This window comes from Suillus subaureus (assembly GCF_016647635.1).
Source record: "Suillus subaureus strain MN1 chromosome Unknown BJ212scaffold_80, whole genome shotgun sequence".
Classification (NCBI taxonomy): Eukaryota; Fungi; Basidiomycota; class Agaricomycetes; order Boletales; family Suillaceae; genus Suillus; species Suillus subaureus.
In genome coordinates, this window is record NW_024538636.1 from 679 (window position 1) to 72,567 (window position 71,889).

Sequence of the window (71,889 nt, forward strand, 5' to 3'; positions counted from 1 at the left end):
ATCACTTTACAGATCCATAACATTTGAAGAGATGTGGATTATTGCATGGGATGTCAATTATCTATAGTCTCATCCATTCCATAATCCTTGGACAACCAACCACTTAATTGATTCTATGAAACTGTGGTATCAAATTATATATTGTCTGAATGAGTCTCTAATAAGAACACAATGCATGCATATGTGGACAAGTCACTGTGTGGGGTTGACTATGTGTGTGCAAGTATTTGTGCTGTGGAACATCATGACATGGATATAGTTCCTACAGAAACTCCTCTCATCTCTCATTCCTTAACCTATATTCTCTACTTTCAATTAAATCACCTACAACATTCATCATTTGCTATGCCTTTGCTTGACAAAAAATGGCCTGCAGGCAGCCCTTCCTCCCTGAGGACTCCTAAGCATACCAAGTTCTCAACATGGGTATGTTTTGATAACTATTCATTGCACCAAACATGACATGAATTTCAGGATGACAACAATGGTCCTTCATCTTCACCCCCCCAATATTAGTTGCAGGGCATAATCAACAACTTGAGGGAGGAGATCAATAACTTAAAAATGCTCAACCACAATATCAAGGATGAAATGACAGAATACAAGCTGCATTTAGAAGGCCAAAGGGACAACACCAGAGAGACCTCCTGGACAAGAGCTACCAAAACAATAACTGATGTGTTAAAGAGTGCATACATATGGTTGTCACACTTTGCATAGAAGCACAATGGCTTGAGGTGGATGTGCAGAAAAAGTGACAGGATATCAAGAGAATCATGGAGGTACTGGAAAAGCTTCAGGAGTGGAGCAACTAGCATTAGCATGTCTATGAGATAGGACAATGATGCTGGTTGTCAAATGTGATCATTCAGTTACCTGTCTCTGACTTATGATGCTCCAAAGCAAAATTTAATAAATTGTGCGATTTGGTATACAGTGTGTGATATACAGCATTAAGTGCAATTAGCTACTCTAGTAAACTGAATGGCCAAAATCTTTGAAACTGGGCTTGACAATCAGGTATCTCCTTGCTGTGATGTACTTACCAACAATTCACCCATTATGATGCTCCAAAGTGAACTTTAATAAATTGTATGATAGACAGAATCAAGTGTTCAATACAATCTTTGCTCAGGCCTTGAAGTCATCCAGTGTCAATATCAAGAAATTCCAAGTGATTCTATAAGTGTACTAAGTAGAGTCTGAGAGTGACAAAAAATAAATGAAAGTTGTCAGCATTGGCAACCAAGCCTCAAATCTTTTGAGGCCTGGCCAGTACTAGTACTGGGTGTATGGTGGCAAAATGCACCACAATTAAATCACCTACATGCACAGTCTTCATGCAGATACTTCAATGTTTGTCATGTAGTGCAGTGATGTATAATGGTTCAATGTAGAGTCAAATATAAAGCAAGTGCTTGGGTAAACACAGTCTAGATGATTAGGTATCAAGTCTGATTAGCTGCAGTAGTATAAAGGAAAAAATGATCTGCATTCAATATCATCATTTCCTATCCCAGGGACTGGCCTTTGGTTTGATGAGCATCCTGAATGCCAATTGAGATGATGTGAGTCAGGGGATGTTACTCGGCACCTGCATATTCTGTGGATGGCTGAAATCAAGATCCCTGAATCTATGTGCTGCATGAGTTGAAGAAACTAAGGTGGAAGCACTGGCAGTAGTACTAGTAGTAGTACTGGTAGTAGCAGTTGTTGAGGTACTGCTGGACTTGGACATGGAGTGCACCAGCATATATTCTTTGGGAGTACCAAAGTCAATAGTTCCTGATTTCTCCTTGGCAGGAGAAGCCAAGTCAGAATGCATATATCTGAATGACTCCAGATCACACACGATGCCCTTGCCAGGGAGGTATTGCAAGATCTAGCATCATGTTGATTGGAATGCATTTTCACTCTGATTTCTCCTGCCTCTGCTCATCCTGTCTGCTCTGCTCTCAACATGTTTCTGATGTGTGCTCCACCTGTTTTTGAACTGTTTCATATCAGTGTCACATTTTTTGCACCTGCTTTTAAATACCTATATAGCATAGCACCTTCTATGAAATTGGAGCATATATTGACACTATTCTACTAGGACAGTGTGAGCATGCAAATTAAAACAATCAGAGCATATTTGAGACTATTTAATGACATTCTGTGAAGACAGTATTAGTACGTCTAGATATGTCTAGATATGCTTGATATCAAAAGACACACAAGGGAGCACATGAGGCACTGCCCCATCTTATAGAAAATGTACTGTGAGTCCAGAGTATGTGTTCTGTCTCTCAAGCATGCATCTCAACAGATTCTGCCCTATTTGGCACCAACTAGGTTTCAACACACCCACATGTTGCTTGAAGTTATGGGGTGGCAGTGCTCACTTGGGTTGGTGCAATGTATTGTCTTGTGTAGTTGTGTGGTGGTTTATTTGACACCAAATATTTGCCTGCTTGATGTTCAAATTTTTTCTTTCAACTTCTCAATCTCCCACTACATTGCCAGAGCAATCCAGGCAGACATGGCTGTGTAGGAAACACTTGTGATCATGTATTCATTTGTCTGATTGTTTTTAGATGAGGTATTGTTCCAATTATTGCTGAGGTTGCTCCCTCTTACAGCTGCCTCACCTGCAAGGTTGGTGCATGAGCTGGAGTCATTTGGACATGTGTGTGCTACCTTCACTTCTCCTGCCAAGGGAAGTCAGGATCTGGCTGGCAAGCCAGGGAGGTCAGTACACTGATTTCCATCAATAGAACATGGCACTGTAAGTCCTATGCTAAATCTAGCCAGGTGCTGCAAGGATGAAAAGAGGTCATGTGCTGGTGAAGGTTCAACAACTCTGCTAACTTGCAGAGCTAAAGAAGAAAGATGGCTCTCACTCTGTGGTAAGGGAAAATCCACTAACTCTCTAAGTGTTGGTCAAAATGCACCAGGTGATATGTTCAACCCTTAGGGGAAGCAAGGAAAGCAAGATCCACAAAGTGATACTAGGTCAACTCTGGTAAAGTGTGCTAGGAGTGCGTGCATGGGAATATAGAGTGTGTAGGAGTGCAAAGTGTGGGAATAATGCACAAGTCATGCGCAAATGTATAAGAAACTGGTGAATGTCATGTGGACATGAATTAAGACTGCTGAGTGGACTGGTGATGATAATGGACTGCTACTGAGGGCTAGGGTGACAACTGATGCATGCTGGCTGAAGATGATAAATTCTGACTGCTAGACTAACTGACATGATGGTGGTTGATGTATGAAAACTTTCTAGACAACAGGTAAGCTATGCCTAGGCATGCTCCCATGGCTTGGAAGTGAATAGGGAGTGCTCTATGTATGTAAAATGATGTAAATAAAGGGTCCATGATGAAATAAGATATTGTGTGATACCAGAAATGGTCTGGTAGTGAGAATAAATGAAAAGGGATGCACCAGGGAATTGGTTGGATGATGGATGGATGCTCCTGGATGCTGTGTGACAAAGTGCAACCAAGTGCATGTGCAGGAATGCCTCACATAATACAGGAAATTGTCACACCTCTGGCTTGTTTTGCGGGAAAGTCATAGCTAGTGAGTTGTAATATGCATGATCTAAGCCTGGAGGAATCTCATTCCCTACACCAGTGATAAGCATTTTTTTTTGTATTGGTGTTTATTGTCTGTTGAGATGATGCACTATAGTAGACAAAATGTACAGTTAGCATATTATAAAACTTGTATGAGTCATGTAATGTTCATGCATTGGTTCAAGCAGGGTGTGAGGATGGTTAAAGACAGCCAAAGGTGATGGGATTATAGGTGTAGTGTTCATACTCTGTTGTTATTGTTCTCCTGCAGGTAGTCTGACATTCCTGAATATCTATTCTAGTCTGCATGCTTGCCATGAAGCAGAACAATGGTTTGATATATTGTCAGATATTCAACAGATTCTTAAGATGACTAGCTTGGAGGCCTAGTTCATTCTGAAGTGCATGGCACTATTTTGCAAACCCTGAGGCAATAAGGAAGTAGTGGATAGTCTTACATACTCAAGTCACTTGTAGCTCATGGAAAGTGCTGTGGTGCTTCTTTCCAGGCATTCAGTAGGCTAATGGATGTGCTTAGTGTATGTGCAGCAGCATCTGCCAGACTTCTTTTCTTTCTGATATAGTGCTGGTCTTTTCTCTTAGAATTCAGGTCATTGTTGGTTATATCTCAGCTGTGCCTGGATTCTGAGACATCTGACACCTAGCTAGATTATATGCCTGTCTATGCACCCTCTTTCCAGCCATAAATTATAGTGTTGGAGGTTTCCTTGCCTCCACAGGCCATACACTCTGAGACACATTGAGATTCCATGGTCAGAGTGAGGATCCTAACATATATGGTGTTTCCTACATGATCCAAGCCACCAAATAAGCATGTTAACTAGCAAATTAGCCTGCATGCTCTCCTTTAATGGGGATCTGTCTGTTTGTTGTGTGTGCTAGCACATATAATTTATTTGTACTTAAAATTACCATACTCTGGAATTCCTCTCCTTGCTTATTCATCCACCTGCACCTGTTAGTGTCATTATTCAACATATTCAAGTACACAAGAAAACAGCATGCAAAGGGTGGACCTGCTCCACCAATGAACAGCAGTGCATGAGGCTTCTTAACTAGGATACACCACATTACAAGTTATATTACAATCACACTTCTATGCAAATCATTATTTCATGTGAATTCCAGGATGAGAAGGACTATGATATTACCCTTGTCTATGAATGAGTTGCAGAAGACAATTGAGTGCTTGCAGGAGTGTGTCAAGTACCTGGAAGAGGCTAGCACTCATGATAGGGATAGGGAGGAACTGTCAAGGGTTAAACATGAGCTGGAGGTTGAATGAAGCAGCAACACTGTTTAAGAACTAGAAGTAGAATTGCTGTACTAGCAGGTTAGCTATTGTTATAGGCTGTACAATGATTTCCAATGGCTTCAGGCAGACATAGAGAGACAGAGGGGGAAGATTGAGTGGCTTATAGACTATGGGATTCAGGAGGAGACTACTAAGCAACAGTGCATTCAAGTAATGAAAGATGGCATTGAAATGCTTAAGATCACCACTTGAATGTATAAACAATATACCAAGGAATGGCAGGATCTGTTTCCTTGCACTATTGTTGATGTACAGAGATACCAAGTAACACTACCTAAGTTACCATTTAGTAGGTGATGTGAATACATACATTCTAATAGTTGCAAGTCAAAATTAAGAGCTGTACAATACCTACAGTGGCTCAAAAAAGTGTCCCAATGTTTGTGAGTCTTCATGTAATTGCTTCATTGTGAGTTAGGGAATAGGAATATGACTCAGCTATAGGGAGGCATCAGAAAGCTCTGCTTCTTTGCGCTGTCTTTGTTCCCTATAGCGTGGGAATCTGACATTAGTGTGTGAAAATATAGACATTTTAATCTGGTGACTCATTGGACACTTTTTTGACTTTCAATTTGATCAATACAATCTCTATAATTCTAGTACTTGGTGTGTCCTCCTGTTGCTCTAATAACCTCTACCACTCTTATAAAAATACTATCTATCAATTCCTAGCATTGTCCATTAATAATCTTCCCCCACTATGCTGTAACTCCCTCCCATAGCTGAAATAGCCCCTATGAAGGATCTTGATATACTGCAAGTAATATCCTGAGCAATTTCCAGAGCTGTTCAGCAGGGTTGAGGTCTGAAGACTGTGCTTGCTATGACAGAATAGTAATATCATTGTTTTCAAACCATTTGGTAGCTGGCTTGGAGTATGCTTGAGATTATTATCCTATTAGAAGATAGTGTCTTCTTCAATGATTTCTGATTTCCACATGCTTCTAAGCAGACACTCCTCCAAAATTGAGATGTACTGCTCTACATTTATCCTCCCCTCCAGCTCATGGAGAATTCCTACTCTATTTCACCTTATATAGCCCAATATTATCAAGTTTTATCCTCTAAATTTGAGTATTTCTTTGACTTCTCTTTGTCCAAGTAGTTCTTCTGCCTTTTCCCATACATATTTCTGGCCATTTGACCCTATCCTCTTGGTTTTCATCTCATCCAACCAGATATCTCTATTTCAGTTCTCAAAGTCCAGTACTGGTGCTTTAGAACAAAAGCTAGTCTCCTCCCTCCATTGGCTGAAGATAGAAGCTTTTCTTCTTGGTTTTAGCTTTAAGGGTGGCTGCCTTAAGAGCATTCCTGACTATTTGAGTGGAGACAATGATGTGGATGATGGAATCAATGCATTTGATGGCTTGAGTAGCATTAGCAGCCTGCCTGGTCAAAATGTGATATACAAAAGATCTTTGCTATATGGTATAAGCTTAAAAGGGTGATGTGATTTGATATTTTCCTTAATTAGAATGGCCATTTTGATAAGTCTAGCAACAGTATTCCTGCCCAGACCAGCTGTAGTAGAAATCTGCCTGGTAGACAGATGAGAGGAGCTGAGAATAAGAATAGGAGCTATTTCAGCTATGGGAGGGAGTTACAGCATAGTGGGAGAAGATTATTAATGGGCAATGCTAGGAATTGATAGATAGTATATTTATAAGAGTGGTAGAGGTTATTAGAGCAACAGGAGAACACACCAAGTACTAGAATTGTTACAAACTCAGATAGAGTGTCGTTCCAATAAAGGAATCAAGGATCAAGGTTGATCAAGGACTAAGCCTTATCAAGTCAATGCCTCTCAGGAGAAATTGTCTAGACTCCTGCAGGATCTAGAGTTCAAACAGGACAATGGCTAGCCTCCTTCCCAAGGAGCTAGAGTTCAAGTATCAAAGAGAACTGAGTAGATTCAAGTTAAAGAAAATACAAGTGGTAACTAGAGTTTATATACGTAAAGGAATTGTGTACAGACCATGCTAGGCAAAGGGTAACAACTACTAGGAAAGGAAGGTTCATGGGAAAAACAAGGTATGAATCAGGAGATAAGGAAGACCATGAGGAAACAGCACAGTGAAAAGGAAGTGTTAGAAGTACAGCCATATAGGAGTCCACAGTGATGATGGGAAAAAGAGTGGGGCACTGTAACAAGAATTATAGAGATTGTATTGATCAAATTAAAAGTCAAAAAAGTGTCCCAATGAGTCACCAGATTAAAATGTCTATATTTTCACACACTAATGTCAGATTCCCACGCTATAGGGAACAAAGACAGCGCAAAGAAGCAGAGCTTTCTGATGCCTCCCTATAGCTGAGTCATATTCCTATTCCCTAACTCACAATGAAGCAATTACATGAAGACTCACAAACATTGGGACACTTTTTTGAGCCACTGTACATCAACCAGAAGTGCCTTTGCTTCTCACACTTGATAGCTTGGTGATATTAATGGCAGGCCAAAAGGAAATAGTGTGTTGTAGCTTCCATGTCTTTGTTGCACTGATGATTTAATGTTGAGTGTTTGAGCTTCCAACCTAAATATCCAAGGATTCATGATTCTCCCATTAATGACAAATGTTGAGTGCCCTGTGGTGACAACTTTCTCACTGGTTATGTTTTTGGTTGGGATGTTCAATTAGCAGTGTTGTGACTTACACCAAATTCTAGTAGGCCATTCGTTATAAATAACACCTCATTACTAGCCCCCACCCCCATATCACCCTATACCCTCTCAGCTCCTTCTCTTTCTTTTCTTTGTAATCTAACTACCCTTACCCTTTGATGGTTTCTTCTGCCCCCTTGTAGCAGAACTGTTGTGATGACACATTGCAAGGATAGCAAGCAGAAATGGATGCTCTCCACACAACTCACCAGCCTTCAATTGACAAACTTTCAACAGTTTTCTGCCAAATGACACAGTGTGCAAGCTGCAGTAGAGAATGAATAAATGTGCATGTATAATGGCACAATGAAACAATGAAGTTCCAACACAATACCATGACTCAGCATGTGCCTACAATATAAATTGTTGTGTTTTTGTCTTCACCCCTTACTCTTTCCTGCACAGTATTACCAAGTGCTCTCCATACACACTGCTTCATCGACTATAGTCATGTCAACTATCACTGTTTCTCTCACTGCAACTCATGTGACAGGCAAGCAGGGTCAAAAAGCAGTACTACTCATCACACATGTTACATGACTAGAGGAGGGAAGGCCGAAGATAATTAACATGCTCCAGGAGATGAAGAGGTTAATCATGGAATCCTTGTTGAAGCAGAGATAACTGGAGGAGGGTGTCCAGAATATGCAGGAGTCCCTTGCAAAACAAGACCTCTGGTATAAACACAAGCTTGATAACATGGCATGGAGGTGGAGGAGTTTTATTGAACTAATTCACACATGTGTGGAAGTGCTTGAGATAAGTCAGATGAGAAATGATGAGTTTCTCCATGTTCTCTTGAGTCATGTTGTAATGCTTGAGGATGGAGCTTGAGGGTGTGGTTTATCATTGATGATGCTGTAGTCCAATATAAGACATTCACTGTTATTTTCTGAACAAACACCTCATGCATTCATAGTCTTCTTAAGAGAGAGACAGAGCCTCCTGCCCTACTACCTGAGGTGAAATACCATGGCAAGATCCCAATGAATTCATAAGACAAGGATCACTGCATCCACACATGTCCAAGAATCAACAAAGCTGACTTCAGTTAGTATAGCAAAAATATGTTCTAACAGGCATTAGTAGAAAAAACTGACATGGAAAACAATTCCTGAGGTACCACCATCAGTGATCTCCCATGAAACCCATACACAAGTTCATACATGGCTCAATCATATAAAGGAGGAGTGTCTGGAGAAAACCCTGTTTATGGAAAAGAGTTTGAAACAAGAAAGGCTAAGCAAACCTGACTTGGGAAGAGGCTACACTGAATACTTTGGAAGTGTTGAGACAGGCTTTTGATTAAAAAATTTATCTTCTTGCCAAGCTACAGCAAGTGTAAGGTGTTTCCCCTTGCTGAGAACTTTAGTTTGGTGAGTGGTTGGGTATAGCTCCCAATCTCATCATTAGTGCTGGTGTTTTTGTTCACACTTCCATACATATACTGCCTCTGTGCACATAGGTCTGATGACTGGTGCAGGATTGGAAGGCATCCCAGTTAATTATTATGACATTCTGGAAAGGTTCTGATTTACTGGTCTACAGGCTGCATAAGGATAGTGATATGTTGATTCTTCATAGATCAACATGTATTGCTCATGTCCTTTGATGCTTCCCATTGTAGACCATTCAAAAAACACTCACAACACTGTGGCAGCCCATGGTCTCTAGTAAGTAAATAATAGCAACTGGCAGTGGGGCATGGTAAGGTTCAGTCATCTGCTATTGACTATGCTGATGCATTGCTCCAGTACTTTAAACTGCATTTGCTACTGCACCGCTGGGGCAATATTGACTAGTTGCAAATATTGGCACTAGGAAGGAGGAGAGGAAAGGAAGTGAGGGCCAGGGAGCAATCAATTACTACCCAGGATAGTGCACCATGAGGAGCATGAATCTATAGAAGCATCATAGACATTGTATCTCTACCTTATTCAGACTTTCATTTTCCTAATAATCAATCAGAGCAGGTCAGACTGAGCTTGCTCTAATATTCAGATCAAAAGCAGGTTCAAATGACTAGTGTTCAGATGTAATTATCATATTGGGTTAGGTGCTGGGGAAGTCATCCCTCCTTGAACATGTTGCTTAGCCCACCCCTGGATTGTGGGTCAAACAGTCACCTTTTTCTACTCTGGGCACTGAGTATTCTCACATTCACAATTATGTGGGTATTGTGTATTTATCTTCACTACTTCTACTTCAACCCTATAGTGATAAAAACTCATTCCCACAGTGATTGTGGCTCCTGAGCATCTGTGGCTGACTGCTCACAATCCACCTATTCAGGAATAACCACTGAGTGGACATTTAGTATTTTCTGGCACTATTTGAATGTTCAAGGTCTATCTTTTCATTTCCCACCTCCATCACTCAACATTTAAACTCATCTCTTCCTAGTGCTCATCTATAAGTCAAGTTGCTTCCTTCATGCTGAGAGCTCCCAGGTGTGAATCATGCATGGCTGAGAACAAACCATGCTATGTGACTGTCCCTGAATTACCATGTAAGAGATGCTGTAAGTGGTGTTCATTGTTGCCAGGTAAGTAATTGCTGCACCTCTGACACCCCATCCTCTAACATCAATCACACATTGTAATTGCAGGCCCTAGGCCATGTATCTGTGCTATCATGAGGGCAGTTGACATAAGATGTCAGGGCTGCAAATACTGCACAAGCAGGAACTCAAGATGTCAATCCATGGTGGGCAAAGCATGCATAGCCTGCCAGAACAGGTATAGCAATGATAAGTTCTTGTTTCCTTATGTTCTGATTCTACATTCACAAACACATGGCTCAGTTGTTGAGAAAGAGGCCAAAGATCCATACTCTGATGACAGATCTGACTCAGAGTCTCAATATTCTGACTCCTCTGACAAAGTTGTCACTTTGGATGAGCAGCTATCTGGTTGGGTCAACAAGCCTCTGGGTGAGAAAGAATGGGTGAGACTGGAGGCAAAGTTGAAGTACATTGAGTGGCATCTGGCTGAAATGCAAGACATGCACTGCAGGGCTGAGGAAGCCTGTATGGAATTGGAGCACACATTGAAGCATCTGAATGGATGCCTTGCAGACTAGTAGATACATTACATCATGCACATAACTAGATACAATGCTTACTGTTACTGTATCTCTTGGACTCCATTGTGCACTGAGACCAGATGTTATTTCAGTTGCACAGCACAGTCAAGTACATTGATCTTTGCATGCAATGCAACATCATTGGTGTATTGTCAGACCTTATATGTAAATATCTTACAACACTGAAATAACAAGGGCCAATGATAATTATACATGATTTTTGTAAGTATTAAGTTGGGTTTAGGAACAGGTTATATACAGGTTTTCAAAAAGTAGACAGAAATATGTACAATACTGGATGTGTGACCTATCATAAACAGTACCCCATGTAGACCCAGGTCTGGATGTGCCAACCATATATACACATACATCTCATCTACCTCATGCAGTACTGGTACTGGATGCACAATCATAATACATACACATACACATACATCTCATCTACCTCATCCAGTCCCAGAACTGGATGAGGTCAATGTAAGTGTGTGTATATTATTTGTAGATTGATTATTATTATTATTATTTGATATGTATATTTGAGATGTCTATTATCAGCTGTCTATATATATCATGCACCAGGTTAGAGTATTTGATACAACAAGTATATACTTTTTGGCAAGAATTAAAGACATGTGTGCATCAAACACAAGGCAGTTCAGGGCAGGAGGGAAAATAATGAGTAAGCAATGATTTAAGATGATCAATAAGACCAAGGGCTAATAATACTCTGAATCTACTGATCACACAACATTCTGATAATAACACAATGCTGCCATGCAAAGGAAAGGCAAAAAAGAATGTCACAGAATCACCGGTGAGTGACATATACTGAAGGGGAGAGAAGCAATGATTTTATTAAAGCAATCCAACAACTTACAAAGTTAATAACAGGTAGGAATGCATTCAAATTGGATATGCATCCTGTCAAAGCCAAACAGAATAAGAATGACCAAGCTGCCAAAATCCAGCATTTAGACAAGGCACTTGAAACAGCTGAGATTGGTATTGGTAAAATTGACCTACTGCAGATGAAAAATTAGATAATGTTTAGCACCTATAATAACTGACCCCAGAAGTCAATGGAGGTGAACAAGATGTTAAGTTCATTTGAAAAACATGGGCTCCAATGGAGCAAAGTTGGGTACTCAGTGGTTTGAGCTACTTATGGATATCATGAAGACATATCTCCCCAACATACATGCCATCAACAGTGCTACAGCAGCATTGTTTCATGTGGTTGAGCATGCACAAGGAGTGCATACTAAGGAGTGCACTGTTCAAGCAGTGAGTTGAGACGAGGAAGGCAAAAGATGATGCACTCACCAATGAGTGTTCAGCAGATATGGACCACATTGTGGGAAGAATAATCAAATATGATGCTGCAACTGCATAACAACATGTTGACCCCAGAGGTGAAGAGCAAGATGGTCAAAAGGCCCATGACCAAAGCAGCCTGGCAAGTGCAATGGGGCAAAGCATCCAAGTTAATGGACACTAAGGCAACAGCACTGTTCAATACCATCAACTTGCACATAGGCAGAGGAGTGAAGAATATGCAGCCATCAACAATGGTGATATATGACATGCCAGCGGTGATAGTGACAGGATAGGACTGGTAAAGACCATCTATGAAGAAGAATGCAGTGCAAAAGGCCATACTGGTGACTGAAGGCATCATCCTGGAAATGAACTTTGCAGCCAAGTACTGATGCAAAGTGCTGTAAGATTCAATGGTGTGGAATCTGTGATTGCAGCTGGAAAAAGACATGAATCAGTATCTGCCTCAGAGCAAACTGAACCCTGTGACTGCAGGAGCACTGGCTTTCCTGCAATGGTGGACCTATTGGGATGGGATCAAAGTGCCAAAGCCATTAGTCAATGTGGAGCTGATGATGGACAAAGATATGTGGAAGGAGCAGTTTGAGACAAATTGCTGACTGGCAGCTGAAACAGTGGATTGGGACACCATCATCAAGTTGATGAACCAAATTGCTGCCATGCCAATGTCATGCATCTCACCCCACAAGAACAGCCCTATTGTGATGGAAGTAGCTGACATGCTGAACAAACTTGGGCAGGTGCATACATTTAACTCTAGCCCATCTAGAGGCAGCACTGGATGGGATGGGTTAGTATCTCTGCAGGTATCTGCTGCATCTGGAGTCATGTCTGGATGCACTGGCATCAATCAGGGTTTAACCCCATCAGTCACTGTGCATTGAGAGTAGTATCTTGATGCAGGGGAGACAATGACTCTAATCTGTGTTTTTGGAGGCTAAGTGGTTGCTCACTCTGCACTTAACAGACACTTGCATTCATCATGTCTCACATACATCTTTGACAGTCAACAGGGATAGACACCTATCAATTCAATCCCTGCATCCATGCAACTGACCTCAGTCTCCCTAGAATTAAAGGTGAGAAGGATGTGTACAGTTGACATAGACATAGATGAAGCTGATGGACAGAGTGGCCAAGACATGGATGGAGATGAGGAAGAGGGTCAACAGGATGATGATGATGATGAAGAGCAGACTGAGGACAATGACCCTCCCCTGCATCCTGCAATGTCTAAACCTTGAGTGAAATCAACATCTAAGGTCAAGGAACAGTATACACCAGGCAAGGGTAAAGGCAAGCCACCCAATCATCCTGAGTTGCCAAAGCAAACAGTTGATGTTTTGGAAAACAAAGGCAAAGGCAAGTGTCACACCTACTAAACAATGTAAAATATACTGACCTTGATGACAGGGTTGGATGCATCAAATGAGGACATCAACATACAGGGTGCAGAGGATACCATTAATGAACCTGTCTGCCCCAAACCTCACCCCAAACCTATAGCATGCAAGACATGCAATCCTGGTTAGTACCTTGTGCATCCAGATATGACACTGTATGAGGCTTACCTATAAATTCCTATTTCAGTCCCACCTTGTGATGATCCTGCATGTACATGTTCAGTGCATATACACTCTAATCTAGATGTGGTGTAGAGAATGAGATTTCTCCAGGTGTAGATTGCACATATTTCAACTCATGACAATTAGTCTAGTGTATAACTCACTCTCTGACTATCCTATGAAATATACAAGAGGTGCAATGCTTTCCCACTATGACATCACATATGTGCTTAGCACACTCTTCCCACACTTGGTCATACTTTGTTGCACAGCATCCTGAAGCCTCCATCCATTGTCCAACCAGTTCCCTAGTGAGTCCTTTTCATTTATTTCTCACTGTCAGACCATGTCTGGTATTGTATGATATTTTATTTCATCATAGACCCTTATTTACATCATTTACATACACTCAGTGCTTCCTATTTGCTTCTGAGCCCTGGGAGTGCACCTAGGCACAGCTGACCTATTGCCTAGGAAATTTTCATAGAACCACTATCAGGTCAGTAGTCATCTAGAGTCAGAATCTATCATCTTCAGTCAGTATGCATTAGTCGTTGCCCTAGCCCTCAGCAGCAAGTCCATTATCATTAGTCATCACTCAGCAGCCTCAGTTCATGTCTTCATACCCTCTACCAGTTTATATATGTCCACACACCACATGTGCCTTATTCCCATGCTTTGCACTCCTATGTGCTCAACATTCCTGTGCGTGCTTTACCAGAGTTGACTTAGCATCACTTTGTGGATATTTGTTTTCCTTGCTTCTCCTAAGGGTCAAACACACTGCTTGGCACACTTTGACTAACATTTAGAGAGTTAGAGGCTTTTCTCTCACCCCAGAGTGAGAGCCTTCTTTCTTTCTTCTGCTCTGCAAGCTAGTAGAGTAGTTGAACCTTTAGTAGATAACTAACATGTGCATCTTTTGTGATCATCCAGACCTGTTCACTCCACCTGGCAAAAGTATGTGTTGCATATCCAGTTCTGACCCTGCCTGAGGCTGATACATGCATGACCCTTTCACTGTTGACTACAACCCCACAGAACAACTCACACAACAGCAAGGTAAGTGCTCATACAAAGTTAACACCAGATGTGCCCTAACCCTTCACAGACAATGATGGTGACCATGAGATGCTAGATGTGCTTCCTTGTCTGGATTTCTCTGGCCCACCTCATCCAGTGTTGGTCCTGGATGTGGTGCATAACTTAAACAAAGGTATTGACAACATCAATCTTGATACACCTAGCCCACTCTCCAGCATTGTCAACAAACAGACATCATGCACTCAAGATCACACTGAGGACACTGACAATGCTACACAGATCATGACAGATGCCCAGCTACCTGCCAAACTTGATACCTATGAAAGCCAGCATTGTAGTGGTAAGTCTTTCTTCATCCACCTTTGTGATGAAAGTAGAACCTAACTCCCTGGATGTCAGTGTGTCCCAAACATGTGCCCACTCCCTGTGCTACTCCAACATCTTCTTGTGATCCTTCCAAGTCTGCTTGTGGTTGGGGTGCTACACCCTTTTGTATTGTTAGGTTGTCTGTTGCTCCATCAGAGGCCTCTTCCTCCTTTAAGTGTTCTCACAATCATGCTTTGAATGGTCTATATCCTTTTGCTCTGTGTTTACCTTGTCTGATATCCCTTATTATTCATTCAATGTATGTATGTACTTGCAGTCCTCCCTTTACTGGACGACAAGAAGAAATGCAAATGCTCCAATGTTTGAGCTGAATCATCCACTGATGTCATTGACACCCTTCCTGACTTCTAAATCTCATACTCTTGCTTGTTTTCATTCACTCTTGTTGACTTTTCCTTTGTTGTTATATCATTGTTCTTTACATTTGAGCTGTTCTCCCTTCTTGTCCCACACATTCAACTGTGTGCTGTTCTTTGCTATCCAAGTTCAACTACACATTTTCATCTTTACTGTCTCATCTGTTTTGTGATCATATCATATTACAGGAGTTATACTCAGAAATTTGTCTACAATGCTATGCTATTCACTCATGGGCTGTCAATTGTCCACCTGACTTGAACAATTGGAGCCCAGGTGATTGACTTAAGACATACTGAACCATCTGGTGACCAGCTGTATTTCAACACATGTGTTGTGCACTGACAGTGGATGCTTATACTGCACCAAGTCAGCCCAGACCTATTTCATATCATCAGAAACTGCATTTTTCTTTGTGGTTACCATCCCAAAGGTTTGTACAGCCAGCATTCTTTCTTTGAATTTCTGATGTTTCATTTTCTCTACCTTGTCTTTCAATGCTCTTCATATCATTGTTCCCTATTCTGTATTCTGCACTGTCTACATTAACGATTTCAATTATATCTTGCTTCCGGTTGCTCTTCATTTTCAGATCCCAAGGTCTGGCTCATTTGTCTTTGCAAACTCTAACTATAAATTCAAGGCATGCTTCTATTTGCCTGTTCTGAATGGCTGGTTTCCCTACACTCTACTCTTATGCTCCCAGACAGACAAGTCCAGTGAGTGGTATGTCCTTCCTGTGACTATATTCTGTTATCTTCTTTTCCCATCATGACCATGCTCAGCAGACAATAGATTGAGTCTATTCATATATCATTTAGAGTTAGCATTCTGACATCATCATTGTGTGAGCTATTTGACCCAAGTTCTGGACCATTCATTCATTCATCGTCTGTCCTGTCTTCCTTTGTAAAGTTAAATTGATCATCTGAGTCTGAAGTCACTTGTTCATATATATTTGTGCTGACCCTGACACAAACATAGCTTTTATATCTGATTTTATTGCAGGTGTCCTCATACCTCATTGTTTCATTCATACACCCCCACTCATTTCATGATGGACCCTAACTCTGACCTTGCTTATATGTGAGCCTTCCCTGTTTCTGTTCTCGTCAATGTACTTTCTGACTTTTTTGTTGTCAGGTCCAATGAAGACTTTGATTTGGATGATGATATTGATATTTATACTGCAGCTCCCTGTCCATTTGATCTTGATGACATCCCTGTTGTGCAGGAGGTCAATGATGATAAAGCTGTTCCTCAAGATGCCATATTTGATGGGTTGTTCTTGCACCAGGAAGGTACTCCTGGCAATGGTCCCACCTAGGAGCAAACACCACTTACTATGCTCAACCTCTCCAGCCTTGAGAGGATGTTTCATCTTAAGGACTGTGCCTCTGCTATCAAGCTCCTTCATTTTTTGTGTTAATGTAATTCTCGACCCCAACCTTAAGTTGTACAGTGATGATCCCAAGCTTTTGTGGAAAGGCTCTAAGCACTAACACATTTCTCCCAAATACCCTTGCTGATCACAATTACACCCTTACCCTGAATCTACATCTTCAGTCTTGTCAGTTTTGTCCAGAGTTTGGCAAACTCAGATTCAATCTCACAGGTTCAATGATGGCTATTGGAGAGAGTCAGTTGACTGAGTTGTGGCTGGGCTTCTGTCCTATCAGCAACATTGAAGATATTGACCTTGCCAATAAGAGTCCTTTTCTCAGTGAGAAGCATGGCAATACTCATTTGATGTCCATGCATTATCACATGGGCCTCATGTTCCTTGCTGCCCTTCTCAGTCAGATTCCTTCAATGCCCATCCACATCATATATTCATATGGACCTCACTCGGACTTCCATGAGTGGAAGATTGAAGATGTGACTAATTGTTACAATACACCCTGCCCTGCTGTACTTTTTCTTCTCTCATCTCTATTACTTCCATCTGACTCATGCTTACACTTACTATATTACATCATGTGCCACTACTGCCACCATTAGATGCTGTCTATGTGTCTGTCTATGTGTTCATTTCCTTTCTTGTATCTCTGACTTCATCACTTCATCCATATTAGGCATATGCTCATATTCTTACTTACTCACACCTGCCCTAAACCCTTCATAGTTATTCCCTATAAATATGTGACTCTATCCTGTATAGTTCTTTACTTTAATCTTACTGGGTTTTACCTGGAACTTCCTTCACTTAGGACTACCAATCCTAAGTCGTCTGAACTGTACTTTAAGTCAGAGGCACTCCCTCTGTCTTAGCTTACCTTGAACATTTGGCTTATCACCTTATGTAGAATCTCAACAGAGGTCCTGATTCTTATTGAGTTGTCTGTTGTTAGAACTATCCTAGTTTGTAACACTAATGTACTGTACATATGTTCCACCATGTTTTTTTCTCTTGCTCCCCATGTCCAGAGCCATACCTGGATGGGAGAATATCAGTATCTCTCATAGGTCTGACCCAACCAGATCCAGCTCTGAATGGGCATTGTTATTTATTGTCCTGCACTTCTGATTATTATGATCACTGCTGCTAATGTCTCATTTTTTCAATGTGTTTGTCTTGATCAGTGACCAGCATATGATCACCTTGTGCTTGCAGGATGTCTTGCTGCTCATCTAGATTGTCATATGCCATTCTGGACCCTCAACTCTAAATCCACTTCTCTGGACATCTGGATCTCAAATGATCTGATCTATCTTTATCTTCCTTCCAGAATCCAAACTCTATATCAGTGCCCAACCCCATTTAGACTTCCCCTGTCTCCAGACTCCAGTTAACCATGTTTCCCTTCTGATTATTGATCCATTACATACATTTCATTTCCAGTGTTCATTATTTGTGATCTGTCCTACTTACTAATAGACTTTGCATATGCTTCATACATAGCCTTTGTGTTTGCTGACTGATTCCTATATGATACCTACAGTATATAGACCTCCTGTAACTCTTGGAAATACTTCAGTTTGAATATCATCTTAGTTCCTGCTCATTCCTGTGTCCTCCAGACTTGAGCCAAGTCTCTTGTCATATTCTGAGTCTTAGGATTGCATCCTAGACTACATCTCCAACTCTACCTTAGGGTAGTCTATCCCCTGTTAGTTTCTAGTCTGGACTTTGTCCAGATTAGCCTTATCCACTTGTCCAAGTAACATCTGGACGTCCGTCGGATTTATCTCATGTTTCAGATCCAGATGTCCGTTATCCGCCCTAGTCAAATCCCAGGAAACTCTGGATGACTATTCTAGCCCCTGGAAATTAAGGGCACATACTTAGGAAAGGGGCACAGCATACAAGCTGAGGCCAAGCCCTTGTGATCTGACTCCCTTGAGCACACAACCTTAACACAGATGATGAAGATTCAATATGATGATTTCATTGCTAATGCACTCCCATCTTGGTTGAAGGATGGGTGGCTTTAACAGCACATCCCTGTATCTGTCACCTGTCATTACAGGCAAAACTAGCCTATCACCAGTTCTGACCAACATGCTCTTCATGTGGAGGCTTGAAACTGGAACCTTGAATGTGATTACAGTCACATTTGTTACTTGTCCATGGCCATTGCCACCCATATATTGTGTGTCTTTCACTCTTATTTATAATATGACATTAACAGCTGATATCCCTTCCTCTATGTAATTTTAATCTGATTCAGTTGTGAGGTCATAAGAGGCTGGGTCAAGGTTCCTGTCAATAATATTCTTGCTATACACAATGTCATATACAACTCTCTGGATCCTGATGTCAGGCAGCCTGTGGACCTTCTAACACTTCCTCTCTGCAAAGCAGCAACCTGTAAGGAGATCAATGTCCATAATGAGGATGGTTGCTGCATCCCTTGTTTGATGGGTAGGACTCATGTGGATGCCCCCAAATGTGGTATTCTCATTAACCTGGAAATAATTCCTCAGCTGTTCTCTTTGCATGTTGCTCATGATGAGTACCTAGATGTGGACACAGATATTCTTGACATTGACAATGAGCACACTGCGAAGATCAATGTGTATCCTTAAGTTATCTTGCACAAGTATGGCCACCTGCAGGCTGATTCTATTCTCCCTCACTTCAAGACATTCATCAGAAAGGTTCAAATGAATATAACATGTGGTCAACAACATCCCAACAGAATGGATGATGACAATAATGACATCAACATGGTGCTAAATGATGGAAAACCAATACCCCCTGCCATTATTGCATCTGCCTGTCAGTTCTATAACAAGATATTACATCAGATTCGGCCCAATGCTGGCCTTTATGAAGTCCAGCAAGGATGTATCACCTCTGCCTTGTCTGGAGCCTATGTCTGAGGCAGCACAAAGCATGTGCATAGTGCCATCATGCATAACTGTTGCCTCTCCTTGCCTCATCAGTGCTACAATGACTCCATCAAGCTTGACAATGTGCCACATGACCTGTGCCTCAAAAATATCTATATTTTGCAGCTTGGATCCATGGATCCTGCAAAGAGAAATGGAATGTGAGTCACCTGCATCATCTTCACTAGTAATCTGTGTGCTGACTATTGTCTCACTTCATCAGGTCCATTTATCTTGATGTCATCATCCCTCTAGCCTGTGCATTATGTAGCATTTTTCTAGGTAGGTTGGGTTGAGGAACAGGTTTTCTAGAGGTTTTTTACTAATAAAGATGTATATATGCAGTAATCTAGATGTGCAAGGTATAAAAACAAGTACCCATCTAGAGCTGGCACTATATGTGGTGAAAAATATAGTAATCTAAAGTACAAGTTGATAAATACAGTAACCCATCTAGGGCTGACACTACATGTGGTGAAAAATGTAGTAATCCAAAGTACAAGTTGATAAATAAAGTACCCATCTAGGGCTGACACTACATGCAGAGAAATTGTAATAACCTAAAGTACAAGGTAAATCATTAATGGTAATTAACACATAAAGTGTCCATCTACAGCTGACACTACATGCAGCAAATAAAATGACATGTCATTTTTATAGCATGTTATGTATTGTGAATAACATGCCCACATCTACAATTGTTCTCGATGTAGCAGAAGATGCACATATCAAGATCTATATGTGAAATTGCTATATTAAGTAATTAGCTATGTATCAGAAGCAATAATATTAAGTATTGATAAACATATATACTAGTAGAATAATAAAGATTGATGCACCAGTGGCTTTGGTACATCAGCCATAAGGCAGTTCAGGGCAGGAGGGACAGGAGTCAGCAGGGTATTTACAGCCCATACTGTTATATAGATATATCCTAAGTGGACTATAGCCCTAAAAGTCCAATACATCTTTAAGTCTAGTTATCCACCCAGCTGGGATATATCCATTCTCACCAGATATCACAGCTGCATTTTTCGCATTTTTTGCATTTTTGAAACTCAGCTATTTTTCAAATGTCAGGACACATTCCAGATTTGGTAGGGGATATATTCCTATGTTATGACCGCAATTTTGGCTTCCAAAAGTGGAAATTCACAAAACACATCCTATTTTGGTCACTTCCTTATATCAGGGCTTCCCCACATTTTATTCCTACACTCCACACTTTCGCATTTTTCAGCCACACAGTGTAGGAATTACACCACAACATCCAAAACATCACCTAATATGGTATATCTGTTAAGCTTGCATGCTCAAGGGGGTCAGATCACAAGGGCTTGGCCTCAGCTCATATGCTGTGCCCCTTTCCCAAGTATATGCCCTTAATTTCCGGGGGCTAGAACAGTCATCCAGAGTTTCTGGGATTTGACTAGGGCGGACAACAGACATCCAGATCTGAAATGTGGGATAAATCTGACAGACGTCTGGATGTTACTTGGGCAAGTGGATAAGACTAATCTGGATGAAGTCTGGACTAGAAACTAATAGAGGATAGACTACCTTAAGGTAGAGTCAGAAATGTAGTCTAGGATGCAATCCTAAGACTTGAAATATGACAAGAGACTTGTCTCGAGTCTGGAGGACACAGGAATGAGCAGGAACTAAGATGATATTTGAACTGGAATATTTCCAAGAGTTACAGGAGGTTTATATACTGTAGGTATCATATAGGGATCAATCAGCAAACATAAAGGCTATGTATAAAGCATATGCAAAGTCTATTAGTAAGTAGGACAGATCACAAATAATGAACACTGGAAATGAAATGTATGTAATGGATCAATAATCAGAAGGGAAACATGGTTAACTGGAGTCTGGAGACAGGGGCAGTCTAAATGGGGTTGGGTGCTGATATAGGGTTTGGATTCTGGAAGGAAGATAAAGATAGATCAGATCATTTGAGATCCAGATATCCAGAGAAGCAGATTTAGAGTTGAGAGTCCAGAATGGCATATGACAATATCCCACAATTTTAATCATTCCCACACCCTCCCCACCTCACTGCAGCTTCACCACCACACCACAATAGCTTCCCCTTCATATATAAGTAGTAGTTTGGCATATATGTGTATAACATTTTCGCATTTTTGCTTCTTTGATAGGGAAGTGTTCCATGGCATTCAGAACATGTTTAGTATTATATATAAAGAGATTCCAATTTGTATTTTGCCACCTGAAGCACTCTACAACAACAGATGTAGCATATATACATGAAAATACAAAATATGTTCCCATGTGTTTATTTCTAGGTGGATATACTTGAAAGCTTTATCCACAACATCTATTCATCAGCAGGAACAATGTATCAGGAGTCCAGGACCATAGGACAAGACCCTGTGATGCAGTATACCCACCCTCTCCTGCTGGTTTACCCCCTGTGAAAAATTTTCCTGTGGGACCAGACCTCAAGGATGGTATGGGATCTATTCCTATGCATATTTAAAGTATATCTATCACCTAGCTACCATAGGAAACCTATAGGGTCCTTCAACAGGCACAAAAATATGGAAAATCGCATTTTTGACGTTCTTGATGTTTTTTAGTATCTCACCATTGCACATATGATCCAACCTGCTCATATGTCATCAGTTATACATATATATATGCTTTGTATACCAAAGATCAGTTCAAAATAGGCCAGAGATTTGAGCTAGTGTGCATACTTGCTATTTTTACTGATAAGGGGTCCATACCTTCAAAACATCGAAATTTATTAACCAGACACCTAGAATACACTTCAAATGTATTAAGTATCATAGATCTCATTTTTCTAAACAATCAAACAAGAACTGAGTGCTGAGGAAGTGAAATAGATAAGAAATTGAGTGTGGGAAACTCAAGGACCCAAAACATCGAAAATGGTCAGTTGAGTTGGTGGTGGGACTTTAATGCTGCATCAACTTACTTTACCATCACATCCCTATATCTGCCACCCTCAGAGCAAAGTGTAGTATAGGTTCCATTGTGTAGTCTAACATATATCCTATTTAAATTTAATGAAATATTTGACCTACAATATATGTAAATGTGACTTTTGTGTGAAATGTGTTAATTGTCACTTTTCACACATATGTTCATTTGCTTCCCTTTCACTCAATACTGAATGGATCTTTCTTAAACTTTAGATCTATGATACTTAATACATTCGAAGTGCATTCCAGGTGTCCAATTAATAAATTTTGATATTTTGAAGGAATGAGCCCCTTATCAGTAGAAATTGCAAGTATGCACACTAGCTCAAACCTCTGGCCTATTTTGAACTGATCTTTGGCATAAAATCATATATATGCACAACTGATGATATATAAGCAGGTTGGATCATATGTGCAATGGTGAGATACTAAAAAACATCCAAAAAGTCAAAAATGCGATTTTCCATATTTTTGTGCCTGTTGAAGGACCCTATAGGTTTCCTGTGGTAGCTATGTGACAGATATACTCTAAATATACATAGAAATAGACCACCTACCATCCTTGAGGTCTGGTCCTACAGGAAAATTTTTCACAGGGGGTAAACCAGCAGGAGAGGGTGGGTATACTGCATCACAGGGTCTTGTCCTATGGTCCTGGACTCCTGATACATTGTTCCTACTGATGAATAGATGTTGTGGATACATTTTACAAGTATATCCACTCAGAAATAAATAAATGGGAACATATTTTGTGTTTTACTATATACAGGCTATATCTATTGATGTAGGGTGCTTTAGGGGGTCAAGCAAGTGAGGGAATCTATTCATATACACTACTGAATATGTCTTGGATACCATAGAACATCCTCTCATCAAAGGAACAAAAGTACGAAAATGTTCTGTACTCTAGGCTATGTTGGAAGGGCTCTGGATGAGGAGCAGGCACACAAATAATCAAAAAAGTGGTCTATTATATTATATTATATACATATATGCCAAACTACTACTTATATATGAAGGGGGAGCTATTGTGGTGTGGTGGTGAAGCCACCAGCCCCTGTAGCTATGATACATCAAGTCTGCTAACTACAAGTCACAGGTGATGCATCATCTATGCTTCTTAGCCTGATTTTTGATGCATTAGAACATGCTAAGTAGCAGACCTATGGTGTATGGCTTGGTCATGTGATGACCGCAGTTTTGGCTTCCAAAAGCGGAAATTCACTCATTTTGGTCACCCCCTCATGTCAGGCCTCCCCACATTATCCCCACACCTCACACCTCCGCATTTTTCAGCCACATAGTGTGGGAATTACCCCATAACACCTCAAACATCACCCAATTTGGTATATCCCACAATTATAATTATTCTCACACCCTCCCTACCTCACTGCAGCTTCACCAGCACACTACAATAGGTCCCTGTTCATATATGAGTAGTAGTTTAGTATATATATCCATGACATAATACAATAGACCGCTTTTTGTTTATTTGTGTGCCAACTCTTCCTCCAGGCCCCTTTCAAAATAGGGTAGGGTACAGAACACTTTCGCATTTTTGCCCCTTTGATAGGGAAGTGTCCCAGGGCATTCAGAACATGTTTATGAGTATATAAGAAGGGATTCCCATCCTTATTTGACCTGCTGAAGCATCCTACATCAATAGATATGGTATATATGCAGTAAATCACAAAATATGTTCTCATTTGATTATTTCTAGGTGGACAGACTCATAAAAATGATTGCCAGCATCTATTTAACAATGGGAACAATGTATAAGGAGCCCAGGACCATAGGAGAATGCCATGTTGCACAGTGTACCCCCTCTTCTGGTAGTTTACCTCCTGTGAAAATTTTTCCTGCAGGACCAGACCTCAAGGAGGGTGAGGGGCCTATTCCTATGTATATTTAGAGTATATCTATCATACAGCTAGCCTGTGATACATGCAGGATCCTTCTCCAGGAACAAAAGAATAGAAAACCGCATTTTTGATGTTTTTGATGCTTTTCAGTATTTCACCCTTGCCCACATGGCCCACCCAGCTCATATATCATCAGTTGTATAGGAAGCCAAAATTTGCGGTCATAACATAGGAATACCAAATCTGGAATATGTCCTGACATTTGAAAAATAGCTGAGTTTCAAAAATGCAAAAAATGCGAAAAATGCAGCTGTGATATCTGGTGAGAATGGATATATCCCAGCTAGGTGGATAACTAGACTTAAAGATGTATCAGACTTTTAGGGCTATAGTCCATTTAGATATATCCTTCTACCTATATCCTGTGGTATTTAATATTAAAGATTGATAAGAGTGAGGGTGGCACACATACCATACTGATCTTTCTGACACTCACTCAATGATAAGCTCATGGCCCTATGAAAATCTAAAGGAAAAAGAAAGAGGCAGGTACAGTAAGTAAGATACAATGATCTGAGTGCATATGAAACTTACATGGATGGAGAAGAGCAATAACTCATTGAAGTTGGATTTGCATCCAGTGCAGGCCAAGATCTATAGTGACAAACAGGCCACCAGGATAAAGAAGCTAGATGCTGTGCTAGAAAAAGTGAAGATTGGCATTAGGCAAAATCAACCTTCTTGAAATCGAAAATAAGCCATTATTTGGGATGATTGTCTGCAGAAATCCACTGAAGTCAATAAGATGCTGACCTCATTTGAGAAGAATGGGATACAGTCATGTAAAGAAGTCAACATGCTCACAATTGTCATTGACACATCATGTATCATGCCAAACCAGCAGCTAAACAGCAGCTGGAGTGAAGAGGCGAGCTTAATGAAGGTGAAGTTCATGAACAAGGATCCAATTATTATACTGTCTGGTCAATACAGGTTTGCTTACATTGAAAAAGATGGAGGAGATGTACTGAAAAGACAAGACTATGATTCAGAATTGGCTTACATGGCTGCAGGAGTCAAAGACAACAAGCAATGAAGACATTAATGAGCACATCAAACTCAGACAAGTGCTCACTGAGATTAAAGGCCAGCTGCTCATGATAGGTGTTTGGGGTGTCGCACTGTATGATAATGGTGAGCGATCAGCATATCTAGAGTCAACTCTAGATGCAGACATTGGCATCAATTAAACAGCATACTGATGAGAACAAATAACACACCTAGATATTATCAACAGCAATAATTGTGAGCTCAGGCATCACCTGAGTTGCAACCAAGTGCTCCATGTCTATAATGAGACACAAGAAGAATTATTAGTATCAACATTGTGCAATATGGGGAATGCAAACTGTTATGACAATCATGTTCAGGCTAGCCTGTTAGGACCCTATTCTGCAATCCCCATCCAGTCCACCCATCTCCTACCCATCTCCAATGCTTTCCTGCCATCTCCACATCTCCAACACATCAGACCTGCTTGGAGATCCCATGCACTTGTCCTACCATGTCCAGTCCAGTCCTGCTTAACCCCACTGGTGCATAGTCAGTTATTTCCCATTACTGATTGAGTAGACAGTGTTATTACATGGATTCCCACTGGCCACAGTACCTCATGACCTGTTACCTACATATTATCAGACCCACATTTTTGCTACTACTTTCACCTATGGACTCTGGACTTTCATATAGTTAGTTATATATGGTTGGGTAACCAGAATTACAACCACCACTGAGTAGGAGGGAGAAATCCCTGATGCTAGTCACTCATACCTGTCCTTTGAGTTACTCTTTGCCAATATACCTGTTGACCTGCTCCCCTTGACCCAACATTATTGTCACTTGTTCCCTTGATGTTCCTTAACATCTCCAAGCTAGTCCTGACACTTTTACTTTCCTTCCCTTACTCTTCTGCCATCTCCACATCTTCACACCTGTGGACCTGATTTCCTGTGCATTGGACTTTGTCCCATACCTTCAGACTTGATCTTTGACCTTTGGACTTTTTGACCCTTTGCATAGTGCTGATTATTGAACTTGACTAGACAGCAGATCCCTCAGGTCAAACGTTCCCACTCACAAGTGTAGCAGCTAGGAAAAATTAGTAGACATATATTGGTTAGGTATTCTAATAACTATCTAGCCAAGTTATGTTATCTACACTGTGAGGGAGGGGAAGCAGCAGCAGAGAAAGTATTGAATGTCATACTCAACAAACAAGTGAATGACAAGAGCATTGACTCAAAACTCTTGAAGATCTTTAAAAACCATTGGTTGATGCTGATGTTGATGAAGGACATTTTGCCCATGGGCCAACACTTTTGCTACTGGCATGAATTGGTGGTGCATTGGTTAGCTCAGGAGATCAACATGGTCATGGGTGTAAGTGTATCAATTGTATCCATGTTCACACAACTAACAAAAGACAAAATACATGCATGAATCTAGATGTATACCATCTATACATTGAACAGCATCCATGCTTATTAACTCCTTGCATCCAACATCAACTTTCCAACATATCCTAAAGTGACCTGCTCAAGGCATTTGTGGGAGAGGAGGATGAAGCTGAGGATGTGACTGAGCAGCTGAGTGAGGTTTGATAGATGCTCGTGGATGGTGAGCCCAGTGTGACAATCATATTGACTCTAGCCTGCAAATGGTAGTTTTTACTATACTTCTCTTGTTGTTACTTTCCTTAGGTTATGTTTGCATTTTTACTGCTTATATAATCATCTAACCTTTACCTAGGACTCTACAGTCACTACCCAGTTTTTCCCTTGTCTCCAGTTCTTAGTTGCTCCCCATTCACTTGGGTTATTTAGTAGCATCTCCTAGTTGTGACTTCCTAGTTATAGCTTCTCAGCTCACCAGATAGCTCCTGGAACATAATTTTCTGTCTTTGGCTTGAAGTGTCCACTTTTCACTCACTCATTTTATCTCTTGAGCTTGAGCCTAGTCCATTGATTCCCTTGAGTTGAATGTTCTTACTTGCAGGTATAGCAGCTAGGCAGAGCATTGACCATTATACTGGCTGAGTACTTTTACCAAGTGTTCAGTCAGGTTGTGTCTTTCACACCAGGAATGAGAAAGCATTCATAACATACCTGGGGGATATTGATGAGGTAGCAAAGCAGTTGTTTTCCACCTATAATGGTATGGTAGACACAGTGACAGAGGATTATTTGGAGGCAATGCCTATCTATCAGGACAAAGTCATTGAGGCACTTCAGGATGCTTATGACCAGCAAGAGGTGTGATCAAAGGTGGACATTGCATACTTTGACAAGATACTTACATGCACTGCTGTGTGGCTCACACTGATCATAGACAAGTATGTCCCAATGCCTTTGATGTCAGGCATAGTCACGGACAGTGTCTGGAATGATTGATCATCAGTAAAGGATGGATACACTGAGGTAAGCAACAGCCACAACAGAAACAGAATGATGAGACACTCACAATGACCATTTAGTGCTTGTGGTGGTTCCATACCAAAGTGTTGTTCAGCACAATCAGGTTTGAGCAAGGGATCTACAAGGAGCAAATGATTCAAGCAGTAAGTCAAGATCACACAAAGAGAATGTGGGCAACTTACAAAGACATCTTGAGAAGGTCTGGTGCACTGAAGGTTCAATAACTCTGCTGGCTTGCAGAGCAAAAAAAAGAAAGAAGGCTCTCACTCTGAGATGAGAGGAAGGCCACTATCTTTCCAGGTGTTAGTCAAAGTACACCAAGTGATGTGTTCAACCCTTAAGGGAAGCAAAGAAAGCAAAGATCCACTGGGTGACACCTGGTCAATTCTGGTGAAGTGTACTGAAAGCACACCCACAGGAATATGGAGTACATAGGTGCACAAATGTGTAAGAAACTGAAAGATGGCATGAAGATATGAACTGGGACTGCTGAGTAGAGACTGATGATGATAGGCTGCTGCTGAGGACTAGGATGACAACTGATGGATACTAACTTATGGTGATAGATTCTGACTCTAGAGACTAACTATGGTGGTGGTAGCTTGTATGAAAAACTTCCTAGGCAACAGGTAAGCTGTGCCTAGACATGCTCCCAGGGCTCAGAAGTGAATAGGGAGTATTGTATGTATGTAAGTGAGATAAAGACAGGGTACCATGCTAAATTTAGTCTGATAGTAAGAATAAACAAGAAGGGACTCACCAGGGAACTGGTTGGACAATGGATGGATGCTCCAGGACACTGCATGACAAAGGGTAACCAAGTGCATGCACAGGAATGTGTTGCATAGTGTGGAGAAGTCATAGATAATGAGTGATGCACTGTACCAATCATCATGAGTTGAAATATGCATGATCTACACTTGGAGGAATTTCATTCTCTACAGCATGTTATGGGATGGTCAAATGAATACAGTCCTTTGCCTGCACAATAACATGGTGTCACCTGAGATGAGAGTGGTAATGGAGAGGAGGCTGAAAATGAAAGACAAGATTGATATAAAGTGGGCTGAGTCAAAACAGTTAATGAAGGATATGACAGAGCACCCGTACACAGTGATGAAGAAGCACATAGGTGCCAGACCTGTGATAATACCCACATCATTGCTGAAGACTCCAGGAATGAAGCCACTGTTGGTGACTGGGTGGGACTGGCAATGCAAGAGTGTAAAAAAGCATGTACCCTGAGATACAAAGCTATCGATCCAAGGCCTGGTCTTGGAGATGGAGATCATGTCAGTTTACCGCCCCAGGGTGTTGGCAGGCCTGATGGTGTGGAGTCTGCACAATACACTCGCAGAGTTGATGAACATACACTGGCAATGATCAAAGCTCAAACCTGCAACAGCAGGATTGCTCATGACTCTATCATCATGAACATACTGGGATGGTGTTAGTGTATCCCAACCAGATAAGGGTAATGAACCTGACCTGACCAATGAAGATATTCTCAAGGAACAACTACAAACAAATCATTGTATCAGAGCAGAGAAACAGGACTGAGATGCCATTCTCAAAATGGTCAAACAGATCAAGTTATTGGTGTTAGGGTACACACCATGCATAAGAAGAGTCCTATGTTGCAGGAGGTGGCTGATGCTGGGAACAAGTTTATCAAAGTACATACCTTGCTAGTGGGTTGAGGAATATCTGGAAATTAGTTGTTGACATGTGCATCTGGAGTTACAGTGGCTCAAAAAACTGTCCACATGTTTTTGCATTTTTTACTATTTACAATATTGTGTGAGAATACATAAAGACCTCAGTGACATGCTGATACCATATTGTAGTGCTGCTTCAGGGCTTTGGATTGAGCACCACATCGTGAGAATCAGAGGAGATATGGTGGAGATACAAGGCTTACAAAATCATGACTCATGCTGACAGTTTTTTGAGCACATATTAAAACTATATAAATCATCATTTATGACACCATAACAATCATGCCACCATTAAACAAATTATAAAGTGGTGTCATTATGTCATTTTAAAACCATATCTAACTATACAAACCAAAAATTTCCATATGTCATGGTTATATTCACCATGAAAGCCACTCCCCCTGCTCAAAGGGATAATATCCTTTCTCTTTCCTATTCTGGCCTCTCTGCTTGTCAAATTTCCTCTAGAACTGGAGTATCCAAGTCCACTGTGGCCAAGTTCATCAAAGAAAGTCACACAGACAAGGAAAACTTCTGTGAAGGGTGTCCATCCAAGCTCACCTCTACTGATACTCCTATCAGACATAACATATTCAGGACATCATTGATGAATTGCTGGTATTGGATAAGGAAAGCAAAGATGACAAGGAACAAGAGGAAGCACACAGATGGCATAAGTCTTTGAAGCAGAAAAAAGTAGTTGGGGATACTGATGATGATGATGATGATAATGATGATGATGACAATGGCAGGGTTGATGTTCAGGTTGCTGAAGATAAAGATGAAGAGGCAGATGGTAATGTTCCACATGACTCAGATCATGTCAAGGAAGATGAAGACCATATGGACATGAACCAGACAGAGCAGGTGCCAGAGCCTGCAAAGTCCAAGTCTAAACCCCAACCCAAACCTGTCACCCACAAAAAAAACATATGTTGGTAAGTAGCCACATTTAGAATCGATGCTAGATGCACCTATCTAATGACATGTCAATCTTTCAGAAAGACTGTCTATTGATGATACAGAAGTCAGGCCTGTGGATGATCCAAAAGGTGAGTACTTACTACACATCTAGTGTCAACTGTACATGTGGACTGACATTTATTTTCATAGACTTGTTCAATACAAATGCTAAAGGTGAATGTCACACATCTAGTGTTGACTATAGATGTGGTACTGACTGTCAATATAACACACCTTGTTTTTCCTTGCCTCTCAAATATCAAAAATGACTGTTCAAACAGGTAAGTGTTGCCCATCTACAGTTGACCCTAGATGCACTGATTCCTGACTCACACACCCAAAGATATCATTGATGCACACATGTCCAACATACCTCCATCCATCAAGCCTATCGAGATGTCCCATCCAAAGTTGACTGTAGATGTGGATGTGGAGCTACCAGATGCCATCAATCAGATCAATCTTGGTGCAGCCAGTCCACTTACCAGTCCTCTCAATGATAGGCCATCAAAGGACAACACTCAATTTCCAGAGAACAATATGCAGCTTGTTATAGATTGGGAGCTCACTGCTGAATTCAAGGCCTATGAAGGAAAGCAACACAGTTGTATGTTGTCATGCTTATCATTGATCCTACCTCTCTGCAACAATGAGAACCTAATCCTCTATATGCAGTGCATGCTAAACAAGTGTTGGTTCCCCATGCTGCTCTCCAAGCCAAAGTCTTGTCATGGTCATGGTAGCTTACTCTCTGGGTCTGTTCATTTGTCTCTTGCACAATCCCAGGCCTTGAGTTCGTCCAAATGCTCTCAGTTTGATTCTGGTATGTACTGATTTACTCTCTCTTTGTGTCTCATCCTCTCAATATACCATATTTAAATATTTGCAGGTATCAAGTCTCCAGATAACAAGAAGAAGCACAAAGGGTCCTCTATCCACTGTCATGCATGGTATATGATTCATACCATGACATATATATAATAGGAGTAATAGGGAAGGTATAACACACCAGACTGATCCCTATCACCAAGTTACCCTATCATTTCTCCCTTATTCTTTAGCTAGTATTTATTTTACTTTCAGATTTCACCCCTATTGTCTGTTAAGTTTGTGTGCTTAAGGGGGTTGGATCACAAGGGCTTGGCCTCAGCTCATATGCTGTGCCCCTTTCCCGAGTATGTGCCCTTAATTTCCAGGGGCTAGAACAGTCATCCAGAGTTTCCAGGATTTGACTAGGGCAGACAACAGATGTCCAGATCTGAAATGTGAGATAAACCCAATGGATGTCCAGATGTTACTTGGGCAAGTAGATAAGACTAATCCGGACAAAGTCTGGACTAGAAACTAACAGAGGATAGACTACCTTAGGGTAGAATTGGAAATGTAGTCTAGGATGCAATCCTAAGACTTGGAATATGACAAGAGACTTGTCTTGAGTCTGGAGAACACAGGAATGAGCAGGAACTAAGATGATATTTGAACTGGAGTATTTCTGAGAGTTACAGGAGGTTTATATACTGTAGGTATCATATAGGGATCAATCAGCAAACATAAAGGCTATGTATGAAGCATATGCAAAGTCTATTAGTAAGTAGGACAGATCACAAATAATGAACACTGGAAATGAAATGTATGTAATGGATCAATAATCAGAAGGGAAACATGGTTAACCAGAGTCTGGAGACAGGGGCAGTCTAAATGGGGTTGGGCGCTGATATAGGGTTTGGATTCTAGAAGGAAGCTAAAGATAGATCAGATCATTTGAGATCCAGATATCCAGAGAAGCAGATTTAGAGTTGAGAGTCCAGAATGGCATATGACATTGTCTTTCCATGTATTTCTATGAATTCTTTCTCTTTCTACTTTTACTTAAGCATATTCAGCTACCAGACTTTCTCATGAGCCACCAGGCATGTTTGTAAGCATGTCATGTGACTGGGAAACCCTCTGATTTGTAAGGATTCAACTTGACTCATCATGTTTGGTCATGATTCATCATGCTTTGTAAGACTTGCAACTGTATTTATAATCCACTTAGTAATAAGGCTGATTTAGCACACCCATAGGCTTGGTTTGTAAGCACAATATTATCAATCCATGTGATGACTCATGCCACTTTTCTTCATGCTTTGTAAGATTTCACTTTATTTAGTATCTACTTAGTAAACAAGCTGACTCAACACAAGTTTGTAAGCACATTCTTACCAATCATTGTGAAGAATCATGCTTAGTAAGATGGTCTCCAAAAGGGTATATAAGGAGCTCATTTTATACCTATGAAAATAGACTTCTCACTTTCACTCTTTATCTCAAACCATGTGAGAACAATTAAGATTTAAGTGCAGGCCATTTGGTAGCCTAGAAGTAAGACTAAGAAACATCTATTCAGGTTATATCCTACCTTACAGGGGTTGACTATATAACTAACAGTACAGCTGACTAAGCTAAGCTTCATCTACACTACTTTCTTCTCTCTTTTTCAGGAAGGGAGACACAATTCACAAGCACACAAAGTGCTACACATTCAAAGTTCATGTTAAGAACCATGTTGCTCAAGGGAGAGAGAGACTGACTCAGAGGGGCTTGGCCTCAGCTTGTACGCTGTGCCCCTTACCCGAGTATGTGCCCTTCATTTCGTATGAGGTCCGATGATGGTCCGACGAAGTCCGGAGGACTTCCAGAGGAATGCAGGAAGTACTCAGGAGAGTTCCCACTGCAAGGTAATACTTCTACAGGAAACAGGATGGAAGGATAGGAGGTCCGAAGGTCCAGAGGACTGGAGGACAGGAGGGCAGGAGGACAGGAGGACAGGATGATGGAGGACAGAAGGACAGGATGTCCAAAGGTACAGAGGGCAGGAGGTCCAAAGGACAGGAGGATAGGATGTCTGAGGGTTAGGAGGATGGAATGTCTGAAGGACAGGATGCCTGGAGGTATGAGGGACAGGAGGTCTGGAGGTCTGGAAGGAATAGGGGCTACATCGGACGAAGTCCAATGTAGAAACAAATGGAGGTAGACTACCCTAAGGTAGAGTTGGAGAGACAAGGGTTGGACCTAAGTCCGGAAGGAGGGTAAGTGCCGGAAAGGCGGAGCTCCGGCCTAGGGAGTCAATCCCTAGGCCTGATGGGTAGGACAGACTTAGGAGGACCAAAATCTGAGAGAGGATTGGGCAAGTCTAAGTTGATATTCAAACTAAGGAACTACAGGAGTATCTACAGGGGTTTTATACTGAACAGTATCTGAGGGGATCAGTAAGCAAAGGAGCAAGGCTATGTATGAGCATGTGGAAACACATTAGTAAGTAAGACAGAACATAAGTAAATGAACTTGGAGATGAAGACTCGTACAAGGATCAATAAGCAAGACGGAAGAAGAGGTAACCGAAAACCGGAAAGCAGAGAATGCCTAAATGGGGATAGGCGCAGGATATCGGACAGAGGGTGAGAATAGGTCCAGAGTTAATATCCAGAGGTCCAGAGATCTGGGGATCTGGAAGACAAGGTGGATACAGGACTGGGATATGAGAAGGTGGATAGAGTCCGGAATCCAAGATGAGGTGAAGTCCAGATGTCTTGCTGGATGGAGTGTACATAGGGTGGATGGGACAGGGGGTTATGGTTCAGGCTAGCAGTGGAGATCCGATGGTCCGGAGCTCAGGGGTAAATCCAGAGCATAGTCAATCCTGCTGAGGTGTGGAGCACACAGTGGAAGGGGATCTGGGAATGAGTTGGATATGAAGTGTGGTCTGGATGTAGGCTTGGATGGCATGGGAATATGATGGAACATGGGTCTGGATTGTGGGATATGACAGTTCACATGCAGTACCCCAAAGACCACTAGTTGTTTTAAAATCAAGGAACAAGAAGAGGATAATTGGAACATATTCCTCCCAAGAACTCACACATTATCTACCACAAAAACTAGAAAAATTGTAGACTGTGTACTTAAGGACTGGCAAGAAGTCTTATCCTATATAGTTGTGTTGTTACCATATATGCATTGTACATAAGACCCTTAAGTAGTAGGACACCACATGGAGCCCTGCCATTCCCAGAATGAAATACAGAACATCAGTAAGTGATTTCTGTGTTATTGGAATGATCTTGAACACTTACCTCAGACTAAAACCACCACCCATTGCACACAGACACCACAAAGCATGTCCAAGAGAGAGAGGCTGGCAAGAGAATGATGAAAGAAGCACTCACTGCAGGTATTTTTCCATTTTTCTCTAACAAACATCCACAAAACATTGATTGAAAAGATAGAAATTTCCTCTCATGTTGCCTGTCACAACATTGAAAAAAATTAATTTGTGTGTTAAAGATTTTCTGTGGATGGGACATGATGCAAAAATTGGACATGTTCATTCAAAAATAATACTGGATTTTCCATCTATTTTCTTTCAAACAGCAGCTTGCAATAAGGTTAAATTTCTTATCTGTGTTCTCAAATATACACAAAACATTTGAAAAACATAGCATATTTGGACAAAAATGTTACATTATTGTAAGCTGGTATTTAAAAGACAATAGATAGAAAATCCAGTATTATCCTTGAAAGAACACAGCCAATTTTTGCATCATGACCCATCCACAGAAAATCTTTAACACATGAATTAATTTTTTTCAATGTTTTGACAGGCAACATGAGAGGAAATTTCTATCTTTTCAATCAATATTTTTTGAATGTTTTTTGGAGAAAAATGGGAAAATGCCTGCAGTGACTGTAAGAAGAAGGTAAGTAAAAACTGTGCATATATGCACCTACAGGCTCACATATATCCTGCAGTAACAGCTAATGGCAGCATGAGAGTCAGTCTAGGTCACCCCTTCCATGGAGCAGGAATGCCAGGAGGCCAAGATCTTGCAGCCACTCTGGCACACAGTCACACGAATCCTGTCATGGATATTCAGGGTCAGACTCTGATGATAGTTTATCTAGGCCACTATCAAGCAGTATATAATGAACCTCTGAGCCACCAGAAATGTCAGATTTGGCTGAACTTGTTATGAACTCAGATAGAGCATCATTCCAAGAAAGGAATCAAGGATCAAAGTCGATCAAGGACAAAGCCTTATCGGGTAATGCCTCCCTCAGGAGCAATCACCTAGACTCCCACAGGATCCAGGGTTCAAATGGGACAGTGGCCAGCCTCCTTCCCAAGGAGCTAGAATTCAAGTATGAAAGAGAACTGAGTAGATTCAAGTTGGAGAAAATACAAGCAGTAACTAGGGTTTATATATGTAAGAGAATTGTGCACAGACCAGGCTGGACAAAGGGTAACAAGTACTAGGAAAGGAAGGTTCATGGGAACACAGAGTATGAGTCAGAGATAAGAGAAACCATGAGGAAACAGCACAGTGAAAAGGAAGCGTTAATAGTACAGCCATTAGGCATCTGCAGTGATGGTGAGAAAAAGAATAGGGGTACTGTAACAGAACTCACAAGCCTTGTTTGCAGTATTCAAGATGACCAACTTGAAGACTGTGATCAACTTGATGCACTTGAAGGTTCTGATGTAACAAAACCCAGTTGGCATGCTTCTACTGCACAGTGTGGGAGAGGGGGTGCTGCTGCTGCAAGACAACAGGGGGTGTACTACAGGACCACAGCAGAACATGATGATATGGCAGATGAAGATGATGACAATAACTCTTGTGAATATGTGTCAAAGCCCAAGAACCTGCTCTCAAAAGATGGAAAAGATGCAAGGAAATACTTGAAGGTAAGCCTACAAGATGCAAGCATTCAGAAAACTCACATCCTTACAGATGCAAATCATGATAATGTTTCGGAGGATATGTAGTGCCAAGGCAAAAGACAAATGGCTGTTACCATCTGAAGGAGAATGTCAAAATGCAGATACAGGTGAGGTTTACTACACACTGGATTTCATGAGTGATGTGCAGGACCCTACAAACATTGAGATATTCCACAAGGTAGCTGACATTACCTGGAGTGAAACGCAAGTAAGTACTTTTCCATATGACATTGGAGACTCACTTAACCATTCTGTGAGAACAGAAAGAAAAAGACAACTGGCTGAAGTTCCTCAAACTGAAGAAGATCCGATGGAATAAATCCATGCTTGTTCATTTTTCCAAGGAGTCATTCAGAGGATTTAAGTTGAAATCAAGAGTGGAGACAGATCCCAAGCATGGAACTGCACTTGAGATCAATCAGCACATAACTCAATGGTCCAACCATCACAATGAGGTTAAGAAGGCTTACTGTTGCATGTCAATTTAACTGACAACTTTGGCATACAGAAAGCAGGCAATTTGCTATCCAATGTCATCGTTGAAGAATACAAGGTGCAGCATGGTAGTGTAGACCCATCTCCACTTATCATCCCTGACCACATGTCAGACAATGTTATGATCATGTCTACCCCTATCTCATTTTCCTCTTTACTTGTGTATTATGTCCTGACTGCGTCTCATTGCGCCATCAGTAGACCAGTCTCCTACCATATCTGTATTACATCACGATCGCCGCTGCCGTCGCTAGATGACTCATCCTTTCCTTATCTCTGACTCGTCTCGATGACATATACGCACCTGCCCTAAAGTAGGCTACATCTATATAAGCTCAGCTCTGTACTTAGCAGATCTTCACTTTAATCTACTAGGTTTTCACCTGAACTATCCTTTGCTTAGGACCCCCAATCCTAAGTCGTCTGATAAACCGATATTCAAGTCAGAGACACTCTCTCCGACTTGTCTTAAGAAGCCTTACATTTGTGAGGTCTTGATCCAACCGCAGACGTTACTCTTATCGAGTATCTGTTGTTGCGCCTATCCTAGTTCACCGTAACAGACAAGGCATCTGGACCCAAGGATGAGGACGAGCCAGATACATATGATGACTGGAAGTGTCAAATGGCAACCTTAGCAGGATTTGGTCCCAAGACACCAACCTCACACCTTAAACTGCTTGAAGTCATCCACCCACAGACGAGTGCTGCAGTATGTTTCAAACTTGATTTTCTCTATGATTTGACTCAGTAGTTTGCTAGCAACATCAAGTTTTTGACAACTTATGTAATATTTGGTAGATAGGCAAGAGTGCCAAGGAAAGCAAGAAGTTCTCAATCCAAGTGAGAGGTTCTGGCTGATGCTCCACAGATGCCAACATTCCAAAAGTCTCACCATACAACTTTGGCATCAATTTCACCACAAGATTGACCATTGTCTTAATAACCGAGGGTCTTATATAAATGTGTGTAAAATGTAATGACACCACAATTACACTAGGATAAGACTTCCTGCCAGTCCTCAATTAACACAGTCTACAACTTTTCTTCATTTGTGGTAGATAATGTGTGAGTTCTTGGGAGGCTTGCTAAACCAATCAATGTGATTAACTTAGCTAGAGCTTTTGTGTTTTATCCCAACTTATAAACTTGTCTAGGATAAACCGTCTAGACACTGGAATGTGGTTCCTCATCAAGATAATTCTCTGTAGAGACAACAATCTCAAATATGAATACATTGACCAAAGACTAGTTGGTCAAATAGGCACAAAGTGGTGAGAAACTGGTCTCACAAATGATCAGATTGACCAAAGCTTGTGTTAGTCAATATCAGGAAATTAGGTGAGAAGCAGGTCTCACAAATGAACAGATTGACCAAAGCTCATGTTAGTCAATATCAGAAAACTAGGTAAGAAGCTGGTCTCAAATAAACTGAGTTTCTATCATAAGAAACTTATGTAATCTCAAGGAATGTCTTTTCCCTGCACTTGGTACTTCAAAGGGGCTTTCTTTGTAAGCAACAATCTTCACAGTGAGTAGCTCAAATTGAGATTCAAATGATTGCAAGTAGGAGATCCTATTTTTTGGGGAGGAGAATGGGCCCTCCTTATATACATTTTGTGTGGGAATATTATGTAAGTAAAAAAGCAGAGCAATGACATCAGAAGTGGAGCAGAACATTCTAGAATATTCCATAGGTGGAGTAATGACATCATCATGACATCATAACTTTCAACAGAATACTTGCAGGAGTATCTGTGGAGCCATATGACATCATTATGACATCATACCATGTAGGTACAATTTTGTGAAGTATCTGATGGGTCAGAGCATCCCAATGAAAAAATAAATCAAGGAAATATTAGAGAAAACAACTCAGAAATAATAATACAATAACAAGACACAAAACACAAAATACAGGCTTTTTAGATAGGTTTTTGTTAGGCTTTGAACTTTTCTCTATGGTTTCCTCTAGTCAAAGTGAATAATCCAAAGGCAAGGCAATACCTTAACCTTCTTATTGCTTCACAATATCAACTAGGTCATTATGTGATTCCCATCTCACAAACGACTATAAATTCATGAATCACAGAGGGGAAACTGAACTATTTGACCAAGGTTTGAAACCAAGGTATAGGTTGACTAGTCTGATGACTAAGCTAACAGACTTTGTCTTTTAGGGGGCTACCTAGTAGTTATGTCCATGCATTATTCCAAAATCATGCAGATAACACAAGGAATATCTTCTCAAAGAATGGCTAAGAGACTGGGGAAAATATGGGAATCCAACTGGCTTTGAAGCTGAAGGTGATTTTAATGCTGCAGGTGAGGGATCTGAGGTTGAATCAGATGGTGACACTGCATGTGAGGGTCCTGAAGCTGAAGAAGATGTCAACATGGGAGCTGAGAAGGATAATGGCATGAGTGAGGGTGACCATATAGGAAATAGAGATGGAGCTGCTGATGACTCGGAGGTGCAAGGTATTGAGGGCAGCAATGGTGATCAAGTGGGCATGATGAGTGAGACACTAGCATAGTTAGTGCACAAGGTAACATTTCTTGGGACTTGGCCAAACATATACCTTCAAATGCAGAATTGATAGACTATAGACTGAGAGCTCATGGACTCACTCTATGACAGATGCTGTGTATATTATTAGACTTCAAAAAATCTTCAGAGATCAAGTAAAAATCCACAGACATGATCAAGTGATGTTGTGATCCACAAAGGAGGGATAGATGACTTAACAATACCTCTGGTAATCTGACACAGGATCTGATAAAAGGGAAGGACAATGGGGGGAGAGGGCTGCTCATTGGGAGACCAATATTTGTTGAGTTTGAAACACATCACATCTAGTTCAGGACTTTCAAGTTTGAAGGATGAGTGAGTGTATATAACAGAAATAAATGATACACTTACAAATCACTCCAAGGGTTATCAGCAACAGGTGAGAGTGGAACCTCCTTCATCTAATGGAATTCAGCAAGGAGACATTTTGTTACAGGATCTGATAGCCCAGGCTATGAATGCTGAAAAATGCAAACAACCTCATCATACCATGCTTCTCCATCCCAATTGACCTTAATGAGAGATGAGCCTGCAGAATCACACTTGCTTTGAGATGTAGGAGTGATTTGATGGCCATTAAGAATTACATAATAATAAAAAACAGCATGATTATGAAGAGGGACTGTATGTGGTGGGGGATTCCAATCAAGGAGAGAATGAACACAAGGTTGAGCTTTATTATAGGCTGTGAGTAGTGCAAGGCAAGCAGGATCTGTTAGCAGTTCCTGATTTATTGACATTGCTGGTCCAACTTAGACATGCATAAACCCTTGTAAATCTATATCTGGTATAAGTAAGATAACTTTAATAAGAAGCAGATCATACCATCATTTATAACTTCCTCTTCTATACTCACATCCTGCATGGTGCCAACTACTTCCTCCCCTTCCCCTAGGATATTCTGGAAAATTACCCTTTCAACCAAAACATCCAATTGATCAACGACCATATGAACCTAAGAAACCAATTTTAGTCTGTTTTAAGTGAGTAATAGCATGTGTACAAGTGCATCCATCCATATCCCTCAGATGAATTCTCACATTATTAAGATTTCCAGCTGCCCACCTGTAGTCCAGTTGAATTTGTTTCAAGGAGTTTGTTGAGTCATTCAGAAAGAAAGGTCCAAAAGTTATAAATGGGTCCAAAATCTCAAATCTGTTCCTCAAGATGGACAGCCCAGTGAAAGTTCAGCTTTGTAGCCTTAGCACCATAAAGCTGTATGATAGTTTGATCTGAGCATACATTATATGGGTAGAAAAGTGGATGTACTCATCAATGTTCAAATAGGAAGTCTCAGAAAAGGGTTAGGTTCTCACTGACAGAACTTCCACTCCACTGATTATACCATAAAGTCTTGACGATGCCTATAAAATCCATCCATGTTCAATAAATGTAGCAATAGAACATTAAATATGTATCAAGAAAAAGGTTGTGCATGGGATCAATGATCATGCAGCGGACAAGATCAAAGTATGTAAGATGAGCAAGTTCTGTCCATCTAACACCATGTTTCTTGAAGAAAGCCTCATGATCTTGGTCTGTTTGAATGTCATGATCTTCATAGTATTTCTCCCAGTGACTTTCACTTGTTCAAGGAGGGAATTCTGAGTAGATTATGAAGTGAGGTTATGATAAGATAAAGTAAAGGGAACCATACCATTATGGAGAGACTCATCTGAGAAAATAGGTGCCTGATTAACATGGCACTTACAGCAGTATGTCTCATTATGGCTGTGATCAGCAAAACCACCAACCTTGCACATGGCAGGATGATCACAAACAACACTGAGTAATGTAACATGAATGAGACAACCTTGAGATGTGCTCAAGTTAGTCAAAGTAGCATCTACTACTATCAGTGATGTACCTTGTGGAAATGCTGGTGTGCAGTAAACAATACTGTTCTCATATAAATTCACCAGATCATTGACAATCAATTTCATATAATGCTGGAGCTAGGACCCTGATGGTTCTATAGGCCCCAGAGTCATGAATCCTATGAGTAGATTCTCAGCCCTATATCTAGTCAGAGGCATCAAGAAAAGTTTGAAAGCAGATGGCAAAAATATACCTTAGTGCTTAAGGAAGATTGGAGATGCACATTGATATAACTCCAGATGAGTTACTTAGACCATAGACACTTGTTTTGCAAGTCAACCTGCAAACACTGCTAAGAATTTGACATCAGTAATAGAAGGTTACTCACCAATCAAGACTAAGGGTTATTCCAAGATGGAGCTCATCTGATGCCAAGTCCTTCACAAAAAAGGGCTTTCTATTACATCCATTGAGAGATGTCCAGATACAACCTTCTGACATATCATTGATCTTCCCAGGAATGTGAGTCCACTGTTTCCATGAGTCACATCATCCCTTCTCTACATCTGTACAAGCTAGAAAGTCAACAAGAAGTGATGAGGGCACCTGTATTGGTGCAGTGCAGACTGGAGGTGGTCTTTTTGGTCAATGACCTGTTATCCATTGGAAGACACCATCTGATATAGGTTTAAAGAGTCTTGTTGTACAATCTGGACATGAAGAGTCAATAGCAATATTAATGGGAAAAACATGGTGACAGTTTTTGCAAACTGGGTGGATCATTCATCAAGATTGAGTTGATGAATGACAGTGTTAAGTGTGATGGGAAGTGTTTGGTTATCTGGGAGGAGGCCTAGGGTCATGAAGATGACATTCAGAGAGAAAAGGATGAGTGCACAGCCACAAAATGATAAGTGATGCTTGGTATGGAGAAAAGTGACCATAGATATGATAATTCATGCCCACTAAGTTTGATGATTCTCTAGATATATGTTGCAAAGTGATTGAGGAGCAGGATACAAAGTAGGGTACTCTTGGCTGTGAGACATTTCTTGTATGGCATGAGTATAAACTGGAGTGAAAGGAGGTGTAGTAGCAGGGACCTCATCCTCATCTTCACTTGCAGTAGGTGATGTGTGTGCAAGCAGGTCATTGTGCAAGTCATTGAATTTATTTGGATTGTTATAAAAGCCAAGATCCCATTGCCACTCAGTTTCTTCATGGGACATGGAGGTTGGATCTACAATATCATGTGCTGCAACAAACCCAGTCTTGGCATCAAGGGTTGTAGCAGGTTTGGTAGACACCTTCTGCTGGTGCCTTCTTTGCTGACTGTAACCCATTTGAGGCTATTCAAGCACCATGGAGATAGATTGGTCTTTACTCAGTAGTGTGAGTGGTGGAGGGTGCATTGGCTGCAAAAGCAAAGATAAGATTGGTGCTGTATAAGGGGAAGAAGGAACACTAAGGGATGTAGTGGCATGTGGAGCATGAGGAGAACAAGTGTTAGGATGAGGAGTGACATTGTTAATGAGTTCAGAGGGGTCCATGATTGATGGAGGTTGTGATATGATAAAGTTCACATCCACAGCAAAATCATTGCATGTATTGCTATAATAAATCAGCCTTAGTTATTAACTTGTCATTGGTTGGAGTAACTTACATATATGAACAACCTCAAGGGAGACTTTGCACTGGAGATGACATAATGTTCACTGGCACTTGCCTGGAGGAAATTGAAGTGGTTACATGTTGTGTGGGAGTAGTAGTAGCAACCAGCTGCAGTGGGCAGTTCAGGGTGAGTGGTGCAACCTGCAATGAGGTACCATGCTCCCATAGAAATATAGGAGCTCTAACAAGAGTACAAGTTGCTCCTTGAGCTGATCCCCTGCATGCATGCAGAGCCAGAGCAGACCAGTTGATGGTCTGGTCATGCTAGTGTTAATGAAAGGTTGCCATTGATACCAGTTGGCCATTCAGATCCTTTGTGAGGCACACATCACATTTTCATGGTACCTCGTGGTGATTGGATAGTGTACTTTTGTTGACAGCCCAGTTAATGATGATGAGTAACAGGAACCCCACATCAAAAAGTGTTACTTACTTTGTTTCTTGCCATGTTCAGGTTTTCTTCATTGATGGTGGTAATAAGGGGACAAGTCAGTTAACAAGTCAAATGGACTTGGGCATTTGCAATGAGACCCTAAAGGCTGTCAAATATTTCACAAACCTACACTAGCATAATTCACCCAACATCCACTTGCACAATGCAGTCCAACACTGAAAAATGAATCCTGAAGATCTCTGTCAAAGCCAAAGCTACACTTGAAGAAATAACATCAAAGAAACAGAAGGCCAATTCCAATGGAGATAAGGTGAAGGTACAGCTGAAGAAGGCAAAAAAGAACCAACATACTGAAAGTACTGAGGTGACAGCACCCAAGAAGGTCACAGGATTGTCTAAAGATAGTGGCTCCACTAAGAAGGTCACAGGATTGTCTGATGCAGCAGCTGCACCAAGTCAGTGAGCTTTTGTGCAAACAGAGGAGGAGGAGGAGTTGCACAACAATGCAAATGATAGTGATATTGAAATTGTGGTGCCTGAAAATAAAGAAAAAAGTGCTGGAGATGAGCTCAGTGCGGGTTTAAACCTATCAAAAAATGACTCATGCAAGAGTGGAACTCACAAGTGTATGCATTCTTTCATCTGATTTCTAAGATTAGTGAGCAGGATGGGTGGCACACACATGAATTTAGGTGCCAAGGCAAGGGTTGCAAAGCTACTGTGAGGTATTACCTCAATAAAGGTGATACACATTCAACAGGAAACCTGCACAAACATGTGCACTCATGTTGGGGAGAAGACATTTTGAAGGCTACAGATGAAGTGAAAGATATTGACAAGGTTCAGAAGAATATTGTTAGCAGTGTCCTACAAAACAGATCAATCACTGTGTCATTCGAAAGAAAGGGTAAAGGAAAAATCACATACTCTCACTGTCAGCATACCCACACTGAAACAAGGTATAGTACTCTTGATGGTGTCTTGAGCAGGGCCTAACATGCTTGACAGAGCAGAAATCATGCATTGGGTGTCGGAAAACCTGCATCCATTTGAAATCATTTAAGATAGAGGGTTTCAGTCATTAATGAAGACCAGACAACCAGAATATTACTTACTGTCTCCTTTGACTGTCTCACAAGATGTCCACCTCATTTTTGCAAGGACCATCAGTGCATTGCTAAAATGACAAGTGTAAGTTTAGTTACACAATTATGATTGATTTAAAGACTGAAAAATGTACCAGGAATATGAAGGAAAGATTAACTTCAGTACTAATGGGTGGACCTCTTCAAACCATAGAGCCCTTGTGGCAGTATTGGCACACCTGGAGTTCAAAGGTGAACCATTGTGGTTGCCATTAGATATAGTTGAAGTTCCAAAGGTAAAAATCACTTACAAACATTGAAGCACTGATGCAAATATGACAGTCACAATAGTCCCACACAGGTGAAGAACTTGCTTGCACATTTCAGGGTGTCCTGGAAGATTTTGGAGCACATGAAAAGGTAAGCAAAGACTTGAAATGGATAGGAAATTCAAACTTACGAAGGTGCAGACTCTTTGTGTCACATGTGACAATGCATCCAACAATGATGCTATGATTGATGAATTGGCTGGTGACATGCCAGATTTTGGAGGATGAGCGATGCATACCAGGTGCTTCCTGCACATGGTGTCCTGCATGATTTTGGAATAATGCATGGACATAACTACTAGGTAGCCCCCTAAAAGACAAAGTCTGTTAGCTTAGTCATCAGACTAGTCAACCTATACCTTGGTTTCAAACCTTGGTCAAATAGTTCAGTTTCCCCTCTGTGATTCATGAATTTATAGTCGTTTGTGAGATGGGAATCACATAATGACCTAGTTGATATTGTGAAGCAATAAGAAGGTTAAGGTATTGCCTTGCCTTTGGATTATTCACTTTGACTAGAGGAAACCATAGAGAAAAGTTCAAAGCCTAACAAAAACCTATCTAAAAAGCCTGTATTTTGTGTTTTGTGTCTTGTTATTGTATTATTATTTCTGAGTTGTTTTCTCTAATATTTCCTTGATTTATTTTTTCATTGGGATGCTCTGACCCATCAGATACTTCACAAAATTGTACCTACATGGTATGATGTCATAATGATGTCATATGGCTCCACAGATACTCCTGCAAGTATTCTGTTGAAAGTTATGATGTCATGATGATGTCATTACTCCACCTATGGAATATTCTAGAATGTTCTGCTCCACTTCTGATGTCATTGCTCTGCTTTTTTACTTACATAATATTCCCACACAAAATGTATATAAGGAGGGCCCATTCTCCTCCCCAAAAAATAGGATCTCCTACTTGCAATCATTTGAATCTCAATTTGAGCTACTCACTGTGAAGATTGTTGCTTACAAAGAAAGCCCCTTTGAAGTACCAAGTGCAGGGAAAAGACATTCCTTGAGATTACATAAGTTTCTTATGATAGAAACTCAGTTTATTTGAGACCAGCTTCTTACCTAGTTTTCTGATATTGACTAACATGAGCTTTGGTCAATCTGTTCATTTGTGAGACCTGCTTCTCACCTAATTTCCTGATATTGACTAACACAAGCTTTGGTCAATCTGATCATTTGTGAGACCAGTTTCTCACCACTTTGTGCCTATTTGACCAACTAGTCTTTGGTCAATGTATTCATATTTGAGATTGTTGTCTCTACAGAGAATTATCTTGATGAGGAACCACATTCCAGTGTCTAGACGGTTTATCCTAGACAAGTTTATAAGTTGGGATAAAACACAAAAGCTCTAGCTAAGTTAATCACATTGATTGGTTTAGCAAGCCTCCCAAGAACTCACACATTATCTACCACAAATGAAGAAAAGTTGTAGACTGTGTTAATTGAGGACTGGCAGGAAGTCTTATCCTAGTGTAATTGTGGTGTCATTACATTTTACACACATTTATATAAGACCCTCGGTTATTAAGACAATGGTCAATCTTGTGGTGAAATTGGTGATCTGCAAGTTTGATGTGTTGAAGAGGAAGCAGGATAATTCCAGGGATGATGAGGCTGAATTGATGGTAGATGAAAGTCAACTGAAGGAGCAGCTTAGGGAATTGAGTGAGAATATTGAGCTGGAAAATTATGTGACCATTGCAGAGATTGCAGGAGATGACAACAATGCGGGGGACAACACTGAGGGTCTGGTGGAATCAACTGTGCTGCTGATGAGCAATGAATGAGAAGAACTATGGAATACAATAGTTCCAGTCCAGTTAGCACTAGTGAAGGTGCATTTATCACAACAATATAAAGAAACTCACAGCTGACCGCACATTGAATAGCTTTGCAAACTCAGATTCAAAATCATCCACTCCATCACAAAGCTTCTCCCTGCCTGGAACAACACCTTGAGTGAGTTGCAGATGAAGCCTAGCATGTTGCTGAGAGATGTGTTGACACACTGGAATTCCACATATGACATGTTGGTATATGCACTGAACCATCACAAGGTGATAGATGCAGTGTCACAGAGACATGAATTGGGATTGAGGGTGTTTGAGTTGAGTGATGATGAATGGAGTATAGTTGAGCAACTCCACAATGTGTTGAAGGTGAGGCTGGCATCATGCACACTGCATGGAGTTGTTTGATTTCACTAATGTAATTTAGATCCTCTAAGATGCTACCATGTTTTTTTCATGCTCAACACCAAGCCTCGTGATAGTGATCCCAGCAATGGATCTCATTGACAAGACACTCGCAACTCACATGCTCAACAAACAACTGCTTCTATCAATTTGCACTGCTTCATGACTTGTGAAGAAAACTCTAAATCATTACTATGAGCTCACTGACAGATCTGATGTCTACCACATCACAATGAGTGAGTCCAATTGTATTTATTTTCAGTACCTACCAACTAACATATATTATAGTTTTCCATCCACATCACAAATTAGCTTATTTCCAACACACAAAATGGGAGGAAGGTTGGATTGAGTTGGCACATACACTAGTGCATGCAGAGTTCAACCACTCATACTTGACTGACAATGCTAACAGGGAGATGGATGATGTGGGATATAATTCTGACACCAGCATTGTGGTGTCCTCAACTGTAAGTCAAATTATTTATTCTAGTATTACACGCTTACTGACTGTCTTGTATAGAATATCTTTGATCACATTCCTGCACTCGCCCCACCAGTAAACAGTGACCTACAGGATGAACTTGATTGCTATCTCAGCACTGATGTTGAACATGTTGACAATGCACTTGCATGGTGGAATGAATGTTGCACACTCTACCCTCATCTTTCATGAATGGCGCTAGATTATCTCACAATTCCAGGTGTGTTTTTTTTCTTGCTACTGCTCATAATTTATTTTCCTTTACAGCAACATCTGTTGATGTTGAATGGCTGTTTAGCTGTGGTCACCTCCCACTCTCTCATGTCTGTTCACAACTCTCTGCCCAGACAATGTGAGTGATCCTATGTCTTAGCTATTGGAGCCAGCTTGGCCTTGTCAAGACAGAGGATGTGCAATCTATTGCTGCTCTTGCTGATGTTCAAGGTGATGAGATGCTTATGGAGGATGAGTGGGATGCTATTGTGTTGTAGAATACATTGTTTCATTTTTGTTCCTACTGTAGGGATTTCTATGTGAGACCTGCAGGTATACCTTCCATGGGTAGTACTCCAGGTGTCTATACACTCTACCCACTGTGATACCCAATACCCCCCTTGTGGGTCCAGGTATGTCTTCTGGCACCTGTGGGTTCACCCATGCAGTTGCCTAGTTTCACTTAGAATGTCAATTTAGGACAAGAGACTAAAATAACACAGACCATATCAATTGACTTTGAATGAAAGCCAAATACAGGACTGCTACTACTGACCAATTCATCAGTGCAACTACTAAATTAAGTATAGCCCCAACCTTTGCCATGGATGAGAACAAGGGAAAAAAGCTGAAGAGTGGCTACATTAAATGGTATGTGTGATGGAGCTGTACAAAATTCAAGTCAGTGGTCTGACACCAGAAGTTGTTGGTGCATACCTTGCAGGGGATTGACAGGATATGCACAGACTACCAATGCTAGTATGCATTAGCAAAACCCTAACCATATGTGCAGCACTGCACAATGCTGCACAGCAATCACATTGTCACAGCAAGGTCCCCCCATGTACAGTGCTGTACAGTGCTGCACACTACACAATCTCTCAATAAAACATAATTATTAGCACATCATCTTGTTATATACATGTTTATGACTACATTACACTCATTTTTACATACCTGTGTGGTGCTGCAAAGCCTTTACAACAAAATCTATATGACCTGTGACATGCTGTGTGGCTGTGGTGCTGTACCCAAATCAGGGTTTTGCTGATGTGTCTCAGTTGGATGTTTTGTGATGAGGCCAGAGGGCCAGTGATGCTTGACTTTTTCCGAGTCCTTGATGGAACATTGTAGAAGCTATAAATCTGACAGCAGATGATAATGGTTCATCGCAAAGAAAGTAAAAAACAAAACATTGTATAGTTTGATTTGTGTCTTATGTAGATGCATGATGTAGAACATTCAGAACTTGACAAGTTATTGCATGTCCAATAGAGACTGAGAGTGGTCGAAATCCTGACAAAGTTGGTCATATCAAGTGCTCCATGGAAGGAGAATATGGTCAAAGAATGATATTGTCATCACATGTGCCTGATAGACCAATACAATCATCTGACTGTCAGGGTATGTCATGGCTGGTTGAAAGGGTATAATCATATCAGGCTAAGTGAATTTTGGTGATGCAGTTTGGATCTAGATTGAATGTCATTTGCAATGCATTCTCAATCAGGGATTCTCAAGTAGGCTGTGCAAATCAAGTGCAAACTGATGACAAACTGATGTCCATGATGCAGATTGAAGATTCTGCACCCATCAGTGTTGGTAAACCTTATGATATGAAAACCTGATAACCAAGGCAGATGTGACAGAGAGCAAGAAGGCCCCCATGAAGTGACAGATAGCCTGGGAATGAAGAGCAGGGATAGTAGTCATTAATATATGTGCTTGCACATGGGTAGAACATGAGTCAGAATCTGTTTGCTTTCATGTAATAGTTTTGACAGTGAACATCAGTGAATTGATGAGACCTTGATATTGTAGCCATGCAAACTGTAGAAGGATATAATTCTGCTCCTGCAAAATATGATTATTTATACTGTTAAAAATCTGAGTTGTAGATACATAGCCATCAATGCCTGCAAATTCAGAGTAACATGAGCAGTGCACAACAATGTGATGACATTACTGCATTGCACCTGATGAGGGGCAGTAGCATACTGGTGGTGATCATTTTGAGCATTGTCATTTGGTCTTACTTTTGCTTTGCATTATAACCTCATCCAAGACATTCTCATGGGAAGTGCCTTTAGCACTTGTCAACAGATGTAGAATAGTGTGTGACTTTGTAACAAAATCATGACCTGTGGCAATGAAGACCAACATAGGACAACAGCGCACTCCTCTCATACCTCTTGTATGCTCTCATTTTTTGTCATGTATGTTTGGAATTCAATGATGATCTAAGGCCTTCCCATGGGTGGTGCCTTTGGCACTTGTCAACAGATCTAGAGTGGTATTACATTTCATATCAAAAATCTAACATACTGGCATTGCAGGAGGCAAGGCTCAGTATTGCACCCCTCTCAATTTCGTTGATCATTCTGGTTTTGCCTAATTTATGTTTTGATCTGAAATGCTATTCAAAACCTTACCATATGAAGTGCCCTTTGGTGACATGGACTGATCAACTTGACACAAACTACTTGAGTTGATACAGATAGAAAAAAATGAAATACAAACTTTGAAAGAGGATGGGGGCAATGGTTGTAAACAATGAGATGAGCATGGACAAAAACATATCATTGGGTTGTGGTGTAATCCGATTGGATGATTTGCAATAGGTGATAGAAAGAGATTCGACTGGATTGATGATAATGTCAAAATAACAAGAGATCTACTAGAGACAAGGAATAGCAACACAGCTTCTTCATGCCTGTTGGAAATGCACTGTGGTGGTCAGCAGCTGCTTCTCTCAACTCTGCATCTACATCCACATCACCTTCACCATCTACATTTGTATCTGTGTTGGGTTTGGAGTGGAGAGAAGGGCTCAGATTTGGCTGAGAGGTGTGTCAACTAGGAGTGATAGAATGGAGGACATTTCACCCACCAGAGGACACTGTGGCACCTTGTTGTCTTTGTCCAGGGTCTTCATCATCTGTGGTTTGTAGAGTAGTGACTGCAGGTGGGCAGTGAGGGTCTTATAGATTTGATAGGTCCTAAGCTTGCCAGGCTGATCTAATGGACCTATGGGGATATTTCTCAACTCCAGGTGGGTAGCCAAGATGGCATGGGGAGACTGTGGCTGTTGTTCATGAGCATTCAGAATGCTCCTTTCATCAGTGGCAGCATCAAGGAAGAGATCCTTGATATCCTGCAAAGCAGCATGGTGTCATATGCCATTCTGGACTCTCAACTCTAAATCCACTTCTCTGGATATCTGGATCCGAGATCCAGATCTCAAATGATCTGATCTATCTTTATCTCCCTTCCGGAATCCAAACCCTATATCAGCGCCCAACCCCATTTAGACTGCCCCTGTCTCTGGACTCCAGTTAACCATGTTTCCCTTTTGATTATTGATCTGTTACATACATTTCATTTCCAGTGTTCATTATTTGTGATCGATCCTACTTACTAATAGACTCTGCATATGCTTCGTACATAGCCTTTATGTTTGCTGACTGATTCCTATATGATACCTACAGTATATAAACCTCCTGGAACTCCCAGAAATACTCCAGTTCAAATATCATCTTAGTTCCTGCTCATTCCTGTGTCCTCCGGACTTGAGATAAGTCTCTTGTCATATTCTGAAGTCTTAGGATTGCATCCTAGACTACATTTCCGACTCTACCTTAAAGGTAGTCCATCCTCTGTTAGTTTCTAGTCCAGACTTTGTCCAGACTAGCCTTATCCACTTGCCCAGGTAACATCTGGACGTCCATTGGATTTATCTCACATTTCAGATCCAGACATCCATTATCCACCCTAGTCAAATCCCAGAAACTCCAGACAACTGTTCTAGCCCCCAGAAATTAAGGGCACATACTTGGGAAAGGGGCACAGCATATGAGCTGAGGCCAAGCCCTTGTGATCCGACCCCCTTGAGCACACGACCTTAACACATGGACACTAGAGGCTGTGCTTGTTTTCACCTAGCTGGTAGTTAATATAAATGTGTGACTCAAGACACATATAGTATGCTTACAGATTGCAAGTTGTCTCTGCACTGATAATCTCTTGTATTTCTGCCTCAACATGCTTCTTAAGCTTCTGGTGTCAGTCCACATCTACTTTTGCAAATCTGCACAATGAAGTCTGCGGTTGTCCAAACCTAGCTCATTGAAAGTTTGGCTTCATGACAGAGACACTCTACTGCAATGTCATAAAATAACTTTTCTAAGAGTTTCTGTCAGGAAGCCAGGCCTGCTGAGATGATGTGTTGTGCAAGGGTAACCTGAGCAAAGTGGCTGCAGAAGTCATTGAGGTTGAAGGGAACTTCTTCCTGAGTCTATGCAGGTATTACATTCCTGTTTTTGTTCAAGTTCAAGATTTCTTCAGAGTGTCTGGGGAGGTGTGAGTGAGATGCAAGCGAAAGAACATGATATGCACAGCAAGTAGTATGACAGGCTTAACCTCCAGGATGACCTCCAATGGGTCTGGGACATGACTCCCAAGGAATTCTGCCCAGCCCTTGGAGTTCAGCCAATATGCAAGGATGATTAAGATCTACTGCCAATTTAGAGAGGTATTTGAAGTTTATGATGTCTGAGGCTGTCAAGTTCCAATGATGCCAAAACGTGATTGGTGATGATGGCAGTAGGTGAAATGTCTTGCTCTATGAGATTGCTAGAGAGGGTTGTTGAGCTGGGCAAGTCGGAGAGGTAGATGGGCGTGTCAGACTTGGGATTAAATCTAGAAAGAGTGATCAGAGTAATAAAGTAAGGAGATGAATGAAGCGTACCATCTCCTGGATGCTAAGAGCATGATAGTATATGTAGATGCAGTCCAGAGTCAGAGAATTTGTTCAAAGCTGAAGCACAAATGGTCATAGATTGACTTGTAACTCACAATGGACTTTATTGGCTATTCACATCCATATTCATTTCTTGTCTGAACCAGTGGCATGTCATATTTAAGGCCTCGTCACATACTACAACACCAGAAAGTAAAAAACAATGTTACAACCTGAAAGCCATGGAATATTATGAGATTTTGAATAACACAAAGTAAGATAATAACTATCAGCCTATTAACTGCACTTTGATCAGAAGCTGGGACAGATGTTCTCTTCATCTTCACCGTCAGACTGGGCTTGTGCTTTCTTCTTCCCTTTAGCTCTCCTTCTCTGTTTCACAAGTTCTGCCTTCATGTGAGTTTCAGAAACACAACTCTGAAAGGTATATGCAGCACCCTCTGGCATCCCAACTTTCTCCTTGTAGAATCTAATACCAAAATGAGCTGTGGTTGGCAGATACAAGATGCCACGATCCTTCAGTTTATCGGCATATTAAGGGAAGTTCATGGCAGGGTAGTGCAAGTGGACATTGTTAAGGATGTCCTTGATATGCTGCAGTGGTTCCTCATTGTCAGACTCTTCATCACTGTCCATGTAGAGTGCAAATGACCTCTTGAATGGTTGAGGAGTCATGTGGCTTTCTCCCCATTCTCTAGCAAGTATTCCATCAGAGATGTCATTGGAAGAGGATGACAGGTGAACATGATTATGAATGATTGGTGGTATCATTTTGGTGGGCACCCTCTGGAGTGGCAACATAGTTCGCTCCTTATGTGTCTTTCAAACTTCATTGAAGTGAGGTGTGCTGAGAAGAGTGACACAGGAGTTGTCTGGATCTCCAGTTTTGAGCTGTAATTCATGAGCATCCTGTCATACCCTGTAGCAAATAAGTATCACAAACCAAATAGCTAGCCCACTCCTGTAGGTCCTGGGTACACAGTGGGTAGTGTGGAGCGTTTGGCAGCAATGAATTCACCTAACAGAACATGTTCTCTCCAAATTGATGGTCAGAGCAGCATAACTTACTCTTGACTTTCTCCAACTTGTTTGGGTATGACACAAGCGATGATGGGCTCTGCTTGCCTGAAGAAGACACATCTGCCTTTCATTTGGTTTGCTTGAAGTCTTTTAGTACAGGATCCTGCAAAAAGTTAGTACTATCATGTTGTGCTGACAACTCATAACCAAAAAATGCACAGTATTGACAACTTCGATAGTAACTACCTTCTTGTTCCTGCTGGAACTTTGTTCCACCCTCACAGCTTTGAAAGTGCTATCAATGTCAAGTGACATTAAAAACCAGTGAGGTGGGTCCATGTGGCAGGCAGTAGACAGGCACCAGCCCAAGTGTTGAAACTTCTTGGGTACATCCATTGTGGCCTTGATGGCGTCAAACATATCGAGATGGCAATCTGACTCAGAGTAGAACTGGCCCACATATGTGGTCCATTTATCTCTATTTGTGGTATGGAGAGGAACTCTGAACTCAACTGGTGTGACTTACATGAGCATCCCATCAGGCCTGAGTGAAATGGACTTTGCTCACTTTTTTCAAGTTGACCATTGTCCCATTGTGCAGTAAACAACTCTTGATTCGTCCCCCCATAGAAATGCTGAACTGCACACATGCTGCTGGCCTCCTCTTTGTCGACATTTGGTGGTTCTGGATGAACACCAAGGAGAAAAGCTGCAGTTTGCACACAGGTGCGCTGATGAGCAGAAGGAATTGAGTTGACCATTCTAGGGGTGTAGTATGTGACAGGCTTGGCAACAACACTCACCATATCTGACTTTTATCAAAACAGTGAAGGCTCAAATCAGTGAGATGTGTAGTTACTGTGGGCATTTACTCATTTTCCTCCAAAAAACATCCAAAAAACATTGAATTAGAAGATAGAAAATTCCCTGTATATTACCTGTGAAAACATTGAAAAAAAAATTGATGTATCAAAGATTTTCTGTACATAGAACATAATTCAAAAATTAGTCATTTTTTCTCAAGGAAAATGCTAAATTTTCTATACTACAATCAACAGCCAATGTACAACAAGATGTAGTATGATCATTAGAAAGTGGAGGAAAGAGTTGCCACATGAAGCATTCAGGTCCACATAGCAAATATTGTAATTTACCACAAAGCAGTGCAAAGTTACATCATGGTTTTATCCTTGTGGGGATTTCTGACATCCATGATAATCAGCAGGATGAGCAGTAGTTGTGCCTATAAGTACTTTGGGGGTTACTCACCCCAAGTGCTGTGAAGCAGAGATGAACCTACTATGAGAGATTGTAAATAATCAGCAAGAGCAAGAGATCAGTGGCACTAATGATCTGGCAATGTTCCCCACCACCGACATTCCACTAATCACAGCGATAGTAACAAGTCTGAGTCTCTTTCCAGGTTCTCCAGCAAAGGTTTTTTTTTATCTATGGCCAGAGCACCATTCATCCAGCAGTGCTTTGATCCACCAGAAACCTGTGATATGTCTCTTGAGTACACAAGGCATCACTCTATTGGGTGATGATACCGCTTACATGGAAACATAATGCGCAACCCTGTTCATCATACAGATGGATATAGTGAATCCAAGGGCAGCCAATGCATTCAACACAAGAATGAACATGCAATGCTTTAGTGTATGGTTAGAGTACCTGATTGTCCATGAGGATTTGAGATAGAAAAAAATTAGTTTACTAACCTTGAAAGAGTAAAAGCACCCATACAAGCTGATGGAGGAGTGATGAGCAGCAATGTCACCATCATATCATATCTGTAGTTGTGATGATCGTCAGGAAGTCATGATAGCATGATAAGATCGACCATGAATGCAACTGTAAACCACCATACCTTCCAGTTGGACAAAGCCACATCCCATAGTCCTTGCATGGTTGTCCATTTCCAAGGCCCATCCATTCTCCCATAGCCATCATCTGCAAGGCAAGCAATAGTGAGTAACCTTACCTCTGGAGTGAGCCATCTGGTGTTGTAAGGGAAACTAGGGAGTATAAACATCACACAAATCATGACTATGATGGTGACACTGCCTTTGGTGTAAAATAACTGCCTTCAGATACTATGTCAGCTTCAGCTAATGGCAGAGACAAACATTTCTCACTCCCATGAGGCTTGTCCAAGTTTTCTCTACATGCCTGTAGTAAGTATACCAGATGTAAACAGGGATTTGAACCTAGTGCTGAGCATGCCTCCACAAGTAATGAGAGTTGTTCTACAGCAAGCTTGCATCGCTTGTAGTAGCATCCTGATATAAGAAACATGGTACCAGGGAAAAGGGTGCTTTGGAAAAACCAAGAAGTAAATGGGTGAGAAGAACCCTGGTATAACTTGGGTTGAATGATCATAAGACAATGACAAAAAATGAGAACAAGTACTTCTGTGTGATTCCTGCATAGTATGGTTAGCATTCATGGTCATGAGTAGCCAATATCAACAAACCTGTTAATGTTGATACTACACCCCACTTCACCATACTACAAGAAATCAGATGGGACATCTGTTGTTTCATCATGTGTCTTGCGCAAGTGCTTTATGTCAACCACTGGCCACCTGCAGATATGACTGAGTGTGCTCATCTTCTTTTGCATGATGATCAGCATGCTTAGACATTATTCTATCTTTTATACCTGTCAGGATAGTTTTGCCCATCACTAGAGCAATGTTTGAAATCCAGTCAGCAATGGGGTATCACATCCTGAGGCCCATAATTTATCATGGACTGCAAGATTAATGCAGTGACCGAAGAACATTCAACAAAATTGTGTGGGCCCTGACATTGAGGCCAGCTAGATACTAAAGTACAGTAATGACAATTTGCGCTCCTTGAATCTAACTTCAATCACTCACTCAAAGGTTCAGTGAGTACTACAAGGAGCTCTGATTAAAGGCATTGCTGTCATATCCGCATATCCAGATCTCAGATCCAATCCACATCTTATCCCCCTCCAACATCTCGTCATCCAATCTGTCCACTTGTCTGGTCTGGTCCACAATTCATCCAAATCCACAACCAGTGTTCGTCTCCTTTCAGTAATCCCCTAACTCTGGCATTTTGGTTATCGGTATATCCATCCTGCTCACTGATCTGTTACCTATGCTTCATTTCTGTTTCATTATTTGTGATCCATTTCAACTTACCAATAGACTATCCATATGCTTCATACATAGCCTTGGACCCTGCTGATTGATCATTCTGTTAAATACCTATAGTATATAACCTCCTGTAAATCTCTGTAACACCTCAGTTCAAATATCATCTTAGTTCTACTCATTCCTGTCCCCCGGACTTGAGTACCTCCACTCTCGTCACCCTCCAAGACTTAGGATTGATTCCTATAGTCTATCCATATTCACCTCTGTCTATGACAGTCCACTACCATTAGTTTCTAGTCTGGACTCATCCGGATTAGCCCTACAATACTTATCCCACATCCAGAAGTTATCCAGATCCACTACGCTACTCGTCTGACCCTCCGGATGCATTAGTCTTGCCCTTCTGAAATCAGGGGCAATACTTGGGTAAGGGGCACAGCACACAAGCTGAGGCCAAAGCCCTTAGGATCTGTTAGCCCTTGAGTATGACCTTAACAATTGCCTACTGCATGAGACTGATGTGCGAATTATACCAAAGGGCAGGTATGTGGGTCTTGTGGAGGGTCTGAGAGGAAAGGTAACTGCTGGGTGAAGAACTTGTGACATAGTCACTTGGTGATCAGGGAGTGTCTAAAGTGTGTTGTGATTTTGTCGATGCAGACACTTCATAATATCTGTATGATGCACCTGCAAAAGGGCTGTCTTTTGCTTTGAACCCAGCCTGCCAATGTTGCCACCTACTAAGTTTGACAGTCTAGTTTTCACCCTCACAGATCATCTATTCAATATAGAAGACTGGCACTGCAAAGTGTCACCAAAGTGATAAATGTTGGACCAGAGAGGGCAATATCTTGCATAAACAACTTCAACTTGAGTCCAATTGCTGTCAAGTTCAGTGCAGGCCATGACTCTGCTTAACAAAGTTTCTCACCTGTTCACCAGTTCACTGATGGTGTGTGACCATCACATTGCCAAGTGTCAGCCTTTGATGGTAATTTGAACTTATCATGATATCTGGGGAACACATGAATATCTGAACTTACCAGAGACATGTCAGACTGATGGGAACCAAGTTGGAGATACATGAGTGTGTTGCTGTAGTATGCCTGACTCAGAGAGTCAGCCTCCAAGTCAGGTCATTGGCTACATCACACATCCATTGTCATGGTGCAGGGAAGTGTCTGCATAAGGCAACTTCAGACTTGGGGAATGTTGAAAGTCTTACACTGGTCAAGAGAAACCAAGTTGTTGCTTGTGGACATTGCACAGATGAATGACAGGCTGGCCCAATGTTAATGGTAATCAATTAATCATTCAAGTTGGATAGTCCGAGTCACAGCATTGATGGTATAGTTTGACATGATCATGAGTACTAATGATCATCTCAAAAAGAGAGGTCATCATCTGAGGAGTCCAAATCATCATCCAACTGTGACTCAACTGCAGGTACTGGCTCACCCCACCCCCCTCCCTCAATACTGTCACAGTCATGATCATATTCATCTTCTGATTCGGACTGCATGTCCTTACCTTTTGAGTCAGGTTGAAGATCAACATCTATCTGTTGTTCATTGTCATCTTCTTTGTGGCTGCCTTCATCATGGCTTCTGGTATCATCTAAGTTGATATCCATACTATCATCTTCCACTGGTGTTGTCACTGACTTGAGGGTAGAACAGTCTCTAACTATCCTCCTCAAGGCTACTGGGTGCCCTATGCCTAAGTCAGTGTAATGTATGAACATATTGCGATCAACAAAACTAGCTCCGACAAATCAGAGTTGTTAAGCCACAGGACATGCTCCACTCACATTCTGACATAAAACTCTTCCCAGTCATCTAGTTCATCCTTGGCTCATGCTAATGAATTTCCATGGCATAGTGAAGTTATGCCACGGCCTGAAATGAATGCAGGAATCAAATGAGTTCCTTGAATCACTTGACCTGGATTGAAGAATCCAAATGTGTCATAGTCCAACTCTTCTACAAAGGCCACTTTGGGCAGGCAAGCACACCATATGCCTGACCAATGATCTGATGATATCAATGGTGTAAGCCACCTGACATGGAGGAATGTGAGGTGGTGTTTCTCAGTTTGACTACCTTCGATCCATGTGTCTAACTGGTAAATACCCAGTACATGAGCATACCAATATGGGTGGCTAGGTGAGGTTTCCCCTGAGAGCACCATAATATCTGTGTTGGTTTTGGGGTTAATGGTATCATATTCACACCTCATGTAGTAGGTTGTGTAGTGTACCTGCATGGTGTTGACCACATAGACCATATAGTTAGGAATGATGACTGAATTGTGTTCCTTGTCTGAAAATGTATAGTCACAATGACTGACATCCAACTTCTTCAGCCAATATAAGATGTGATCCTTCAGTTTCAAAATAAAGTTCTGAAAGCTGTCATAAGGTACCTGGTGGGCGAACTGGGCCAAAAAATTACCTTGGTAGCTGGATCGCCATTGTGTTCTCTGAGGAATTTGAACAAAGAGACCAGATCATTTTGATTGGTTGCAATAAAGTAAGGGTCTTTGGACAATGTTGAAGCAGGAGAGTTGACCAGTGATTTGTTGATCGAGGAAGAGATACCTGCTGATTCTGCAACTCACCATAGTACATGGCATCTCTGTTCATGCTTTGCTAGTTGTGCCAGAGAGTCTAGCTTGCAAGTTAGGGGATAGAATGCCTTTAATGCTCTGTGTGCCAACTCCCCCTAGCCAATAATACAACTTCAGAACCAACATTGAGGGGAGAGAGAATGCTTACAATCTGAGTGGTAAAAGAGTCCATTGTACCAAAGAGCTTGATGGTTCGTACATAATCACCCATTGCATGAAACTTGTAGGTGCTAAAATTAAACTTTTTCAGTCTGGGTCCCCTAGATTCTGAAGAACCATCATTAGGTCCAGCATGCTGGGCAAACCTTTGTTGGCAAGCTGCCTTCTCTTTCGGCAATTCCACAGTCTCAAAGGCAGCACAGGTGAAGTCATGAAATTTCCACAACTGCTTAGAGAGAATTGTGAACACCTCCTCGAGGAAACCCAGACTTGACTCTGTATGAATTCATAGCTTTGTGAGTGCATGCCACTGAGTGAATCTGTATAGAAGAGACTGCACAATCATATCATGGCTATCAGGAAACAAGCCTTCAAACACAGGTATTGCACACTGGAAAAAGGCCATCAGCAAGTTAAGTAGAGAACAGTCGAGTCAAGTAAAAACAAACCTGTAATATGTCTTCAAAGTCCTGTGCTGCCAGTCTCTTCATCTCAGATGTGTTGTTTGCAAACATTCGAATCGCCCCATTACTGAAGGTCAGAACCTGATCAAACCTATGATCAAATAGAGTTTATTATGTGGAGAGACTGTCCCAACTTTACCTACCTTGCATCTAGGGTTGCCACCAGTTGATTCCCCCCCAGAAGTGAATAAAGGATCCTGATGAGGTGCATGAATAGCACCTTCCAGGTGCCCAACTCACACTCATGCATAAAATCTACAACAAGCATTCAAAATGGATCAAGGCCCAGTGCTCCCAACTTCTCAGCAAAAATGTTTTGTGAGTTGCTCGTCTAAGCCGGTATGGGAGAACAGTGGACAATTCACGCTTACTAGAATAGGCACCCAGAAGCCCTCTCCCAGCATCTCCTCAACTTTCACACCATCCACAGTATTTCCCAACTTATATATATACTCTCATGCCCTGATAATATTAGTCAAGATGTAGACTTGAAGGTTGTTTATATGGTTCTTCATATCTTGAAGGAGGCCTAGTGAAGGGAACATACTTTTTGGCATGAGACAATGTGGACATGGGCATGAACCCATGTCTTTGATAGTGGTGATCAAAACCCTGAAACTTGTTGAGTACCTTGCCCATATTCACAGAAAGCACCCACTTTTTAGGATAATTGGCCAAGTATGTAAATATATGAGGAAATATTCTGCGTAACACACCATCAGCACATTTGAGGATGATACCATGATGGTACACATAAAGAAAGTCTTGATCAAGCAAAGTATCCCAGCATGCATGAAATAATTCATGCCAGCAGTGGGTGTGAAGGGCAGCCATGCCACTTTTGGATATGCAAGGAAGGCTGCTCAGAACATTGTCAGGAAGCTGATAGACAGTGTTAAGAGCGATTCTTGATAGTACAGTAGGAGAACTTACTGATGGTAAGAAACCCACAAGGTGACATGCACTGGACTTAGGTGCAGAACAAGTGTACTTTGTCAGATTTCCAAAGTACATGTAGAGGGGCCAGGCCTTCGCCATTCTGAAGTTCACAAGATGTGTGGCATCTGAAAAAAAACATAAGACCAGCAACCACCCATTCCAGTGTACATCTGGGCTCCCTTGGGAGCTTCTGCACCTGGTCTTGGGCATCCAGCCAAGAGTCAGAGGTATACAACTTGTCAAATACTTGCTCTTCATGGTTATCCAACAGATCCTTCCACAGACACTTGAAAGGCGAAAGGTGAGATGCACTCACCTGTATGTCTGTGAAAGCTGACTGAATTACTTTGATGAGGGGGCGAAAATGGAATCCAGGGACAGAAAATGGTCTTGCATCATCATCCTTCCATTTGGTGGGAATCTTAATGGTGACACTGGCCTGTTTCCAATCATCCAGAAACTTGATCTTCCTCCTGCTGGGGTTGTTGGCTAATTCCTGCAAACTCCTCCACACTGAGAAGTTATCCAAGTGCTTTGAGTTGAAATCTTCCGCCAGCATCACTTCTTTGATGAGGCAAGTAACTTCAACCTCGGATTTTTTATTGCTACCAGAATTCATCCAACACATCAGTCAATAGATTGTCATATTTGGAAATGGATATGGAGGTGGGAGGATGTCTGGATCAGTCTCCAGTGGCAGAGCCATTGGACAAGTGTTTGAAAGTAGTGAGGACAGGACAAATTGGTCCAGCTTGAAGGACAGGCAACAAGGGTATAGTCGACAAAGTCCTAGAGAATTAAAGGTTGTCTGAAGGGTATCTTGTAGCATCAATAGAACTCTCCTGATTCTAGATTGAGGTGGGGCTGGATTTTGAGAATGCTCAGAAGCATTATCCATGTCCCTGTCAGAAAGAGTAACATCCTCAAAATGTCTAGGTATTTGTCAAGTCAGACTCGGAGGGTGCAAAGAATCTTCTAATGAGCAAAGAGCAGAACAAGTGAGTTGTCAGTCAACCAGTGGGGGTGCTAACTCAGATATACCATGAACATTGGAATCAACTGTATTGTTAAAACTACTATCAGTATAAAATCAGGGCAGCAGCTGCTCTGACACAGGCCATTGTTGGAAGTGCTCTGAGTCACTTGAGCCGATAGACATGCCAGTTGCCTTGATCTGAGTCTGGTACCTGCTTGATGAAACTCTGCACAGAACAATAGGTTTTAAGTGACCACTCCCAATGGCATGCTTGCTAATGGGCAAGATTTTCTAGAATTTTGAAATTGTTGTTAGTATTGAATTTCTACAGCATCAAGAACATAAAATGCAGACTCAGAGACTCACTGAATGTGAACTAGGTGCAGCTGAACCTGATTCTGTGGCCAATTGTTGTGTCAGAGTTCTAGCTGCATCTTTCACCCTCTCCTGTCTTTTCTTGCTGTTGACAACGCTCAACCGCTGGTAGAATTTGCATGTTAAACAATGCCTAGTAAGTCCCCGACTGTCAGTTGCTCTTTCCCAGGAGCAACCTGGAGCACTGCATGATATCATCAAATATACAATGAATGATAGATTGAGAACAAGCCATAGAAGCTTGTTGTGCATTCAACTTCAGCTGCTGTGACTGTACTAGTAGTCCTCATAAAAAGTACTGCTTACCATCACTAGTAGTCACATTGTACTGGTCACTACTACTGAATCAGTCACCATAAAAGTACCAAGAGTAGAACATGACAACTACCAGGACTGTTGAATGTTCAACAGCTCTGCTAGGCTGCAGAGCTAAAGAAAGAAAGAGGGCTCTGACTCTCTAAATTGTTGGTTGAAGTGTGCCAGGTGATACGTTCGACCCTTAGGGGAAGCAAAGAAAGCAAGATCCATGAAGTGATACCAGGTCAACTCTGGTGAAGCGCACTGGGAGTGTGTAGGAGTGTGAAGCATGGGAATAAGGTGCACACAGTGCGCGAACATGTAAAAGATGATGATAGGCTGCTGCTGAAGACTAGGGCAACAACTCTGATAGATGCTAACTCATGGTGATGGATTCTGACTACTAGACCACTACTGACATGATGGTGGTTTATGTATCTGTGGTGGTGGTAGGTATATGAAAAACTTCCTAGGCAACAGGTAAGCTGTGCCTAGGCACGCTCCCAGGGCTCAGAAGCGAATCAGGAGTGCTCTATGTATGTAAGTAAGGTAAATAAAGGGTCCATGATGAAACATAGTGTCATATAATGCTAAATATGGTCTGATAATGAAAATAAATAAAAGGGACTCACTAGGGAACTGGTTGGATGATGGATGGATGCTCCAGGATGCTGTGCAACAAAGTGCAACAAAGCATGGGAAGAGTGTGCTAAGTGCATGTGCAGGAATGTGTCGCACCTCTGGCGCGTTTTGTGGGACAGTCATAGATAGTGAGTTCCACACTGTACCTATCATCGTGAGTCGTAATATGGGCAATCTACACCTAGAGGGATCTCATTCTCTACACTGTGTCCTCTGGGAGTTTGGCAAGTACTGGTAGTTGAGGCTTCTTGACTCACTTTTTCAACTGATGTTCAAGCTTGGTTAAGGCTACTACACTTCTCCATGGTATCATTTAAATTGCCACTTTCCCAACAGTCCAAAAATAAAAGATACATGCATTTTAGAGTCAATCATCTAAAGGCTATACTTCTGGCATAGTACAAGATCAAGACCTGTGACCAACTCATGGAGATCATCTGCCAGATGACGGTGCATATTTACAACAGTCAACAGAATCATCGTCACACAAGAAAGTATCAATGAACAACTTCTACTTTATCATGATCAGTATTACAATTTGAAAGACCAGTATGTTAAAAATTGCCTCACCTCAATCATCAATGTCAAAGTCAGAGGAAGCTGAGTCAGCATGAGATTTCTCTTTGGACTCAGAAAGACACGAAGCAGCATCCTCAATCTGATTGAGGGTGGAGTTGGCAACAGAAAACGACCAAAAATTGTGACTGTATGCACCAATGCAGAAGTCTGCATCAGCATCAAGCTCCTCCACACTACATCCAACCAAGACCCTCCAGAGAATGGAAGTCTCTGTGATGCTAACAGCATATTTTGCAAATTCCTCTTTGATAAGCATTTCATGAAGTTGCTTGTCTTGGGCCCTCACCTCAGCCACCCAAGCCATTGCCAGAGTACACAAACACTTGTATTTGCAATCAGCTTCCTTTGCAATGAGAGCTTGACTGATGATATTCTTGGGCATGAGTTTCAGGCACTGCATGAGGATGTCTTTGCCCTGATATTAAATGCTTGTCAATATTTGTAAAATGGCACATGTTAGACTCACATACCTCTTGGATATCTGCTAGACTCATATCAGTCTTGCCAGATTCAAGACACCTTCGAGAAAACTGGAGTTTCAATGCATTAGGCAGCAAACCATGGGACTGCTCAAAAGGCCTAAACCTTTTCTGTGCACACTCTGCAAGGCTAGGCAGGCAGTCCATTATGGGAGATATGCACGGGAATGCAAAGAGCTTGTTTTCTGAATCAGGAGAGGTGTTGTCAGATGAGGGTGACCGATGATGTTTGGAGTGTACTTTGAGCTGGGAATGTCCTATTGTAGGATGGCCACCATGTTTTTGAATCCTGTCATTGCTGTCACAGTAACTCTGTGGTAGTTCAGGTGGAGAGCTAGGTGGTGTCTGGATGAGCAACCAAGTAGGTCGAAGTTCATTGCTGCTATCATGGTCATGACTAGACTTTCCAACAGAGCTTGGAGGAATAGGCAGCATGTGACACACTATGCATGATTGCTTGAGGTTACTTCCTTTGAAGTCAAATTTCAGCTGCCTGGCAGGTTCATAAACTAGTCAGTGGAGTTTGAAGAATGGTGAGAAGTACTAGTCCATTTACTTTTTAGTGAACTTTTGGCCCCAAATCATAGCATATCAAGTTGTCCAATCTGTGTTAGGAATATCAGTTGGAAGCTGTCTGCTGTAGGAATCTGAAGTTGTGTCTCTTCTGTTTCAAGCTTTGTGTATGCACCATATCTGGGACTGAACTCATCTAGGACAAGTTTGACCACTGGCATGGTTCAGGTGGTGCACCATGACTTGACTCTCATATCGGATTTGGAGTAATCAATTAGATTCATGTTGATGAAGTGGTGGCACAACTTGAAGTTGAGTCAAAGTTGAGTTATCTTGAGTATGTGACTCCTCATCATCATGGTGGTTGTGATGTCTAACAATGTTAGCGCAACCATCATCCGCGACAGTGGCAAAACTGGCAAGCCTCAAAAGACAAGTTCCAGGTCGCTGAAGTTGAGTCAAGGCTTGGATGAATTCAAGATCATCATCAAATTCACAGAAAAAGTTACTTACACAGCACAGTACTAAGTTCAATATTATCGGAGTCAGTGACCATGTACAAATAATCAGACAGTCACTTTCTGCAGAACTGAGTCAGTCTGGGAATTAGCCAATCTGTGTGAGGTCTGTACAGACTAGACTCTGCATGCAGGTGTTGTAGTTTTGGAGTCTTTTGGGATTTTCTGGCCAGTGCACCCAAGGTTACACATCTGTGTGCCATCTTAAAATATTCGTATTCACCACTGATTATTTATATCAAGAAATTTATTGTGGTGCTCAGCCAAAACAATATGCAAGCGCATATGACTTCAATCAATTCCCTTTTTTAGTCGGGATTCACTGACCTTGCTGGCACATGACCAGGTTCCTGTGATGGCATGAGTTTTGAGTGAAAAACAGAGCACAAAAAGGAGCACAGTGCTCATGAATTAATGATAGCAAGTGATATGGTAGTTGGGACATGATTAACAACAGTGAGTTGTAAGTAATATGCTAAACAGTCAGCTGAAGTTTAAAAATAATTGCAGTGTTGATGGGAGTGTCATTTATCGCAAGAGATGTGGTCCCCTCATGCACTGTGCCTTGTTCATGCCTTCAGGAGTTGGGTGTGTCCAAGTTCAGCCTCTGGATAGGCTGTGAGGAAGCATGCCTCATTTGACTCATACCTAGAACTGAAACAGAAGGTGAATGGTACTGGAATAGCAGATACCAGCAGAGACTTACTGATTGATAAATTCTAGCACAATGGTTGCCCTTTGGTGGTGCTTTGATGCAAACCATCTATTCATGCCTTGGTACCACTCCCTTGGCCAATCTTTCAATGGTGTTGTGAGTCCTCAGTCCCAATCACCAACTAGCCAGTGCTCAATGATCTCCTTCCAGGATTTATTCTTTGGGCTGGAAGTGCCATCAGGATGAGCAACTGGGACCTGAGGGATTACAAGACTAGGTGTAGGGAGTTTCTGCTGGGAAATGGATGCTGTGGCAGGGACTTAGGGCTGTCGTGATGTGTTGGAGGTGGACAGGGCTGTAGTAGCCATTGGGCTGATAGCAGGTCTGTGTGAGAGCAGCTGTTGAACTGTGCCAATAGGTGGAGGAGTTGTTGTGGGGGAGGCAGGCTCAGACATTGGTGAAGCAGTGGCTGGAATCAAGGTGTTGGAGGGCAATAGCTGTGGTACAGGCAGCCTGCACTACAACACTTGTTAAGGAGTGCATATCATTGCACAGGCCATTGACATCTGCTGCAACAGATACATACACCATGCGAAGCTCCTCTGTGGAAGCTGGTCTGGTAAGTGCATGTTCACCGGCAGGGGAAGCATCAGCATCATGGGAGATGGGGGCAAGGGCATTGTTGTAATAAGTCTCATATGCATATAGTTTGTTGAGAAGGTATTGAATAAGTGTATCACACTGAAAATAGACACAACAAAGGAAAAAATAGCTGTGTCAGTCAACCATCAGTTGTAAACACAGGAAACATACATGCTCACCATCAGCTCATCCACCCCATCAACAAACTTTTGCAAGTGTCCATCATTGACCTACTGGAGCAAACATGAACCAATGTTGTGTACCTCCCTGATGAAAGCAGTGAGTAGAGAAGTTACCATGGATACCAGTGCCAGTGGTAGACTCATTGATCCATTTTTGTATGGTATCATGAGAGATCGGCTGTCCAGGATGCACAACACCATTTGCACTCATGGCAGGGAAGAGAAGGCCATTTGGCTGGGGGGGTGTCCATAATGAAATGATTTGAGCCACTTGATCCAAACCATCATCTAGAAGAAACTGTCACATGCTGGTGTATCAGGACATGGATATATCTTGTAGTGATTTGCTGGTAGGGTCATTAAGTTAAGTCATGCACTATCAGCTCCAATTTAATTCAAGCAACTCACATCTCAAATCTGCTTCCCATTGGCCTTTGTCTACCTTCTTTTGCCATCCTTTCCAGTTTGTGAGAAAGATCTCAAAGTTCAATGTGCACTTACTCAACATCAGTATCTCATTTGCAAGGTACATCTTGAGCACACCATCCAAAACAGTAGTATCAAGTGAGATGTCCTTTCATTGCAATTTGACAAGCTCAAAACACCTACAGATATAGCAAATCAGATTGGTGCAAGTACCACAAACAAGCAGGATTGCACCTGGTCCATAATGTCTATCCATTTGATGTGAATGTGATTTGCTCGAGATGGCAGGTGAGTTTTGTCCTCATTTCTAAGCCTAGACAAATATCTGAAGGCTGAGCACCATGCATCACCTTCTGAACCATCTGCAGTGCAATATCAAATAGACATGCAGCCTGGTACCATCAGAATGCCCAATCCATATAGTCCTTTGTCATTGCCATTGAGTGAGTCCAATCTCCACCCTCTGCACTTGCTTTATGCTTGATTGATGACAGCACATCATAGATATTTGCAGAATTGGTGGGGTTTCCTTCCCAGCACTGTTTCACCTCATTCAAATGTCATTTGCCATGATAGGTACATACAGTGCTACATTGTTGGACTGATCGCTGGTGCAGCCCCCCATTGATTTGTGATTGCAATTTGTGCTTTAATGGACATCCAATATTTGGTGCAGTCTCCTGAACCTGACAACAACTTACTCACATCTATTGACAGATCACTCACACTATTTCATGATAATAAAGATGTTATCATGACACTAGGCACTTGGATGGGTGTGAAGAGAGTGATTGACAATTGGCACATACCCAAGCTAGAGCTCATGCAGAGCATTACCACTAGCACATGCCAAGTTGGTGCCCTCATCCAGTGGTCTGCAGACACAACTGAATATGCACACATCTTCAAAATCAAGGACCCAGCACAACAATGATTACAATCCCCAGATCTGTTGTCACTTAGATTGAGAAGAGAAACTGCATCATTTTGCAATTGCTACATCTCTCAAGAGCTCTCCCACAGATCCAAATCTTGAAGAACTCTGTGAGGATGAAGGAGATGAGGACAAGGACAAGGACAAGGAAGAAAATGGGGAGAATGATGAACTGATGGATCTGTGAACTGCACTCTTAGAGGAACTGAATCACACGCATACCACTTCCAACTACTTCAGCAAATAAGAATGTCGGCTGCTACAAGGCATGGAATTCCTCAGGCTCACCCTCCTCATACATTCCTTCCTGGCAGCACTGCTGTTCATCTTAATTGTAACCCCACCTACACTGGCTTGAAAATTGACGAGGTTTCTGATCAATTTAACATCCTGGATCTGTGGCATGCTCTCTCAGACTTCTTTCAATGTGATGTGAGGAATGGAGATGGAGTTTTTGGAGTGGGGGTTCCAAGAAGATCACTGATTGACTGCCCTCTGAATATTCCTTTCAAACATGTTCAAGTATGGCATACTGTTTGCTTGCAGCAAGCTTGTCTTCATGATCCAAGTATTGTTTTACCTGCACAAACCATGCATGCATCTCCTGCACACCCTGGGTGGCCAAAAGGTCGACAAGATGTTGCCATTTTCAATGTCAATAGTGCGCATGATTGGCCTGAGCCAGGGTTAATGGGTGAGCTCTTTAGTAATTGTATACATTTTGATTGCCACTGACACCTTTCCCCTCTTTTGAAGGTCATGCTGTCTGTGAACTGCAACTTATCATGCACCCAATACCTCGACGAGGCTCACATATTACATGGTGTGATTGATATCTTTGTTATGTGCGCAGCTTCAAGATTGGTGTGGTTGATCCTGTCACCAAAATGCACACATTGACATGCACAAAACATGTCAATGGTACTCTGGTGGGAGATATCGTTCCTCTAACACAAATTCAAGCATTCATCAGCATCATCCCAAAACTTGGTGCTGCAGTGGATCCTAGGTTGACTAAGTCTACTTCTGCACATTATCATTCCTCATTCTATTTGAATAAGTACTTTGATAAGCAAATTTATGATAGCCTGTACTATGCATTGCAAGGATAGTTACTGTTTGCTCATTTTGTTTCTTAGTGATATCATAGTTGACATGTACCAGTGCTGAGAAACCCCGAAATGTGATTGGTGAGGAACCAATGCCCATGCATTGCCTGCATTGCTTGCACCCTGTCCACTAGTGGAGGGAGCGCTTGCTTAATAACTATTCAGACAGACAGGTGAGTTGTTGTTGTAGAATGCACTGGTCTGCAGTATTCATCACTCCATACTAGTAGTAGTAGCATTGACTCAGACAAATCCAAAGCAAGATGCCCATTCAACCCACTTGCTTGCTCCAATGTCACACCCCACCACATTGTTTGACCTTTATCTCTGTGGCCCTTCACTCAGCTCAACAGGCTTCCTGCCCGAGGGTGGTTGCACCTATGATCTTGTCAAAGACTTACTTAGATCAGAGCTCAAAGGCTATGTCATCTTCGAGGCTGACCTGAACATCAAGAATAATGCTAGCCTTTTCCACCAACTTGTTCCTGAATCTTCATTGAAGACCAGACATATTGAACAGATCAAATATTATGGTCGAACTAATGGACCACTGGTATATCTTCAAGGAATGTGGAACTTCGATCACAAAAAAAGGCCTAAACTCACTGATCAGAACAACAACTCTGGGTCAGGCAACTTGGATGATGAATCTGGTACCAGCACAGATATTGTTGACACAGATGCTGAGGCCTTGGATTCTGAATGTTCAGGGATAATCTCCCAGAACATGGATGGCACCTGGAGTCGTGATGAATATGATGGCACTGCAGAACCAGGATCAAAGAGGGGATGTAAGCCCTCATCAACTGAGAAAGACTTGCAGTGCCTCTTCAAAGTTGTTCAGTACGCCCTGTGCTGTAATTCAAAAATTCGAGTCAAACCTCCCTTCCAAATATTGAACATTGAATGATACTGGTCTGCAGAGTTTGCTAACTCACTAATACTGGACCCTTACAATGCACAAAAGCCTGACATCGCTTTATTCTATTACAAGAGTAAAGATTATGAGAAAACATGGACAGACGTCCTGAGCTTTGTCAAGCATATGACCTCTGACTTCAGCAAGAGGCATGACTTAGGAGTGTACTGGGGGTCTGCCACTAAATCATATCTCATCATGCAAGAACAGCCCTGGCATCACTTCATCCTCTCATTCTCTATCTGTGCAGAACAGCTTCATGCCCATTATTGCGACCACTCAGGCCTCATCATAACTCTTCTGACTCCCATCCAATCCTCACCCTCTTGTGTTGCTGATGCAATAGCTGCTCTCTTGTTAGGAGATCTGAGTCTCTTGGATCTCAACCCCACAATCCATATGTGCATCCCTTCTTGCAAGGGTACTCACACCAACCTAGCAGTGGGGGCGATCAGTTGGGTAACTAACAATTCTAATAACAGGTACTCAATTATGGCTGTTCTGTGGAAGAGCCAGGGTCTATTTTGTCATGGAATGGCTTGCTACCGTGTTCGGGATCCTGTAGATGGGGAGTACATGATGAAAGATTGTTGGGTCGCTGAGGTGAAGAGATACCATGAAGTGGATGTCCTTGAGAGGGTCAAGGGCATCCCTAATGTGGTCCAACTTGTAGACCATTGGGATGTCCAATTCAATGGGGAGCCTGACTGCACAGCCCACATTTTGGATGGATATGGTGCCCTGCTTGGCAACAGGCTGGACAAGAGGTTCTGTAACAGGTATTACCAACACCTTCTCTTGACCCCATGTGGAGATCCATTATGGGATTTCAGCTCCAGAAAGGAGCTGATTTGCACCTTTCGTGACTTTGTGGTTGGTGAGTTCAGTTTTATGTGCTTGGTTTGTTGTATCATCTCACATTTTATCTATAGCTCATGAAGCAATGATCCAACAAAGAGTTCTACATGGAAACCTTAGCCCAAACAACTTTGTAATTTCTGAAGGCATCGGTTATTTCATTGATTTTGATCATGTGTCAATCATAAAGGAGGGCAAGACATTCACAGTTTCATTTGGTACTGTAAGTTTGAATGTGAAGTTCATTGTTCTTGCTGTTGATTGCTGAACTCAGCATTTCAGGGAACTGTACCATATATTTCTATGCACATCTTGAAAAAAATGTCCAAGAACACTGACATCGTCAAGAAGTCAAAGACAACCATCAATGCAAAAAAGAGCAATAGCAACACCAACAGCATTGCTCAGCTGGAACTGGTTGAGCACAACTCTGGTGACAACCTTGAGTCTCTTTTTTACATTTTGTTCAAATTTGTTTCCAAGTATGGCAGGGCACATGGTACACTCACTCCAACTTGGGATAAGACAACTATACTGTGGGCAGATGCCTATGAAAATTTGGGTGCTACAAGCACTTTGGTCACCCCATTTTAGGTACCTCTTAGGTTGTATTATGTCTATAGCAGTAAAGGCCTAAGAGGTGCTTTTGGGGAGGTCCGGCCCATGTTCAAGGGTATTTCCCTGAATATATAGGGACCAAATGTGATGTATCAGGAATGGTCCAAGGATCATTATAAAAATCAGGCAGGAAATACCACAGATACATTGGGATTCCCTGTAGCAAATGGGTGTCAGGGGTCCTACCATGGCTAAATTTTCATAATAAATTTTCGAAATTGATAGCAGGATTAGGTGCAGGTAGAGCTCATGGTACCCATGGTTTTACTGTGCTAATGTGTAAGCTGAGATGAGAAAATGATGGAATCACTATCCCTGGTGAATAGGCAGGATCTCCAGTCTCATAAGATGCTGGAATCACTGTAT

At 41.5% G+C, this 71,889-nt stretch overlaps 12 protein-coding genes across 12 annotated transcripts; 8 read left to right on the top strand and 4 right to left on the bottom strand.

The window, feature by feature from the left end:
- Positions 1-11,419: 11,419 nt before the first annotated feature.
- BJ212DRAFT_1304849 (uncharacterized protein) lies at positions 11,420-13,515 on the top strand (the record flags this gene model as incomplete). Its single annotated transcript, XM_041333681.1, has 10 exons — positions 11,420-11,459; positions 11,537-11,653; positions 11,778-11,929; positions 12,058-12,216; positions 12,400-12,551; positions 12,724-12,773; positions 12,997-13,062; positions 13,091-13,214; positions 13,258-13,370; positions 13,397-13,515. 10 exons carry the CDS (start codon positions 11,420-11,422, stop codon positions 13,513-13,515), a joined length of 1,092 nt encoding a protein of 363 aa, XP_041186242.1.
- Positions 13,516-14,552: 1,037 nt separating this feature from the next.
- BJ212DRAFT_1487391 (uncharacterized protein) lies at positions 14,553-16,663 on the top strand (the record flags this gene model as incomplete). The annotated part of the gene is made up of 5 exons (XM_041341274.1): positions 14,553-14,610; positions 14,660-14,932; positions 14,992-15,052; positions 16,345-16,422; positions 16,480-16,663. 5 exons carry the CDS (start codon positions 14,553-14,555, stop codon positions 16,661-16,663), a joined length of 654 nt encoding a protein of 217 aa, XP_041186243.1.
- A 2,243-nt stretch (positions 16,664-18,906) lies between these two features.
- On the top strand, positions 18,907-19,983 carry BJ212DRAFT_1304851 (uncharacterized protein; the record flags this gene model as incomplete). Its single annotated transcript, XM_041333682.1, has 5 exons — positions 18,907-18,929; positions 19,008-19,353; positions 19,396-19,558; positions 19,798-19,832; positions 19,954-19,983. 5 exons carry the CDS (start codon positions 18,907-18,909, stop codon positions 19,981-19,983), a joined length of 597 nt encoding a protein of 198 aa, XP_041186244.1.
- A 6,886-nt stretch (positions 19,984-26,869) lies between these two features.
- Positions 26,870-29,432, top strand: BJ212DRAFT_1304852 (uncharacterized protein; the record flags this gene model as incomplete). The annotated part of the gene is made up of 8 exons (XM_041333683.1): positions 26,870-26,944; positions 27,106-27,159; positions 27,622-27,816; positions 27,893-27,896; positions 27,962-27,981; positions 28,038-28,121; positions 28,987-29,110; positions 29,149-29,432. The coding sequence occupies 8 exons, from the start codon at positions 26,870-26,872 to the stop codon at positions 29,430-29,432; spliced, it is 840 nt and encodes a 279-aa protein (XP_041186245.1).
- Positions 29,433-30,081: 649 nt separating this feature from the next.
- On the top strand, positions 30,082-31,402 carry BJ212DRAFT_1487393 (uncharacterized protein; the record flags this gene model as incomplete). The annotated part of the gene is made up of 6 exons (XM_041341275.1): positions 30,082-30,171; positions 30,294-30,634; positions 30,729-30,748; positions 30,810-30,833; positions 31,003-31,266; positions 31,335-31,402. 6 exons carry the CDS (start codon positions 30,082-30,084, stop codon positions 31,400-31,402), a joined length of 807 nt encoding a protein of 268 aa, XP_041186246.1.
- Positions 31,403-47,424: 16,022 nt separating this feature from the next.
- Positions 47,425-48,434, top strand: BJ212DRAFT_1304856 (uncharacterized protein; the record flags this gene model as incomplete). The annotated part of the gene is made up of 8 exons (XM_041333684.1): positions 47,425-47,475; positions 47,529-47,652; positions 47,692-47,709; positions 47,757-47,841; positions 47,863-47,976; positions 48,013-48,035; positions 48,293-48,353; positions 48,389-48,434. 8 exons carry the CDS (start codon positions 47,425-47,427, stop codon positions 48,432-48,434), a joined length of 522 nt encoding a protein of 173 aa, XP_041186247.1.
- Positions 48,435-52,752: 4,318 nt separating this feature from the next.
- On the bottom strand, positions 52,753-56,106 carry BJ212DRAFT_1304857 (uncharacterized protein; the record flags this gene model as incomplete). Its single annotated transcript, XM_041333685.1, has 15 exons — positions 52,753-52,977; positions 53,032-53,155; positions 53,323-53,380; positions 53,530-53,586; positions 53,679-53,993; positions 54,050-54,190; positions 54,285-54,289; positions 54,751-54,780; positions 55,039-55,155; positions 55,203-55,274; positions 55,352-55,434; positions 55,466-55,568; positions 55,894-55,906; positions 55,958-55,992; positions 56,069-56,106. The coding sequence occupies 15 exons, from the start codon at positions 56,104-56,106 to the stop codon at positions 52,753-52,755; spliced, it is 1,416 nt and encodes a 471-aa protein (XP_041186248.1).
- Positions 56,107-58,454: 2,348 nt separating this feature from the next.
- On the bottom strand, positions 58,455-59,611 carry BJ212DRAFT_1449998 (uncharacterized protein; the record flags this gene model as incomplete). Its single annotated transcript, XM_041338784.1, has 4 exons — positions 58,455-58,509; positions 58,671-59,014; positions 59,388-59,506; positions 59,545-59,611. The coding sequence occupies 4 exons, from the start codon at positions 59,609-59,611 to the stop codon at positions 58,455-58,457; spliced, it is 585 nt and encodes a 194-aa protein (XP_041186249.1).
- Positions 59,612-63,662: 4,051 nt separating this feature from the next.
- BJ212DRAFT_1487397 (uncharacterized protein) lies at positions 63,663-64,584 on the bottom strand (the record flags this gene model as incomplete). Its single annotated transcript, XM_041341276.1, has 2 exons — positions 63,663-64,085; positions 64,141-64,584. 2 exons carry the CDS (start codon positions 64,582-64,584, stop codon positions 63,663-63,665), a joined length of 867 nt encoding a protein of 288 aa, XP_041186250.1.
- A 2,115-nt stretch (positions 64,585-66,699) lies between these two features.
- On the bottom strand, positions 66,700-66,882 carry BJ212DRAFT_1285933 (uncharacterized protein; the record flags this gene model as incomplete). The annotated part of the gene is made up of 1 exon (XM_041331915.1): positions 66,700-66,882. A coding segment is annotated over one exon (183 nt), but the record flags the coding sequence as incomplete, so codon positions are not given.
- Positions 66,883-67,713: 831 nt separating this feature from the next.
- Positions 67,714-67,929, top strand: BJ212DRAFT_1225958 (uncharacterized protein; the record flags this gene model as incomplete). Its single annotated transcript, XM_041329453.1, has 1 exon — positions 67,714-67,929. A coding segment is annotated over one exon (216 nt), but the record flags the coding sequence as incomplete, so codon positions are not given.
- Positions 67,930-68,610: 681 nt separating this feature from the next.
- Positions 68,611-71,499, top strand: BJ212DRAFT_1304861 (uncharacterized protein; the record flags this gene model as incomplete). The annotated part of the gene is made up of 8 exons (XM_041333686.1): positions 68,611-68,713; positions 68,776-68,842; positions 68,873-69,028; positions 69,263-69,301; positions 69,474-69,919; positions 70,151-70,924; positions 70,980-71,128; positions 71,188-71,499. 8 exons carry the CDS (start codon positions 68,611-68,613, stop codon positions 71,497-71,499), a joined length of 2,046 nt encoding a protein of 681 aa, XP_041186253.1.
- Between the last annotated feature and the right edge of the window lie 390 nt (positions 71,500-71,889).